General features: G+C 34.5%; 2 protein-coding genes and 1 long non-coding RNA gene across 4 annotated transcripts; all 3 read left to right on the forward strand.

The window, feature by feature from the left end:
* Positions 1-7620: 7620 nt before the first annotated feature.
* Positions 7621-13337, forward strand: LOC114174429 (cellulose synthase-like protein D1). Its single transcript, XM_028059271.1, has 6 exons — positions 7621-8141; positions 8812-9241; positions 9936-10319; positions 10772-11147; positions 11401-11797; positions 12018-13337. Exons 1-6 carry the CDS (start codon positions 7621-7623, stop codon positions 12952-12954), a joined length of 3045 nt encoding a protein of 1014 aa, XP_027915072.1. The 3' UTR covers positions 12955-13337.
* A 2317-nt stretch (positions 13338-15654) lies between these two features.
* Positions 15655-32688, forward strand: LOC114173002 (cationic amino acid transporter 1-like). Of its 2 annotated transcripts, none has more exons than XM_028057185.1 (5): positions 15655-15756; positions 30430-30819; positions 30897-31294; positions 31388-31747; positions 31820-32688. In XM_028057185.1, the coding sequence occupies exons 2-5, from the start codon at positions 30438-30440 to the stop codon at positions 32471-32473; spliced, it is 1794 nt and encodes a 597-aa protein (XP_027912986.1). In that variant the 5' UTR covers positions 15655-15756; positions 30430-30437; the 3' UTR covers positions 32474-32688. The 2 variants fall into 2 exon arrangements, with proteins under 2 accessions (XP_027912986.1, XP_027912985.1); XM_028057184.1 differs by having other exon boundaries at positions 15659-15756; positions 30304-30819.
* A 21163-nt stretch (positions 32689-53851) lies between these two features.
* Positions 53852-54180, forward strand: LOC114171563. The gene is made up of 2 exons (XR_003601584.1): positions 53852-54060; positions 54149-54180. It is a non-coding gene; the product is annotated as an uncharacterized LOC114171563 (long non-coding RNA).
* The last annotated feature ends 17909 nt before the right edge of the window (positions 54181-72089 follow it).

Genomic DNA, 72089 nt, shown 5'->3' on the forward strand with positions numbered 1-72089 from the left:
AGCATTGCCAAACTTTGCCAAAACCTTTGAACTAGAATTGATGCCTCAAGAGTTGGTATAGGTACGATATTATTGCATGAAGGTCATCTCATTACATATTCTTGTGAAAAACTATGATAAGAAATTGTATGCACTTGTGAGGGCTCTTCAAACTTGGAAACATTATCTTGTTTCCAAGGAATTTGTCATTCATAGGACCATGAGTCACTAAATACTTGAAGAGTCAACATAAGCTCAACAAAAGGCATGCTAAATGGATGGAGTTTCTTGAGCAATTTCCTTTTGTCATCAAATATAAGAAGGGCAAAACAAATATAGTGGTTGATGCTTTATCTAGAAGGCACACACTCTTTGCTAAACTTGGTGCCCAAATTCTTGGGTTTGATAACATTTCGAAACTATACTCACGTGATCCTGAATTCTCCACCATTTATGAAGAATGCTTGCATAAACCAAAAGGAGGTTACCATGTGAATGAAGGGTATTTATTTAAAGAAGGTCACATTTGTATACCCCAAAGTTCGCATAGGAAACTCCTTATTTAAATGCATGAAGGTGGACTCATGGAGCATTTTGGAGTAGACAAAACTTAAGTATGCTTAAAGAAAAATTCTTTTGGCCCCATATGAGACAAGATGTCCAAAGGTATTATTATAAGTGTATTACATGTTTGCCTCATGGTCTTTATATTCATTTGCCTATTGCTTCTATCCCTTGGGAGGACATAGGCATGGACTTTTTCCTAGGACTTCCAAGGACTACTAGGGGGTTTGATTCAATTTTTATGGTAGTGGATCGTATTAGTAAAATGACTCACTTTATACCCTGTCACAAAGTTGATGATGCAAGCAATGTCGCAAGGTTGTTCTTTAGAGATGTGGTTAGACTTCATGGATTACCTTGTACTATAGTTTTGGATAGGGATACTAAATTCCTTAGTCGCTTTTGAAGGACCTTATGGGCTAGATTAGGGACTAACTTGAATTTTTCTACCACTTGTTGTCCATAAACTGATGGACAAAATGAGGTAGTCAATAGATCTCTATCTACATTGTTAAGGGTAATTTGGAAGGGTAATCACAAATCTTGGGATGAGTATCTTCCTCATATTGAGTTTGCCTATAATAGAGTTGTCCATCGTACCACCAAGATTTCTCCCTTTGAGATTGTTTATGGTTTCAATCCTATTACACATTTAGATTTAATACCTCTTCCAACTTCATTTGATTTTGTTCATAAAGAAAGGGTATCTAAATCACAATTCATTAAGGATTTACAGGTGAGAAATCAATCTCAATCTCAAACTGAAAAGTATGTTAAATATGACAACAAAGGTAATAAAGCTAGGGTGTTCAATAAAGGTGATTTAGTTTGGATTCATTTAAGAAAAGAACGATTTCTACATTTGAGAAAGTCCAAACTTAATCCTCATGGTGATGGACCTTTTCAAATTCTTAGGAAGATTAATGACAATGCTTATCAATTAGATCTTCCTCCAGAATATGGTGTTCATGCTACTTTCAATTTTACAGACTTAGTTCCTCTTTTAGGCATAAGTGATGATGATGTTGAGCATCACGATTAGAGAAAAAAAATCCTTTCTTAGGAGGAGGAGATGATGGCTTGGGCCCAAGCCCATCAAGCCCAACACCAGGCACAAGCCCACCAGGCCCAATCATTAGGGAAATGCTTAAAAATATTCAAGAAGCTGGTGATTGTCAAAATCCTTTGAAGCCCAAAGCTATTTAACTATTATTCAAATAGGCCAAGTAGGATATTAAGATTTAGATAGATAAATTTGTCTAGATTGTATTTTGCCAATGTAATTAGGTCATCTTTTAATAATGTGTGCATTAGTATAATATATTGGATCAAAATTCACCAAGTTTAAGTTCAATTGGGCTCTCGACCTCTTTGAACTCATCCTTGGCCGGGTGGCTAGCCTTAGCACTTTCCTCACTTAGCACATTAAGAAAATGCTACAATGTGGAAGGTGTGAAGTGCCACATGTCCTTTGATCCACCAAATAAGGAGATCTAGATCTAGATCTAGAATTAAGAGTGCACATGCTTAATTAGTGTGGTTGGCCGAATCCTAGGCTATATAAGCAAGCTTCCACACTCATTATAAGGTTACTCTTGAGATTAAAGCAAAGCTACATGTTGATAACACTCCATGATTCCTTTGCCTTGAGAGTCCAATTGCTAAAGCTATTCACCTAGAATTCCCCTCTAGCCTTCCTCCCTAAGTTGGCCTAACCTCTTAGGAATCTCTTCCATACTACATTCCGCTACCATTATTCATCTATACCTCAGTGCATCTTCTTTGATGCTATAAGGAAGCTTCATTCATCCACCAATTTCGTCCATGGAGCTTCATTAATATTGGAAGTGTTTTCAACGTACAATAAAACTATAAATGTGTTCATAAAATATTAGTTATATGGGAAGAAAAAAATGCCTTTCATAAACATAAGAAATATTTGGTCAATGCTCATATTCTTTCTCGTACAAAATTTTTTCAAATTCTTTTGATTAAAGTGTGATGCATTCAATATGAGTATTGGAGCCAATTTACACTAAGAAGGTAACCCCACAAATTATTTTAGTTATAAAGTGAAGAGAAGTTGCATTAATTATTCCACCTATAATGAAGAATTTAATGTCTTAGGTCGATCCTTGCAAACTTGATAACACTAACTTTTGTTGGTTCAAGGTGGCTTTAGAAAGGGAGGAGTGAATATAGCTTATAGACATTTTAAAAATTTTGCAAAAATATATATATAAAAAATTAAAGCAGGAGTATAAGGAATAAATTGCTCACACAAAATTTATACTGGTTCACCTTCAAGGCAAGGGCACGTCCAATCTTTTAAGCAATGCACTTAAGATATTCCATTAATCAAATATCCCAATTTGATTATAACACAAGTATCAACCTCTCTAAGTATCACGAGTATCAACCTCTCGAAGTATCACGAGTAACAATCTCTCCAAGTTTCAAAAGCTTAACCTCTCTAGGTATCCTTCTAAATCTCCCCTTGAAATCGAGAACTCTCAATGGAATATATCAAAGTCATTATCAAAGTAAGAGAGTACAATTAAATCTCACAAGATAAATTTCACAATGTGAAGAATATTACAACGGCTACCCAATGTCACTCACAACTAATAGAATTTGATTCTATAGGCTCAATGCTTCTTCGTTGAATCTCCTTGATCACTTGAATATTGCAACTTTGTTTGTGTACGTTCTCTATTTTTTCAATTACCTTTTTATCTTCATCTAGGTCTTAGTATATTCTCGTTGAAGAATATGATCAATGGTGTTTTCCATCTTTGAATATTTGCTCTTTACATCAATATCTTCACCTTGCTTTGTATAAGGAAAGTTTTGATATAACTTTCATAGTATTTGCATCTTCAAATTATCCATTCTTTCCTTTATGTATTTTTTCTTCAATTTAAAGTTCTTCATAGATATTTCTAAATTTATAATTTTTCATCCTTGATATCGTTAGAATATTTGCTTGTTCGTAATCAATCACATGGGAGATTCTTCAATATGTGCAATCTTCAATCAACGTCAATGATATTCAAATAATCTTCTTTTTCAATCAAATCTTAAATAATATTTTTTCAGATTCTTGATTTGCATTACGAGGAATTTGATAATCTCTTTATTGATTTAATCTTCCTTTCAACGTTCAGATTTCTTTTGGTAAGTAATGTATTAGACTTAAATCCTTATTTCATTTTATGTGTCATATGGTGCTTTAGTAGATTTAGTTCAGTTAGCTTTAACTTTCCTGTGTCATCTGGTCAACTCATACTTGACTCATCTACTCAACATGCTTGTTTATATTTTCTTTGGCTTTCAACTTGTCTAGTCTTACTTCATCTTTACTTGTCTAATTAATGGGACTCGTCTACTTAGTATACTTGTCTAGTCACTTAGTTTGAGTACCACGTAGTCTAGTCTATCTTGATTCATCTGGTCAACATACTCGTCTTGGTTGACTTCATTCATCTTGTCAATATAAGTTTCCTTATCAAATTTGACTCATCTAGTGAGGTTCTTTGTCTTGTCTCGTTTTATTGACTTCGTTGACTCTACTCTTGTACTCTTCACTTTCATATGTATGATATTTCATATGTATGATAAGTGTCTAGAATAATTTAATTTCTACATGAATTTGACACTTATCATGCATGAATTATGTATATTTTAAGTAACTAACTTTTTTTTAGCTTAAAGTAACAAAATGAGGTATGGAGAATTAGAATTGCTTGAAATTAATGATATTTTGATGTATTGAAATGATTTTGGAGGAAAATAGCATTGATGTAGCTAAGTCAAAACTATTGGTGTTGAGCATTGAAGGCAGTAGAAAAAGAGCATGAATTTTAGTCTTCCAACTGAGCGGAATAGAATGGTGCTAAGCCACAAAAGAAAACCTTTTGAAGAAGGAAACCTAAAGCACTAAAGAAAGGGGGATAAAGTATTAAAGAAACCTTTCAAAGAACAAAAGCTCAAATGTTGATCACTAGAACATAGGGCTGAGCTGAGAGAAAACCTACCATGAAAGGAAACCCATGTTGCTGAGCAATACAAAATGAAGTTGAGCACCACCCGAAAAATATTTATAAATAGATGGCTTTGCTTATGGTTATATCATCTCATTCTTAGCTTCTTTAGACGATCTCTCTGTAACAAATTAGAATATCTTAAGTGAGAGGCATAAAAGAGGAACAACAACTCATATAGCTTAACTTTTCCTATCAACAAGAGTAGGTGAACTCTTCTTTGTAGAGGTTGGATGTAATTGATTCTATTTCTCTGAATTGCTACATCTTTTAATATTTATGTATGACTTTATTCAATTATTTTTGGTTTGATTTATGTTTATTGTTTGGATGAATTGATAACTCATCTTATCTTACTAGTTTGGATTGAGTTGGAAGACTAGTTTAAAACTATGGTCCAATCAAATCATCTCATTCTTGTTAGACGTTTATACATGATCTAAACAGTGAGTTGAAAGAATCATATTGGGTCTGAAGTTCGTAGGGTCTAGGCTGTAGGAATGAGCTTAAATCTACCTTAGAATACTTTTAAGACATTGAATAAATAACATACTAAATATAAAAGATAAGTGGCATATAATAGGAGTAAAGGAGATAAAATCCAACCTCAACACGTATTTATCATTATATTTTTCAAATCTTAGTTTAACTTTGTTTTTATGATCAACACAACTTCGACAAACACTAGTCAATTGAATCTAACAGTAAATATTGAAAGTCGTAACAAATCTATGTGGATACAACACTTGTTTGATACTATTATGCATCCAATACACTTGCTAGAATTTGTTGCTACTATAGCATCTCATCAAGTTTTTGGAGTCGTTGCCAAGAATTTGGCTAAGATAAATTAGTATTTATAACTAGATTATTATATAAATTGTGCATATTACTAAAAAATTTATTTATTTACTCTATTGTTATCTCGCCCTACTATTAGCTTCAAGATATGTGTTGCATGCAAAGAATGAAACAAAAAGAGGCCCTGCTATTTGATTTTAAAATAGAGAGGACTACAAGAAGGAATAATAGCAAAACTAGAAAACAAAAACAACAGGCAAAGCTGCAGCAACAACATCAACAAATGGATAATTTTAATTCATATATTGATTTTCACACTCAATCAACAATAATGGCAGAAAGGATTTAGCAAAGGAGGTTGTTGGGAGATTATACGTAATAGCAAGGACCTAGATGTTTCTCTAGCATTGTCAGACCTGTCAAGGGGATAGAAATGAAACCTTCTTTGTTATCTCTAATAACATCTAATCAATTTATAGGTTTAGACAATGAAAACCCTTAACCATCTTTCAACCTGTCATGAGCTTTGTGGAACCATGGGAGTTTCAGAAGATGAGGAAGCAGCCTACCCCAAACTATTTCCATTTTCTTTAATAGGTAAGACAAAGAATTGACTGGAGTCCCCAACCTAACCAAAGTCTAAACATCGAGGAAGACATAGAGAGAAAATTTCTAGCTAGATTCTTTCCTCCAACGAACATATACACTCACACAACGAAAGTATTGTCTTACAAATATCTTCTAACAAGTCCACGCGTTACTTAATAATCCAATCACCCTATATTCTTTGTTTTTTTTAGTAGTTTACTCTTGCTCGAATATTTTCCAAGTCCTTATAGATTTAAATATTTTCTCACTCTAATGAACAATATATTATGTTCTAAAATATATATATATATATATATATATATATATATATATATATATATATATATATATATATATCCAGTGATGCATACATTTTAGACTTAGTGCCAATAATCCTTTTTCTATTTAATAAAAAAAAAATACATGTCAAAGTATTTAAATAAATAATTATCTGACTTAATTCAATCACTTATTTCTTCAACTAAATGAACATTATGCATTCAAATTATTTTAAGTATAAAGACAAATTAATCAAAATGACTGAACAAACCTTTAAATGTTATACCATATGAAAAAACAAGGACTCACTATTGAGAAGAGATTGTTGGAAATAGCTCAAGTTTGAGTCAAAGTTCCATATTGGATAAAATAGACAAAGTTAAACACTATATACAAATAAAGACTCGTAATACCATTGTCTTAAGGTTTTGAAGTTAAAGTGATATCAAATGTCTTATACATCTTATATATCACTCCACCATTACTAGTTGAACTAGTGAAACACATGCGTATTCACTTGTTCTATAATAAAAAAAAATATTTTTATTATTATAATATTATTGTAGTTAATTTTTTTATTAAAAATTATTAAATTTAAAAAATGTCAAATTAAGAAAAACTATTAAATTTTTTAAAAAAAAATTCATTTGAAGGGTAATAATAATTTTAATTTAAAATACTTTTATTTAAAGGATAAAACTGAAAATAAAATGTGGACCAAAAAAAAGGTTTTTCTTTATATATTATATAGGTTTAGATAAAAAAGAGGTAACACTATTCTTTTAAATATCTCATCATAACAAATTCGGATAAGTTTAATTTTGTTTGCTTACATGTAACTTTTAAAAACCATTGCACACAAATGTAAAACAATTCGTAATTTAAACGATAATGTTGTAGGTTGGTAGAAGCAACTATACAGTTTTGTGTATATGACACATGTTTTCCTTTTAAAGAGTGTTAAAATTTTTGTGATCGTAATTGTAAGGCAGGGTGCAAAATTTGAGAAAATTTGTGTTTGTGCTAAACAATCTAACAGGCAGAGGAAAGAGAAAAAGGAGATAGTGATAGAGGTTGAGCACAAATTAAGGGGCAATGACATGCATCCCCCAAAGCTAGAATTTCAGACTGCATGCAAAAATCTCACAGAAGCCATTTTGGAGCCATGAGATTTCTCTCCTCCAAAAACAATGTTCCTTCATGCTTTTGCTTTTCTTATCCAATCTAATTAACCCCTTTCACGGTTGCATGCAGGCATGCATGGAAACTCATAATTCTCCACGTACAATAACAACAAAAGAAAAGAAAAAACAAGTGCATTGGCAGAGATCAAACACTTAAATGTGAAGGAAAAACATTGGCAGAGATGAAAGGTTCATCAAATTCTTCAAACAAACCATCCTCTGCGGGTGCAAAGCAAGCCCAAGGAGTGAAATTTACAAAACGAACTTCAAGTGGGAGGACTATGAGCCTTTCAAGAGATGATGACAATGACATGTCTGGTGATAATTCAGGGTCAAATGACTACATCAATTACACTGTGATGATGCCTCCAACCCCAGATAACCAACCTGGAGCCTCTGATTCCAAGGTAGAAGGTGGTGCAACTGGGACCTCAAGGTTTGCTGCAGAATCTCAGCAGGAAGGAAGGCATGGGTTGAATTCAGGGAATAACAAGTCCATGCTGTTGAGGAGCCAAACTCAAGATTTTGATCACAACCGATGGTTGTTTGAGACCAAAGGGACTTATGGCATAGGGAATGCTTTTTGGCAGGAAGATCAGAACACTTTTGAAGAAGGAGTCAGCAAAGAAAATTTCATGGACAAACCTTGGAAGCCACTAACTAGGAAGATTAGAATCCCAGGGGCTATACTTAGCCCTTACAGGTATACATATGAATCACATATATGTTACCATTTTTCCTCATACCAGCAGATTGTGACTTCATATTCATAATGTTGCTTTCCTTTTCCAGAAGATTTTACAAGCTATTTATTTTATTCTTATAGGTGTCTCATTCTTAAATTTTGGTCCTTAATTTGTAAGAAAAGTTGAAACTTTTGAGAGTGCTTACATACATTTTCATTACAGTACAAAACTTTTGTGAGAGTTTCACATTGGTGTTATCAACAAGGATAAAAATGAACTGTTATGCAGGTCTAGACATTAAAACCTATTATTTTCTTGTGCAGGGAATAAAACATCAAAATAAAGGGAATTGAAAGAATCATACGAGTAATTTAACCTTTCTCATAGTGATAATCTTATAGGAACTTGTGGGGTGGAGACTTTTGATAATTTTCATTTTATGACATCCTATTCCAATTTAAAACAGTTTTTTTTTTTTTTCTAACTGTATGTGATATTAATTAAGTCTACTACTTCAAACCAGTTTTGTAAATGACCTTCTTTTGATTTTTCATTCGTATGAACATGGTATCAGCAATTGCTGCACTTTAATTGCTGATACTGCTCAATATTAGGACCTTAATTAGTTGCATTTGGAGTTCTTATAAAAGTTTCTGCAATATGAATTATTTTTTGTTCTGTGAACAGGTTGTTGGTGGTTATCCGTATAGTAATCCTAGCTATGTTCTTAACTTGGCGAGTTCGGAACCCTAACCATGAAGCTATGTGGTTGTGGGGGATATCAATTGTGTGTGAGCTTTGGTTTGCTTTCTCTTGGCTTCTTGATGTCTTACCCAAAATGAACCCAATAAACAGAAGTGTAGACCTTGGTGCATTGCATGACAAGTTTGATCAAGCAACTGAAACCAACCCAACTGGTCGCTCAGACTTGCCAGGGGTTGATGTTTTTGTGTCCACTGCTGATGCTGAAAAGGAACCACCTCTTGTCACAGCCAACACCATTCTTTCCATTCTTGGTGTGAACTATCCAATTGAAAAAATATCATGCTACATTTCAGATGATGGTGGTGCCATACTCACATTTGAAGCCATGGCTGAAGCTATCAAATTTGCTGAGGTCAGTTTACAATTTGTTTTCTGCACTTTTTGTTTACTTGTTTTTTCCAAAACAAATTTTTTTTTCCAACCATTTTAGTAAAATGTATTTTAGTTTTCAAAACTTGAACATCCAAGAAGCTTTGATTCATCTCATGTCAGGAAATGTCTAAAGTAAGAAATAATGCTGACTTGAAATAAACTTCCATCATTTATTAAGGGTGGATGTAAACTTTTCTAGTTTATAATATAGTATTTTTGCAGTTAGATTTTGCAAGGTCTATGTTTGTATTTCAAAGATTTAAAATTTTGAAGCAGAAGATTTAGGATAAAAAATAAAGATAATTTAGGTGCTGAATTGATCTATTTGATATTGGGTTTCATGAGTGGGTGTACCTTGAATAGAGAAAGAATAAGATGGCTGATATATAAGAAAAATGATAAAAAAAAATAGTTAATCTAATAAACTAAAGCCACCCCAGTTGGTAGAACTTTTATAAAATAAAAAAAAAAAAAGGAAATCAGACACATATATAGAGAGAGATGTGCTTTAGTTATAATTCTTTTGTAACTATAATAGTTTGTCATAAAATTTTGAATTTATGCTACATAATAGAATTAAGGATGCTACATCAAACATGATCAAACAAATTTTTATTCAATTTAGGTTGATTATGAGACAACATGAACTATGTTCTTGATATGCATATACACAGGTTTGGGTACCCTTTTGTAGAAAACACAACATTGAACCCAGGAATCCTGATGCTTACTTCAATTTAAAGAAAGACCCCACCAAGAACAAGAAACGGCACGATTTTGTGAAGGACCGTAGATGGATCAAGAGAGAGTACGATGAATTTAAGGTCAGAATCAATGGACTTCCTGAGGTAATACGTCAAAGAAGTAAAACGCAGAACTCTAAAGAGGAAAAGAAAGCAAAGCAGTTAGCTAAGGACAAAAATGGAGGAACTCTACCATCAGATTACACCTGTGATGTCCCTAAAGCTACATGGATGGCTGATGGCACTCATTGGCCAGGTACTTGGTATAACCCTATACCTGATCACTCTAAGGGTGACCATGCTGGAATCTTGCAGGTATGTAGTTCTTACTTTTTTCTGCTTCAGTGTTTGAAATCAATTGAAATTGGGTGAAATTTGATTTTTATCATATTATGTTTTCACTTGTTAGTTCTGATTCTGATAAACTTTAACAAGTACGAAATTGGCTATATGATGGCATGACATCATTGGCTTGTTTACTCATGCCAAAATAGTTAACAGTATCTTTAAAAAGAATTGAAAGAAAATTTGTCAAATAGATGGACCGAAGAAATCATAGTTCAAATATATTTTTAAACTTCAGAATTGATTTATACACTTTAGGAAGTTTGATTTCAAGTTTCTACAGTTTCTACACTTTGAGAAACACTATAAGTAAAACGTAGTTAAACCTTCTTTCTTCGGTGTACTTTGTATTCAGATTAACTTGATTACATGGAGTTGGTCATAGAGAATTAATACTGAATGTGCATGTTTATTATATACAGATAATGAGTAAGGTCCCGGATCATGATCCAGTAATGGGCGTTGCAGATGAGACAAAGTTAGATTTCACAGGTGTAGACATCAGGATTCCAATGTTTGCATATGTCTCAAGAGAGAAGAGACCAGGGTATGATCATAACAAGAAAGCAGGAGCCATGAATGCTATGGTTCGAGCCTCAGCCATATTGTCTAATGGACCATTCATTCTCAACTTGGATTGTGACCACTACTTCTACAATTCCCTTGCTGTGAAGGAGGGAATGTGCTTCATGATGGACCGTGGTGGTGATCGCGTATGTTACATACAGTTTCCACAAAGGTTTGAAGGGATTGATCCTTCTGATCGATATGCAAATCACAACACAGTCTTCTTTGATGGTAAAAACAAGCCTGTCACATATATCTTGCTAGCCATTATTCATTTGAAGCAAACCATTAGGTTTAGATAGACTTCTCCATAAAGAAACTCTCTCATATGCAGCCACATTTTAAAATTTGAATTTTAACTTCTACATAAGTTAATTCTTTTTGAAGAAGTTAGTTCTGACACGATCATAGTGATTTGTCACTTGCATGATTTCCTTTCCTTTATTAGGATGTACATAGCATTTAACAATGTGTAATTCATCAGGAAATATGAGAGCACTGGATGGTCTCCAAGGTCCAATGTATGTGGGAACAGGTTGCATGTTTAGGAGGTATGCACTGTATGGATTTGAACCACCGAGATTCATTGAGCACACTGGTGTGTTTGGAAGAGTGAAAACCAAGGTGAACCTTAAAGCACCACATGCAAAAGCTGAAGATGACACGCAACCCCTAACATCTGATTCAGAAATGGGTTATCCAGAAAAATTTGGAAGCTCAACTATGTTCACAGATTCCATAACTGTGGCTGAATACAACGGAAGGCCACTTGCTGATCACAAATCTGTGAAGAATGGAAGACCACCTGGGGCACTTCTCGCACCACGTCCACCTTTGGATGCCCCCACCGTTGCTGAGGCCATTGCTGTCATCTCATGCTGGTAATTTGCTTCACTGTTACCTCTCTACTCACAAGTCTCATAAAGAAAAAAAAAATATTAATAATGATTTTCACAGCTAAACTCAAGAGTTGTTGGATAGAACAATCCATCACAAACATGTTTGTGTATAAGGAAAAATTAACTTATCCTCTTTTTCCTTTCATGATATCATGCACAGAGAGAAAACCAAGGAAATGATTTGGATGTTTTGATAATGCAGGTATGAGGACAAGACCGAATGGGGGGACAGGGTAGGTTGGATTTACGGGTCAGTGACTGAGGATGTGGTGACTGGTTACAGGATGCACAACCGTGGTTGGAGATCAATTTATTGCATCACAAAGAGAGATGCTTTTCGTGGCACTGCACCAATAAACCTCACTGATCGTCTGCATCAAGTGCTGAGATGGGCCACAGGTTCTGTGGAGATTTTCTTCTCAAGAAACAATGCCTTTTTCGCTAGCAGGCGCCTCAAGTTCTTGCAGAGAATTTCGTACCTCAATGTTGGCATCTACCCGTTCACCTCACTGTTTCTGGTGGTGTATTGCTTCATTCCTGCACTCTCTCTTTTCTCTGGACAGTTCATAGTGGAAGGCTTGAATGTGGCTTTCTTGACCTATCTGTTGCTCATCACCATTTGCCTCACTCTCATATCCCTCCTTGAAGTGAAGTGGTCAGGCATTGCCCTCGAGGAATGGTGGCGCAATGAGCAGTTTTGGGTCATTGGTGGCACTAGTGCTCACCTTGTTGCTGTCATACAAGGTTTGCTAAAGGTTGTGGCTGGCATAGAAATTTCCTTTACCTTAACCTCTAAGTCAGCAGGTGATGAAGAACAAGACGAATTTGCTGATCTTTACATTGTCAAATGGACAAGTCTCTTCATCATGCCACTAACAATTATCATCATTAACATCATTGCTTTGGTCATGGGATTCTTAAGGACTGTGTTCAGTGTGATACCACAGTGGAATAAGCTCTTGGGAAGCATGTTCTTCAGCTTCTGGGTGCTGTCTCATATGTACCCTTTTGCTAAAGGGTTGATGGGAAAGAGAGGAAGGGTGCCCACAATTATTTATGTCTGGTCAGGAATTCTCTCCATTACCATTGCACTGCTTTGGATCACAGTTGACCCTCCAAGTGACACTATCCAGACATAGAGATGATACCTATGAAGATGCATTTGGAAACCAGCATAAAGATCTATCGCAAACACTTTTGAAGGAACATTGTGACAGAAATAAAGGATTGTGGAGCCTTTATCTTCAATTCTTCTTGATAGAAATGCAAAGGGAACATTGCCGACACCTCCTATGAAAGTGATCAGAAATGTACAATATACAAGTTCTTCTGAAATTGCTCATGCTCTGTACAGATAATTTTATGTTTATTTTTATAAATCTGTAAATTTTCATTATGAGAAAGTATATACAGAAATAAAGAATAGATGGCACCTTTCACTTCTACTTGTACAGGTAGAAGTGCACAAGGAGACATTACTATGTAGGTGGAAAATGTATAATAGAAAATCAGTTCTTTTGCAGTTGCTTATGTCCTGTTCAAATATTTTAAATCTCATCTATATACACCTGTAATTTTTCAAGACTACACAGCAATATATACCCATAATGTCTAAATATGGAAGCAAAGTCTAAGACTCATTAATCTTAAAAAAATAAGCAAGCAAAGTGGGCTTAATGATATTTGAACCAAAAGATCTATATAACTTAGTTTTACTTTCAACTCTGAAACTTACTAAATGTATATAGATACTAATTAATCACAGTATTGGATGAGTAAAAACTATATTTGGTGTTAATTTTTTTAATTAAATAGTTTGTGTTAATCTTAAACATAATTTACAGAAAATTTAGGGAAACCAAATCAAAGTTTTACCCACTATGGTTTACAAAACCATGGCCTCCAAGACAAGACAAGCATGCATCAGGCAGTCCCAAGTAGGGATACACAAAATGCATTAATTAAATTCAACTCATGAAAGGAAACTAAATTTTAAAAGTGCTTGACTACTACATAGTATATAAATATTAATGCGTTAGTAAACTTTACCTAATTTGTTGAAAAAAAAATTACCACAATTATGTAGCTTACATTCATTATCCACTGCATACTTCTGAAAATAATGTGGATTTCTCATTCAGGAACACTTCAGCAATAATTATGGAACGCGCTTTCCAGAATGTACAAGACATGCTTCCGGAAACACAAATCCAGAATGCATTTTTCTCTTCTAGAAAAAGCACATTTCAGATTACGTGTTCTAGAAACTTATTTCCAAACTCCAAATTCAGGTAAACCAATCTTAATGCAAGAAATAAAACAAAACAAAAATCACCTTCGCATACCCTTTTCCACTTACCGGCCTAAGTGAATTCAAAACACCACCACCCCTTGCCAGATTTCTTCTCTTCCAAGTTTGAACCTTTGGCAGAATCTGAACACAGTCTCTTCCAAGGAGGAGACCGTTGCAAATAAAAGTTCAAGGGAAAAGATGGGTATTCCAAAAACTCATGGGAGTGTATGTAAAAATAGAAGAGTACAGAAAGAAAAAGCCATTTTACAAAATCTCAATTTTATAAAGGATGACTCGATTCATTTTAAACCTACTTTTATTTTCAGAACCTCCATAATTTCTTTGTGCAGTTCCTTTAGTTTTCATAATGACTATTTTACCTTTTGTAAAAGCATCTTCTGAATCATACATTTCCGAAACTTTCCTGAACAAGTTTTATGGCATTTTTGGAATAAGATCTCTGCATTTTGGAATAAAATTGCTAAAACACTTTCCGAAATAGATATAATACTTTTTGAATGAGTTTTTCAAAACATCCTATGTATGAAATTTTTCGAGACACAATACTTTCTGAAACAATTTGTTTTTTTTACACTTTCTTAAAAATTAAAATAAAAAACTCACTTAAATGATGATAAATTTTGAATTTTTCTTTATAAAAAGAAATGAGCATTGGGAAAACAGATAAATAATATATAGATACACAGTTGTGCACATAAAAGATTCTTAGGACAGATACAACAAATAATATGTCCAAATATAAGGGAAGCAAACCCTCTGAAACCTCAACTCAAGAAGAAAATGACCAGTTACTTACTCACTACAAACAAAGAAATATATGTGTCTTAATTATTTTCACTTTCTTCATGTCCCTTTCCTATCACCTATTTTAAATTATTTATACTCTGTATAAGTGTTACAACTACATCAAGGTATGAACACTATCAAAAGAGGTAGTCTAATTTTTTCTCCATGTTTGTTAGCTGTGCATAAAAGATTCCATCAATTCTAAGTGTTTCTTTAAAACGGTGCTATTAAGGGTATTTTTGAAACTGTATTTTCATAATCATTTTTAGAAGAGAAAAGAAAAAGAAAAAGAAATGAGTAAATGTCTTCCTTGTTAAATTTAATTCATACACAGAAAATTAGAGAGAGTATATGAATTGTTTATTAATTAATTAATTTAATTTGTGAAGAAAATATTTCAATGTTTCTCTCTTGAAAATACTTCGGAGAATTTTGCTTTAGTTTTACTAAAACATGCCAGATATTTCTTCTTAATAAAACATGACCGAGTTTTCTTCTTATTAAAACGTAACAGATTTTTTTTTTTTAATATTTAGGTCATTGTAATAGGTTTACTTTTACCTTATGGATATTTTGAATATGCAAAATTGTTTCCATCGGAAGCATTTGTCAGGGTTGTCTTGGTGCCGGCAGGACCTTATAAGTCAAGGGTTTTGTTTTATTAATTTATAAATTCGATTTTTCCTATATATTCAATACAAATTAATTTATAATAAATTTGTGATAAAGGAAGGTTTTTGATTTTTGGTTTTCTTCTTTCTTTCTCATTACTTGAGAACAAGTTGCATAGAAGAAGCCTCTGCGATTTTCATCTTCGGATCCAAAGTCACAAAAACAAGAGGTATGCATTCTATATTTATATCTATATTTATACATATTCTAAATATATATTAAGAGAGTTTACATGAATTACGTTCATTTTGAATCATGGGGACTTTTTGTTTCATCTCTTAATTTACTTTTCAATGGAAAATAATCATTTTTCTTAGGGTGGACAACACCGGAGGCAAACAAATAACAAATTCTAAATGTGTTTTTAATAATATTGTCATAATCCTAATTATTATAAATAAAAATAACAATTTTCTTTGTTGGGAATGGTTGTGAAATAGAGGAAGACAGAGTTTATTCCGAAACACTTTAATTTAATTTTTAGATTTAAATAGTTTTTATTTTCATTATGTTTGTTCAATTTGTTCAATTTGATTTTCATTTTTTTGTTATACCTTTTAATTAACTCCTAATTTCTGTCAATTTTGTTTTTTTTATTAAAGGTATTTAAATAGTTAATGTAGTGCATGTTACGTAGGGATGCCAAAAAAATTTATATTTACGGATATCCATGAATAAAACATGCAATAAGTAGGAAATGAATACTGTAAATGGATATCCGTAAATAACATGTACATATATTTTTTATACCCACACGTTAACAGGACAGGTACGAATATCATAGTATTCGTACTAGTGGATATCTGTATCCGCTATACTCTAATTTAAATAAAAAATAAAATAAAAAATCATGATTAAGACATTAACATATTAAGTTTGAATGAGTTATTTTTATTAGTTGATTTTCAAAAATCTACATTGTTTTTGTAAATTCTCATTCAACACTCTTTAAATGGGTTATTTACACTTTGTTTTAAATTTGTGAATGTTATGCATTATATTTTTATATGAATTTATGGTTAAAATATGTTGTTAAATATTAAAATTTTCCTCTTTAAATACCTGCGAGTATTCGTGAATATCCGTGGATATTAAAAAAATATACAGATACCCGCATAACGGATACCCACACGAATATGGGTACGGGTAAGACGGATATTTAACTATCGGGTAGGGTATGATGGAGCTATTATCCGTACCCTACCCTTCCCATTGACGTCCTAAATACCACATGTTTGTGCCTGTTTTTTTATTTATTTTTTTAATTTCTTTAATTTAAAAAATAATTTTCCACATGTCAAGTAAACATCATAGGTTTTTTCGTATTTTTGGGTCCTTTTGATTAGTTATTTGTAAAATTGGGTCGTTTGAATTTTTTTTTTTTGTGAAATAGGGTTAAGTCGTTAAGGGAGAGGATGACATTAAAGGTGAAGTCGTCCTCCTCCCAACCGGTTCCATTTTTTAAAAAAAAAACGAAGTCGTCAAGTGCAAACACGATTTGTACAAATCTGAGATTGAAGTCGTCTTCACTGCTAACGACTTCGGGGAGTGGAAGGGGTCTTTGACGGCACAACTCTTGATGAAGCGCTTGTAGGTCTGGGGCTTGTCTAAACGGCGGACGACGGACCAGACTTCTGGTGGAGCCTGGACGCGTTGGGCCAGAAGGGAAGGGCATTGGCCGGCGCCGACGAGGTAGGTGTGGTGCTCCGTGATGAAGGGGACGAGGGAGCTGAACTTGTGCGGTGTGAGGCCGGAGGGAGGGTTGAGGTGGTGGTTGGTCGGGATGCGGTGGTTGTCATCGGAGTCTGGCTCCGATGTGGAGGCAGAGCTCTCATCTATTTCCATGGCGGAGAGTGAGAGAGGGTGAGAGAAAGAGCATGAGAAGTCGTCAGCTATGAAGACGACGACTTCAACCTTAGATTTTCATAAACCGTTGTTGCACCTGACGACTTTATTTTTTTTTTTAAAAAAAAGTTGAAACCGGTTGAAGGGAGGACGACTTAACCTTTAATGTCGTACTCCCCTACCACGACTTAACCCTGTTTTACAAAAAAAAATTTAAACGACCCCATTTTACAAATAGCTGGTCAAAAGGACAAAAAAATACAAAAGCCAAACATCATAACATGTGTCAATATCAATATCACATGTCAATGTCACATATTAGTATTTGGTTGTGTTATTTTCTTTTGTTCAATTTAGTTTTTCGCTATTTTTCTCCACTTCAATTTCTATCTTCATTATTTTTGTTCAACTTAATCCCAATTATGGTTAAAATGAAATAACTTTGTCTCTTTCAAATTTATGCCAAATTTAATGTTTTTATACACATTATACAAATAATTTTTTAATTATAAATTGAATATAGTTGTCATATTTAATTATTAAATAAGATACAATTACTTAAAATATTAAAATATAATTATTAAATGTTTTCTTCTAATAATTATATTATAAAATATTAATACTTTTAAAATTAACATTTAAAAATATTAGAAATATTTTAGTAAAGTATACTTACATTTCTAAAAATTTCTAAAATTGACATTTAAATATAAAACATTTTAGATTTAAAATCTAAAACACAATAAAATTATTACAAATTTTAGATTTAAATGTTAATTTTAGAAATGTTAATATATTTTTCTAAAACATTAAATAATTATATTTGAATAATATTTTAAATAATTATATTTTATTTTACGATTGAATCTAATAATTATATTCAAATTATAATTAAATTTAATAATTTATAGATGAATTTAAAAAAATAATTTATAGATGAATTTAAAAAAATAATTAATAAAAATAATTTTAATAAAAATATATAATATTTATAAAAAAATAAATATGGTCTCAAAAAGGATAAAATTATTCAATTTTAACCAAAATTGAGACTAAATTGAATAAAAATAGACCGAATTAAATACAAATAACGAATATAAAGACTAAATTGAATAAAAAGAAATAATATAACCACAAAGTGACATTGACATATGACACAATTGTGACTTGATACGTGAACAATTTTTTTTAAAATTAAAAAATTAAAAAATTTACAAATATTAAATAAAAAATCAAGAGCTAAATGTGACATGCAATGTTCATTAATGTCTATTTATACACCCTCAGTAAAAATGGTCAAATTGACAAAAATAAAAACCTAAATGAATGTAAAACGAAAATGGTAACCAAATTTAATAAAATAAAAAAAAATAAGGAGCATTGAAGCCTAATTTTTATATGTTAATGTCATAGGCCTGAACAAAGTTACCATGTAAAATGCATGAACGAATACAATTGATAAAGTTAAGAGCATATTCGGTGAGAGGAAATTTTGAAATTCTGTTTTGAGGTGGAAGGCATTGAATGAGTTTTAAATTGTTGGTTTGTTTTCGGAGTGAGATAGTTAGAGTTGCGTAAAATAGGGCTGATTGAATGATCTGACTTTAATAACTTGGAAATTGGATTTAGAGTTAAAAGAAAGAGTGTTTTATTGACTTAAACCGAAATAGGTCAATTTTGTCTCGGTTTATCTAATTGGAATCTAAATAGATTTAGATTTCCATGAATTTAGATTCCCTTCTAAATTTTATTGTTATTTTTAATCATAATTTCAAAATATATGTATATTGATTTTAATGTTTTAAAATAGATAAATTTATTTTTGAACATATTAAAATCAATATATTTTGATGATGATAGAAATAAAATGTTAAAAAATCAACATAGAATGGATTAGTTAGTATTGAATTTATCCTTCAATTTATTAACAAATGTGATTTTAAAAGTAATAAGGTAATTTTAAAATGTTAAAAATAATATTATTTTAATATATAAAATTTATGTATTAAATTATTGTATCTAAAATTTAAAACTAATTTCATTAATATGACTTAAATTTGAATAAATACAGTACTTTTCAACTTTTAAGATTTATAATTTTTTTTAAAATCAGATCATAGTAATATTCATTTAGTCTAATATAAAACTTGGTTAAATTATTTAGTCCATTTAAAACATCAACTTCATCAAATAACTTATTTTTAGAGGTCATGTAATCATAAAACAATTTTTTTTTTTTGTAAAATAGGAGACATGAAATAAATAAATAACACCTTGATCATAATATTAGACTAGGTAAAATAAAATATTAATATTGAATAGATTAAAATAATAACTTAATAGTAAAGCAAAAAGTAGTGTGATAAACACTATAAACTTAAAAAAATATAAGAGGAATACAAAATAAAATAAGTACAATAAGAGAACAAGAGTATAAAAGAAATTTTCTGTTATCAAAGTAAAAATCATTTAGTCTAATATTCATTTAGTCTAATATAAAACTTGGTTAAACTTTTTAGTCCATTTAAAACATCAACTTCATCAAATAACTTATTTTTAGAGGTCATGTAATCATAAAACAATTTTTTTTTTTTTTTTTGTAAAATAGGAGACATGAAATAAATAAATAACACCTTGATCATAATATTAGACTAGGTAAAATAAAATATTAATATTGAATAGATTAAAATAATAACTTAATAGTAAAGCAAAAAGTAGTGTGATAAACACTCTAAACTTAAAAAAATATAAGAGGAATACAAAATAAAATAAGTACAATAAGAGAACAAGAGTATAAAAGAAATTTTCTGTTATCAAAGTAAAAATCACTAATTAGTTGTCCAAATCAAATATATACATTCATTGTGGTGAATAAAGACTATAAAAGAGTGTTTAATATAGGGATATACAATCAATACAATTAGCCAAAACAAAACAAACAACAATCATAAATAAACAAGAATATGAATAATCTAAATAGGGTCGCTTCTACGAATTATTAACCTTTTTAAGTCTTTAATTCATTTAATGCTGAAATCATAGAATTATTCCTTTATGATCTTTTCACCAATTAGTTCAATTCCAAAAAAGTGAATGAATTCTCGATTATAACTAAAAAATTTGCACTCTTCTCTTACTCTTTCCTTATTTGTTGTCACTATTTCCAATATTAAGTATCCTTAAGTCCTCTCTCAAGTGAGACAAAATAGTTTTACATATTTGAGCATATTTTTCACATGTAAAGGGAGTCCTAAAGCTAACAAACATCTCCTTAATTACGTAGAACTAACCACGCGAACAAACTCAAAACTTTCCTCGTAGTAAAGTCTTAGTCAATATATTGGTTTCCCTATCATCAATATGAATATTTACCTAATTCAAACAACATAACTTCAGAAACATCTTGTATATATTGACACCTCACATTAATATGTTTAAATTTTGAAAGAAAAAAAAGTTAAATTCTTACCATGATTAATAACTATCTGACTATCTACAAATAATATATATCTTTCTTGAGGAAGACCAAAGTCTTTGAAGGAATTTGTTTCACCATAACAAGTCTTTAATGTGTTAGTAATGAGAATGAATGATGTCTCTTTAGTAGGCAAAGCTACACACACTACAAGAAATTTTTTAAATAATGACCCATTTTAGTAACAAAAAGTATGTTTAGAGACTAATTTCTTCGATAGCTAAAACTTTAGTAGCTAATGTTAGTGAGCAATTTAGATACCAATTCATAATAGAAACTATTAAAATTATAAATTTAGAAATCAATTATAATTTTTTAATCACAAAAGAAATTATTTTAATCACCAATAATTTTTAGTTTATAAATTGGTATCTAAATTGGTCAATATAGTAACTAAGTATTTTTAGTCACTAAAATTGATCATTATTTAGGAATTTTCTTGTAGTGACATTTGTAGGAGAAGCTTTTATGACAACACTCTTTGCAAAATTAATGAAAGAGCATGAAGTGGAATTTTTTGAATCAATATCTATAATCATATATGAAATTAAGCACCTTACCAAAGTACGTTTAAAAGAAAGTTTAATATTAGTAGTACCATAAAGATACTACAAAATCCATTACATTACATTGCAATGTTCTCTACTAAAGTTTAACAAAAATATACTAATTGTAACAACGTGTGCTATATACCACCATTGCATGCATCAAACTACCTATTGCAAATCCATAAAGAACCTATTTCATACTTGTTTCCTTAGTTTGTGGACTTTGTTTACAACTTAAATGAAGATGAGTAACAAAAAGAGTACTCACTACCTTGAATTATTCCATATGGAATATCTATAATACTCTTTTGATATAATGTTGTTGTGATAAACAAAGCTTCTTCTCTTTCCTACCTCACATTCTTATACCAGGAATTCATTTATCACCTTCCACGTCGTTCATGACAAATGACTCACCCAACCACTTTTTAACTTGTCAATTGTGAAAATATCTTTTCCAACAATAAACATGTCATTAACATACATGATAATGAATCATCACCAAACTTTCTAACAGATAAATGGTCAATAATAGTTTTATTGTAGTCTTGTTGACACATAATAGACTAAACCTTCTTATAACCTTGTCTTGGAGTTCACTTCAAAATGTATATGTTCTTTCTCAACCTAACATAATTCTTTCTTACCCTGGACAAGAAAATGAAGTTGCTTCTTGTGAATCTCTTCCCTCAAAGCACCGTAAGGGAAAGTAGTTTTCGATCCATTTTCTCTACCTTCAAACCAAAATTAGCATTTCAACTTAATGTAACTCTATGATGGGTGACACTTTTACATGTGGTAAAAATCTCACTAAAATCAACACCCTATAACTAAAACCCTTTGTCACTAATTTAGCTTTATACATAGAAGGAGTAATGGAATTCCTCTCATACTTAACTCCGATAAGTCCACCAATCATTCAAGGCCTTCTTACAACTTCACCAAATAAAACGTGTTATTATCATGTAAGGATTCTATCACATTTTTCTCATCTTTGTTATAGTTTTTTTCGAGGGAAGCATTTTCTCTCTATTTGTTCCATTTTATGCAATGAAGACACTGCACAATTTTGAATTTTACGTAGACTTGAAATTACTTATGTTTTTATCTTTACCACTCTTTAGTTCACTCTTATGGTTGTTTCCCTTATTTTTAATAATAACTATTATTTATAGAGGTGAAGTACTATAAGCCTTCAATCTCATCTCCTCATTGTCTTTGGCATTTCATAATAAGTGTAACCATATGGGGAAACATTAATCATGGAAACCCAAATGTTTTCCAATAAGTTAAACAATAGGAATAATCCCATCACATTTGTTCCGGCCTAAAACCAAAGGTTTCTAATTGGAGACAAAAATATCAAGAAATTTCCTAACTCAAAGAAAAATACTTAGGCCAAAAAATCATGGTCGTTGCAAACATACTCGCAATGTGAAGGACAGTGTAGATCAAACACTGTGAAAGGCAAACGACAATTCAAACAAGGCACGAGAACTTAAAAGAAATCTCAACTCAATATCATGTTCATGTAGGATGATGAAAACAAAATTTGAGTTAAAAATGATGGCCATGTAGAGTAATAACTGGTCTCTTTTAATTTCATTAAAATTCTCAAAAATATTTTAAAACTATTTATGCTAAGATATATTATACAATATATTATTAAATGTGAATCAGAGAATGAAACCAAAGCATATATCTGAGTAAACTATGATAGAAGCACACTTTTATTGAAACAACATTAGCCCTTATATAGGTGAGCCAATGTAACAATACACATGGTTACAAAATAGAAAACAAATTTAACAAATCCATTAACTAATTCTAACTTAATTTCTTACATCCCTCCTCAAGTCAGAAACAAACTTCACATTAACCAAACCAATAAGCTCTCTCAGTAGCTTAAACTTAACATATTTAAGAGCTTTTGTAAACAAGGTGCAAGTTGAACTTCAGACCTGCAATATTCCAGTTTCAGCTTTTCCAAATTCACTTGTTCACATAGGAAATGAAACCTTGTTTTTATGTGCTTACTCTTCCCATGACAAGCTGGATGCCCAGCCAAATCGATGGCTCATTTGTTATCAACCATAAGTTTTGTTGTTCTACTATCTCCAATTTGCAATTTACTAATTAGATTCCTCAACTAGGATACTTGACATGTTGCATCCGATGCAACAATGTATTTTGCTTCGCAGGTGGAGAGAACCACCACAAATTCCTTCTTTGAACTCCAACTAATAGGTGCTTCCCCAAAGAAAAACAAGTAGCCAACTGTGCTTTTCCTGTCATATTTGTCAAGTGTGATTGTTTAGGTTCCTGCATAAACCTGCTTATGACTCCAACATTGTAATTAAGGTTTGGTCTGGTGTGACACAAGTACCTTAAACTTCCTACAATCTTCTTGTATGAAGTAGGATCAAAACACTCATCTACATTATTTTTCTCAAGTTTCAAACCAACTTTCCAAGGGGTCCCTACTGATGCGGCTGCCTCCCGATCGGTATGTCCTTGGTGTCTCTGCCCGCTGTATTCGATCCTTCGTATTAGTTCGGGGGTTCATATCAGTCATTGCCACCTCTGATCGATGTTTCTTCTTGGGGCGGCTGTACGAGGCGATCTTCAGCCCAGCGGCGTAACATTGCCTCGCAATCTGCTGGTCGGCATGTACAGTGCATATCGTCCCCTTGTCTAACGGGAACTTCATTTCTAGGTGTAAGGTGGAGACGATAGCCCCAAAGACGTTTAGGCAAGGCCTTCCTAGCAAAACATTATAGGAAGTGTTAGCTTCAACTAGGATGAACCTGACCCTTACCTCCCGTCCGTCTCTACGAGAACCGATCCTGGTGCGGAGGTCCAAGTATCCCCTCATATCTACCCGCTCGCCCGAGAATCCGACGATATTCTCGTTGTAGGGGACGATCAAGTCTTCGGAGAGGTTCATCTTCTGGAAAGTCTTCCAATATAGGATGTTGACGGAGCTTCTTTGATCAACCAGGACCTTCCCGATCCCGTACTCCGCCACTTCGATGGAGATCACCATCGGGTCATCATGATCCGGGTCGGGCGCCTTAAAGTCTTCATCGGTGAAGGTAATGGGGGGCATCGATCACACCTTCTTCTCCACAAGATGGACCGACTTGAGCGCCCTGACATGCCTTTTTTGAGCGGACGAGCTCGATCCTCCTCCCACGAATCCTCCTAAGATAGTGTTTATATACCCCCTTAAGGATTTGTCTCTGCTCCTACTACGACTTCTCGGGCTCTGGTGTTCTTTGGAGAGTTCCCCCCTTCGCCGGTCGGGCTCCCGTTCTTGCCGCCTTTCACGCCTTGGGGGGGCTTGCCTTCGGATAGGGCTCCTATTCTTCGCCTGGCTTTGCGGGGGACGATCCTGCCTGATATATTTCTTGAGGTGCCCTTGTCGGATCAGCTCCTCTATCTTGTCCCGGAGCGTGTGGCATTCTTCCGTGGTGTGGTCGATAGTTCGGTGATATTGGCAGTGCTTGCTGCCGTCGGCATCAAGGGGTGGGGGTTTTCTTCTAGGAGCCGGAAGTGTATCGGCGCTAAAGGCCTCCTGCAAGATCTTTGCCCTGGGACGGCCAACGGAGTGTACGTGGTGAACTTGGGCATTTTCTTCTCACTAGGCCGAGCGAGCTGTTTGCTCGGTCGGGTGGCATTTTTCTGTGCGATCGCGTCCTCCTTCTCTCTCTTCTTCACCCGAAACTCCTGCATATCCTCCATTTGAATGAACTTAGCCACTCGTTTCCTCATCTCTTCCATCGTTTTTGGTTTCTTGCGGCTTATCTTATCCGCGAAGACGCCCGACTGCAGGCCGTACGAAAAATGATGTCGGGCGATCTTGTCACTGAGGTCCTTGATCTTGATTGACATCCAGTTATACCGGTCGAGATAACTCCTCAAGGATTCCCCGTCTTCTTGGCGAATGTTAACCAAATTGTCCACTGTCAGTATAGCCAGTCGCAAGGGGGCGAACTGCGTGCTAAACCTGGCTTTCAAAGTGGCGAAGGAGTCGATGCTGTTGGCCGACAACTCGGAGAACCACTCTAACACTTCCCCCGTCAAGGAGGTTGAGAACACGCGGCACCAGATCGGGTCGCTCACCGCATGAAATATCATCTAGTGCGTGAACACTCGCTTGTGATTATCCGGGTTGGTCGTGCCATCGTATTTATCAAACATTGGCATTTTCCACCGCTCGGGCAGAGGAGTCTTCAGAATAAACTGAGTGAAAGGGAAGTTTCCCGCAACGTGGATCGGTTGTCTGGAAGGGTGACCTCCTCTGCTAGCCCTTGAGCTTTCGGCCATTGTATGGGATGCATTCCCCCTGGATGCTTATGTTCTCTCCACTTGCACTGGCTGCGACTGCTCAGCTCCCGTTGGGGGGGGGGTCAACTCTCCATCCGCTCGGCTTCTCGGTGTTGCTGCACCCTGCTCAAACGAAGAGGGTCGGGTACAGTTGGGGTTGAGGGAATGGCTTCGTCTTTCTGCCGAAGAGCGGCGTTCTCCTCCCGCAGGGCATGCATCTGTGCATCTCATCCATCCGCTGCTGCATTGCCCTGATAATCTCTCTCGTATCAGCCTGATCATCCGCCATCCTTCCTCCGTCTGCGTTGCTTGTCCTGTTTCTTGTGGTCACCATAAGGGTATAAGGTCTGCTAACGGCTGCTCGGCCCCACGGTGGGCGCCAAAATGTTTCGGGTGTAAGGACCAATCACCTACTATTAACACTAAAATTATCCCTCTTTCTCCTCTATGCGTTCTTCTAAAGTAATTTGCTGTATCCTCCGTTGCACACAATCTTCCTTCTTCCTCGATCGGTCGGGCGGACGATCGGTGTACCTGTCTAAAAGGTTCCGATGCTTAAGTTAGTTTTAGGGCCGAACGGTCGATAATTATAACCACTGTAATAAATGCGCATTAAAGATCCTCACCACCTTACCTCGAGACCCTGTTTATAGTTTCCGGTGTGGGCCTGTGAATAGGGCTCCTTAATCGCGACCCAATAGCTTTTTAACTATGATTACTGACTTGCTTTATTTTAATTAATTTGGCTGATTGGTCCAGTTTTCCACCTGGCTGATCGACCGATGGTTGCACGGCCTGGCGGGTTATCTTTTATGGGTGAACAGTTTTAAACGATTAAAGGTGTTTAACTCGTCTGACCGATGGGTCGGTCGCCTTAAGGTCCGCTATAGACCGTAGCTAGCAGCCTGTGGCTGCTTGAGTTTGGTTTGTTAGGCCGATGCACCGATAGGCCGTTCAGTACACAAGCCCTCCCAGCCTTGAGCGATGACGAAGGTGAAACGCGAAGGTTTTTAGAAAAAGACTACTGTGCCGAGGAGTCGGTGGACCACACAGTACATAAGCAAATAATGAGTTTTCCTTCACCACTTAAATTCTTAACATAAACCCCGAATTCAGATGTGCACTTCAGGAACCCTATCTAACAAAGAAATTCATCAATTCTCCTATTCCAAGCTCTTGGATCTTGTTTTAGGCCATATAAAGCTTTATTAATTTTGTAGACCATGTGTACTTGCTCTTTAACTTCGAAACCACGAGGTTGTAAGACATATACTTCTTCCCTAAGAAAATAGTTTAGGAATGCGGATTTAAAATCCAGTTGATGCATGCTCCAACCTTCTTGGTTTTCCACTGACACTACTAAACAAACTGTTTCAATGCGTGCCACGGGAGCACATACTTCTCCATAATCCACTCCTTCCCTTTGCAAATACCCTTTTGCAACCAAGCGAGTCTCACTATTTCACCTTTTGGGTTTACCTTTGTCTTATAAAACCACTTTAGCTCAATTGGCTTCTTATCAATTGGTAAATCAACTAACTTCCAACTGTTATTCTTCTCAATCGATCTGATTTCTTCCTTCATAGCCTTCCATCATTTCCCATCTGTCTTTGAATCTTCAAAACTGAGTGGTTCTGCTTCAACAATAAAGGCAAAATGAATCAGATTACCCTTAGAGGAAACCATAGAATCATGAAGGAAATCATAATCTTGCTTATGTGTTGGTGGTTTCTTAACATGAGATTAACGTCTTATTGCTTCCTGATCATTGCTATCAGCCACATTTGATCTAGAATTATCTGCAAAAATCACCTTAGATTGTGCTTCACTAGTCGTAGACTACTACTAGTTCCATTTTGTTATTTCGTCGATTACCACATCTCTACTAATACTCACTTGATTCGTTTATGTATCAAAAAGCATATAGCCTCCTGTTGAATGATACCCAACCAGTACTTGTGGTACCCCTTTATCATCCAATTTCTTCCTTAGTTGATCAGGAACCGGTTTCCAACATAGCGAACCAAAAGTCCTAAGGTGTGACATGCTTGGTTTCACACTTGTCCAAGCCTCCTCAGGTGTCAATTTCTGCAAAGTTTAGTGGGACACCTGTTCAACACGTATGAAGCAGTGCTTACTACTTCTCCCTAGAGGAACTAAAGTAACTTCTTCCCACGTAACATGCACCTTACCATGTTCATCAAGCTCATATTCTTTCTTTCGACACAACCATTATGTTGGGGCGTATAAGGGGGAGTGACTTCGTGCACCAAACCTTCTTCTTCACAAAAATCTATGAATTCATTGGAAGCATATTCTCCACCTCCATATGTCTGTAGCACCTTCACAGTCATCCCACTTTGCTTCTCTGCTATTTTCTTGAATCTTCTGAATGCATCAAACACTTCACTCTTCCATTTAACAAGATACACCTGTGTCTTTCTTGTAGCATCATCGATAAAAGTACAAAAGTACTTGTTACCTCCAGGTGTTTCGACTTGTGTGGGACCACAAACGTCAGAATAAACTAGCCCCAATTTCTCGGTGGTCTTTATGGGTAACCATTTGCTAAATCTTTTACGAGTTTTTTTGCACTGCACACAATCTCTGCAAACCTCTTCTAGAACGTTGATCTTGGGTAGACCAGAAACCATTTGATTGCTTCCTAACTGATGCAAATCTCTGAAATTGAGATGGCAAAATCTTTGATGCCACAACCATTCTGCCTTAGCTTCTACTGTAGAGAAACACTGATGTTTCAAAGTCTTCGTCCCAATCTGAAAAGTTCGATTATGGGACAGTTTGGCTTGAATTACTGTTCTTTTGTATTGATCGAACACACTTAAGCAACTGTCCTCCATCTTCGTTGAAAACCCTTTTTCAAGAAGTTGCCCAAGACTCATTAAATTAGTCTTCAAACCTGGCACGTATAGTACATTTTCTACTATAATTTCTCTTCCATCAAGATCCCTTAAAACAACTTTTCCCACTCTTACTATTAGACTACTATTATCAGCAAACCTGATCCTCCCATGTGAGGGTGGTTCTTGAATGTTCACAAACCAGTCCTTCCTCCCGATCATATGAGTTGAGCAACCCGAATCCAGATACCACAAAGACTCATCGTTACTCACTATCTCTGTCTGTGCCATCAGTATTACTACTTCAGAATCGGACAACTCTTCTTTAGCAAGATACACCTGACTCTTCTTGCCTTTCACTCCACCGTTACGGCATTCGCGGGCAAAGTGTCCCGTTGACAACACTGCACCTTCCTCTTGTCAAACTTCCATTCCTTTTCATCATTCCCAAAAGAGTTTTCCTTTCGATTACCCTCTCTTGATTCACCTATTGACTTCCATTTCGTCTTGTTAGCCTCCAATTTTCTGCTATTCTTTTGACCATCCTTTTTACTCCTTTCTTTATATCTAGTTCTTGCTTTAAGAGCTAGTTCTTGAATCCTTTTTGGCTCATTGATTCTGCACTCGTGAGCTTCCAATGAATGCTGCAAATCTTCTAAGTCCATTGATCACACGTTTCTTCAATGGTCACCACCAGATGGTCAAATCGTTGAGGAAGAGTCCTCAAGATCTTGTCAACCATAGATTGATCTGTGATGCTATCCTTGCATGCCCTCATTGCATTAACCAACTCCTGAATTTTGTCAAAATATTTTGCAATGGTCTCATTCTCTTCCATCGTCAGAAGCTCAAACTTTCTTCTTATCGTGTGTAGTTTCACCTTTTTATTCTTGTCATCATCTCCGTACGTCTTTGACAAGAATCCCCCATGCCTCCTTAGCAGTCTCTGCCTTCGAGATCTTGTTAAAGATTTTGGAACTCACACACTGATACAACAAAAACTTGGCCTTATCATTAAGTTTCTACCGATTCTTGAAAGCCTTCTTCTCTTCATCACTAGCCTTTTGCCCTGGATCTTCAAGACCAACCAGAATCACCTCTGACAGGTCCTGATACCCAAAGATTACCTTCGTCTTGATTCTCCAATCATCAAACAACTTCCCCTCACAGGTATTGCCCCTGGGATGATGCTTCCATTACCAACCATCTTCCTTTGTTTGCTGAGTGAATCTTGAAGATTTCACATTGTTTGCTGAGTGAATCTTGCAGATTTCACATTGTTCTTGATTCCAATAAACTCGATCTTGGACTATCAAGATAGCTACCCTTCACTTCACAGGCCACTCACTCAAACCTTGATCTTGATACCATATTAAACGTGAATCAGAGAATGAAACAAAAGCATATATATGAGTAAACTGTGATAGAAGCACACTTTTATTGAAACAACATTAACCCTTATATAGGTGAGCCAATGTAACGGTACACACGGGTACAAAATAGAAAATGAATTTAACAGATCCATTAACATGTCTCCAAGTAAGGGTTATAAAAATTTTAAACTACAGATGAGAGGGAAGTATCAACTACCGATAGAACCTAAATTTGAAAATTTATATTATCTTAAATGTTCCCAAAGCTGCAACTTGTCTATGTAGGGTCACTCACATCACTTTCTAAGCAAAAAATATCTCAAGAAAATACAATGAGGTTGCTAAAAGAGTTCTACACAATCAAGGATTGGTTATGGTGCACTAAGTTATGTGTTATTGAGGAGCATGCAGAAGAAATAATGGAGGGAAACGACGAGAACAGAAGGTACTCTGAGGCAATAACGTTGGAGTCGTTCGAGAGCTTATCAAAGTACAAGAAAGCGTTGTTGGAGACGCCATGGAGGCTAGTGGATCGAGTGACGGGTCGGTCCATGGAGGAGGTGGAGTTGGTGGAAATGAAGCGGCGCAGCCACCACGACATGAAGAAGACGCTCACATGGTGGGATCTCATATGGTTCGGAATGGGCAGCGTCATAGGTTCCGGCATCTTCGTCCTCACCGGCTATGAGGTCAGGAACCACGTCGGACCCGCCGTCGTTTTGTCCTACGTTATCTCCGGCGTCTCTGCCATGCTTTCTGTCTTCTGCTACACCGAATTCGCCGTCGAAATTCCCGTCGCTGGTATCTTTCTTTCTTCTGCTACTTCTTTACATGTGTTTTTCAAACCTCACCAAGGTATAGAAATGGATGATTATTAGGTGGTTCGTTTGCGTACTTGAGAGTGGAGCTCGGCGATTTCGTGGCCTACATAGCATCCGGCAACATCCTTCTGGAGTACGTGGTGGGCGGCGCCGCCGTGGCACGCTCCTGGACCTCCTACTTCGCCACTCTCTGCAACCAAGACTCCGACAAGTTCCTCATCCATATCCACCACCTCTCTGCCGACTACAGCCACCTCGACCCCATCGCCGTCGCCGTCCTCTTCATCATTGGCCTCTTCGCCGTCTCCAGCACCAAGGGCTCCTCCCGCTTCAACTACCTCGCCTCCATCCTCCACCTCCTCGTCCTCCTCTTCATCATCGTCGCCGGCCTCACCCAAGCCCGCGCCGCTAACTACTCCTCCTTTCTTCCCTTCGGACCCCGTGGCATCTTCCAGGTAAACAAAACTTTGAATCATTTGCATGATTCAAAATCAGTTTGAGTAGTTGAGTTTGATTAGTTGATGAATCTGATCCATCCCTACTTGCAGGCGGCGGCGGTGTTGTTCTTCGCGTACGTGGGATTCGACGCGGTTTCCACGATGGCGGAGGAGACGAAGAACCCTGGCAGGGACATTCCGTTGGGGCTGATAGGGTCGATGACTTGCACCACGCTTGTGTACTGCATGCTGTCGGTTACCCTCTGTTTGATGCAGAGGTTTTCGGAGGTTGACGAGAATGCTGCTTTCTCTGTGGCGTTTGAAGCGGTAGGGATGAGTTGGGCGAAGTACATCGTTGCATTTGGGGCGTTGAAAGGAATGACGAGCGTTCTCCTTGTTGGTGCTGTGGGACAAGCCAGGTATCTCACTCACATCGCTAGAACACAGTTGCTACCTCCATGGCTTGCTAAGGTACGTAACAACAAATAAATCTTGCCAAAATAACACAGACATGTCTGACAAAAACCCTTTTTATACTGAAAGGTAAATGAGAGAACTGGGACACCCATCAATGCCACGGTTGTCATGCTTGGTGCCACCGCCATTGTTGCATTCTTCACAAGCCTTGATGTTCTTGCTAACCTTCTTTCAATCTCCACTCTCTTCTTGTTCTCCCTTGTGGCACTGGCCCTGTTGGTTCGCCGCTACTGTGCAAGAGGGGTGGCTACACAACCCAACATTGTGAAGTTCGTTCTGTGCATTGCTCTCATATTGGGTTCTTCTGTTGCCTCAGCTGTTTACTGGGCCAACACCACGAAATGGGTTGGTTACACCGTCATGGTGCCGCTTTGGCTTCTGGGAACAGTGGGGATTTGGGTTTTGGTCCCGATGACGAAGAAGCCAAAGGTTTGGGGTGTGCCACTGGTGCCGTTCCTGCCATCAGCTTCTATTGGCATCAACGTTTTCCTTCTTGGGTCGTTGGATAAGGCTTCGTTCAGGAGATTTGGACTGTGGACTGCGATTTTGCTGGTGTATTACCTGTTTGTGGGATTGCATTCCTCTTATGACATGGCACAGATGCTGAAGAAGGAGAGAGTGGAGAGCTTGTCTGAGTCAAAGTTGGATGAAGAAAATGTTGTTCCATCACAGACAGAGTCTGGTACAAAAAATCAAGATCACAATAACTTAAACAATTGATTTTGCTGCTGTTTATGTTCCACTCTCTATGTGTTTATTGTTCACCTGAAATACTTCGAAAAAAATAAGGTTTGTTTTAAAACAAGTTCTTTTAAATTCCCAGGATTCTGTGATAAAATGAAAAGAAATGAAGGAGTCACTAGACCTATATTACTTAATTTTGTACTCCTTAAATCAACAGGAAATTATAACAGTGAAGCATCTATATTCAAGTAGAGGTACATCTGTAATTCTTTCTTTGGAGGCAAGAAGTGTTATATATTTATAATAATATTGAAAAAATAATAGCTTTGTTGAGTCTCCCTCCTTTTTAGGATGGTGCATGTTGTTGCAGCGAGATCTTTTTTACATGTTGATCCCACATCCACATTTTATGGGATATTATTTTCCACACTAGACTTCAGTTACAGAGTTTGAATTTTTTCATCACCTATAAATAGGAGCTTAAATACTCTTCCAAGACAGAACCTTTCTCATCTCTCATTTTCTTATTTCTTCCTTCTCTTTTTTATCCTGGGTTACTTATCTTGCTAGTTTTTGCTATCCTCGGAATATATCCGAGATGTTTCTGTTGTACCTTAGGGGGTTTGCGCATATATTGCGGATAAATCCTTAAGGATAGTATTTTCTACACGTCTCAGGAATTCCTTTTATTTATGGTTTTATCTATTTTATGCATATTTTGCCTACGATCTTAAGGATTTATTCATGGAAATACACATAGAAAATCCTGAAAGCTTCTTCTTTGTTTCTCCGATATTCCTTTTTTGCTAATCTTTCCTTTGTTCGAAAACCACTAAGAAAGAAAAAATGGGTAGTGCAAGCTTACGGTGGTCTCTCTTTACTTCCAAAACAACCTAAAACCATTGCAAAGATTCTGACTGGGACCCTATAACCGCGATTCTTTCTCCAAGTAAGGGTTCTCCCTAGGAGTTCTTGCCATTTTGATTGAAATAGTGGAAAGCGCAAATGAGCACCGCTTCGTGTTGTTCAGTCTTCAAGGGCGTAATGTTTCCCATCGCAACGTTCCTGATGTTCGCACGCGACGTCGCTAGTGTGGTCGTAGCGCGAACAGTGACGATGGTCGGCGAAGACGTATAACGGTGGTTGGCGGAGGAGTCACGCGGTGGTTCCAATGAAAGTTGTGTTATGAGCGCATATCCTCGGAGATGGTGCGTTCTGTAAATGGCTGATAATAGAAGGTTTTGTTCTTAATCATGGAATCCAGTTTGTTCTAAAGGTGCAAAGGTGATGTTATTTGTGAAATGGAGACATGCTGTAACGGTAGTATAGGCAAAATTGGCATATTAAATGTTGATATGTTTTGGCCTCATGTTGGCTGCCATTGTTATATGCATCCCTTCCGTCAATGTGAATGTGTCAGAGTGAGTTTTGGTAATTACTACTTATATATGGAAGGATTTATAAGTAATTACTAATTATAATTATTAACCTTTTTATGTGCTGTATAGTTTGATTTAAAAATGATATTATATATTAAGGATGAAAAATCAGTGAGTTATATATATAATTGAAGAATAATATTATTATATAATCATTGATTTGTCTAATTTATTCTTAAGTGAAGAGAAACATTTTATGAGGTGCATACCGAAAATGATCTACTTTATAAATATATCTTATGCCTTGGAATTATTGTTTATATCACAAACTGAGTTGATGGTTATTATTATCATTTCTTTTTCACCTACAACTGAGTTATTACTGCGTTGTATATAGTGGAATGGTTTTATTGATGGACAATGCGACTGTAATACAAGTCAAATAGAATCTATGCATGCAATGGGATAATAGTTTCTACAACTAAGTTGTTTCTAGAATCTAATTTTGAAATATAAATTGTTTCTAGGTGAAACAATGTAATTTTTTAAGATAGAATCATAAGGAAGGGTGATAGTATTACTATCCCAGTAGAGTTCTTGAGAAACTTCTTAGGAAGTTTAGATATTATAAATGAGTGAATATCCCTTATGATACTAATTAAAGAAAAATAAAGGAGAATTATTTTCTCAATCTCAGTATGCTCAGATAATTGGGAGCTTACTACCTGTGACGGTCTTTTCTAGACCAGGTGTTGTTTATGCAGTATAAACTGAGAAGATACACCTAATATTCTAATTAGGAATATTGAGACCTATGAGATGCTTACGAGATTCAATGGAATATGTCATTGAATATAGTGGATTTTCCCATTGTACTAGAAGGGTACAATGATGCTAACTGAACCTCTGATTCAGACGAGACAAAATCCATTAGTGGTAATAAATTCACACTTAGGGGTAGTGTGATTCCTTGGAGATCAGCCAGGCAAATGATATAGCTAAATCAACAAGAAATATAAGTATGTTGTTCTTGAGAAGGGCTGATAGTGAAGTTGAGTAGTTGACGAACTTCTTAGCTAACATTCCACTAGGAATGAAAATACATTGTGATTGTCAATCGGCAGTAGCTACTGAAGAGTGAAACAATTTCCATTGAGTATGTGAAGTCGGAATGGAATCTAGCAGATCCTTTGACAAAATCCTAGGATGAAATATGATTATAGAAACATCGAGGGAAATGAGACTTGAGCGACTTGAAACAAACAAGTGATGGTAACCCAACCTTTGTGATTGGAGATCCCATGAATAAGGTTCATATGGGTAAGAACAAATCACTTGTTAGTTCTGATAGCACTAAATTAATTGATTGATTTTAAATCAATTATGTCCATTCCTATGGTGTGTGTGTGAAAGTTCTAGAGACTGCATTATTGAGAGGTTAAACTTTATAATTAAAATTCTATGTGGTGTAAGAATTTTAGTGGAAACAAAGTTTTAATGATTTTCATATCCCTTACGGGTGGTGTATGATTTGCAGCATACACTTGATGAAATCACCTATATGAGTGTCGAGTGGGGCCGCTTGTATGAGATATTGGCATGATCTCTAGAGCACTCATGAATACCGGACACGCGCATGGCCTAGTAGCGCAACACAAAGATAACAGCAAGAATTGTGGGGGTGTATTGTGATTGATAAAACCGCTAACACACATCAAGTGTCCTTGGTTCGTATAGCTTGCTATACCAACTACACTGTGGGTTAAGTTTCTCAATCTAAGACTGGTTCATATAGCTTGCTATACCAGCTCTAATGCATTACATCTTAGTTGAGATCCAGGATCTTCTTTCTTTCTATCTCTTATCTTTTGCAATATGTGGGGGATTGTTATATATTTATAATAATATTGCAAAAATAATAGCCTTGCAGTTGTTGCAATGTGAGCAAGTCTCCCTCCTTTTTAGGATGGTGCATGTTGTTGCAGCGAGATCTCCTCCACATGTTGATCCCACATCCACATTTTATGGGATATTATTTTCCACACTAGACTTCAGTTATAGAGCTTGGATTTTTTCATCACCTATAAATAGGAGCTTAAATACTCTTCCAAGACAGAACCTTTCTCATCTCTCCTTTTCTTATTTCTTCATTCTCTCTTATATCCTGGGTTACTTATCTTGCTAGTTTCTGCTATCCTCGGAATATATCTGAGATGTTCCTGTTGTACCCTGGGGGGTTTGCACATATACTGCGGATAAATCCTTAAGGGCAGTGTTTTCTACACGTCTCAGGAATTCCTTTTATTTATGGTTTTATCTATTTTATGCTTATTTTTCCTACAAGAAGAAAAGTTGCACTACAGAAATTTACAAATTTTAGTAACATTTTCTTTATTATATTTATTCAACCAACTATAGGGACACAACCAAATCGACCAAATCATGGGTGTACACATAAAACCTAAGCAAAAATAGAGAAAAATGTGTGTTATTAGTGTGCACAGGCTGTGGTCCACCAAGTATGGAAGGGAATTGTGTTTCAAGTTGCACTTTCAAAATCTGTGATTTTATTTCGTGCAAAAGCTCACTTGTGGGTTACAACTTAACTCTTGGGTTACAAGTTAATTTTAAAAATGGGCCACATAAGGTCTTCCACAATTTGCACATACATTTGGTTTAGAAGTGCTGGGATGGGGTTTGTTATTGGTGTGCACAGGGTGGGATCTAACAAGTATGGGAGGGAATTGTGTTTCCAACTGCATTTTCCAAATTTGAGATTTTATTTCGTGCAAAAGGTCACTTATGGGTTACAACTTAATTAGTTTTAGGTTGCAAGTTAAATTTAAGAATGGGCTATCAAAGTTCTTCCCCAAATTGCACATATAATTGGTTTATAAGCATTGGGAGGGGGTGTGTTATTGGTGTGCACAAGTTTGGGTTTATCAAGTATGGGAGGGAATTGTGTTTCTAACTACACTTTCCAAATCTGTGATTTTATTTTGTGCAAAAAGTCACTTGTGGGTTGCAACGTAATTAGTCTTGGGTTGCAGGTTAATTTTGAAAATGGGCCAGGAAAGTTTTTCCACATATGCACATACATTTAAAATCTCTGTAGAGGAAGAAGATGAATACGAGAACCCCTATGCCATGCAAGAACCACGCAAAAATACTTCACACAAATATGGAGGGGCTGTCAAGAAAAGGTGAGGGAAAACCAAATTTAAACCTACCTAAATGCCCACAATCGTTGGAATTGTAACATCCCTAAAGAATATTACTGGTTTTTAATAAATAACATATCAAATAACAATTTAAAATAAAATACCTCATTTAATAAGATACCGTTCCAAAAAAAAAAAAACACGGGAAAATTAAAACCAAAAAAATAGAAACCATAACATAGTTCGAATGTACACAACCGTTCTACACTCATCCCAAGCTAAGTTTAGTAAAAAGAAAGGTTAAGTTTCGTCTAACAAGGTTTGAACTTGTGACCCTCCACTCATAATGCCAAGCACAACCACTATGCCAATACACATTTGGTGATACACTCCAATCAATAATAGTTTATAGTATCAATTCCCTACTCATACATATTATTAAAAATTAATAATAAAACAGCAACACATAATTGACATACATAGGACTCAAACCCAAGTCCTTTCACACAATTAAGTACTCTCAACCACTTGAGTTAATACTTTTCCACACCACATTAAACCATAATTAATGTCATAAAGGCGCTTTCTACCCGCATTTATTAAGTAATTAATTATTTAATTAATTAATTTTCACGGGTCTTGCAAGAAGCGTTCGTGGGTACAAAGGAATGGGGTTGGGGTTCTTCAATGGTAGCTTTCGATGTTTGACGGTGGCAATTTTTCAGACTACAAGGGAAAGGTTATATGTGTGTGGTTCGGAGGAAGAGAATGACACCACAATGAGGTTGGATAATAGCAATAGAACGGGGGTTCCAAATTGGGGTTCAAGAATGTGAGAATGGTTTCAAAAATGGGGTTCGAGAGTTCAAAAATGGGGTTTCGTAATTGAGAAATGGGGTTGGAAGAGAGGGAAAGAGAATGCAATTTTGGTGCCCACGCGCGGAAGAAAATTTCTTTCTTAAGTGCTAGTGTGAGCAATTTAAAACTAAATTAAAAATTAAAATAAGAATGTCATTGCTCATTCCACGTAAGGTGGTAGAAAAAGTAGTAAAAAAAAGATGTCAACCAATCATTTTCTATTTTGTATTCCTTAAATCAACAGGAAATTATAACAGTGAAACATCTATATTCAAATAGAGGTACATTTGTACTTCTTTCTTTGGAGGCAAGAAGAAAAGTTTAACTACATAAATTTACAAATTTTAGTAACATTTTCTTTATTATATTTATTAAATATGTTATTGTGTATATCCTATAATAATGTTTTTAAATGTTACTATAAATAATATTAATTAATTTTTAAAATTTATTATGGTAGATAAATTTATTTACCGTGTAATATTATTTTCATTAAATGTTCTAACACTATAAGAAATTAATTAAATATAGACTAATTTGACAACTGATTATAATTAATTTTATAGTAAAATAATATTTTATTAATTAAAAATTATTAGTATTTAAAATGATAATAATTATTACTAAAATTGTATAATATAATTAGATATTATATTTTTAGTAATTAATGATCATATATGTTTTTTATTTATAAATAATATTTTTACTCTCTAATTGATATTTAATTAGAAATTATTCACTTTAAATCTATTTTAGAAATTAAATTTTGATCAATAAAAATAATAAATAAAAACTACTTTGTTAATTTTTAATTATCATCTATAACTTCTTATTATATATAAAAAAAATTATTCTTTTGTATCATTGTCCTTCTTAATTTATTTTTATAATATACACTACAAAAATAATTAATTTTAGTGGGGTTATATTTGGCATTTATAGGGTTTTATCCCCTACTAATGATTTTACCAAGAGTTTGGAATTCCTCTAGGAGAACCAGTATGACTAACATATTACCGAGGATTTTATCAACCCCTGGAAAAACACAACTTATCGGAAATTTACAAAACCTCTAGTATTGTCTGGGTTTTTGGAACCCCCACTATTGTCTAGGGTTTCTGGAACCCCCGCTACTCCTTGGGGTTTTCGAACCCCTATTTGGGGTTTGAAACTCCCATTGTTGTCAGTGGTTCAAATCCACATTGTGTCGATAATCAGCAGTAAATAATTTTCATTGGAGTTCACTTTTTTGTTTCTTTAGTAGTGTTTAATAATACATAAATCCTAAAATAAAAGAAAAATTATAAAAGGCAACAATTTTAGATTTTTGGTATTTATAATTTACAAATAACATTTATAAAAGGAACAAAATAAAGTCTACAATTTTAATATCAAACAATGTAAATAACAAAGCGTAAAAATTAAAATTAATAAGTCATTATTATAGTGTTAGTTGCTTTAATCAAAAAATTATACATAACAAAAAAATTAAATAACATCCTTCAAATGCGGTGTTTGATATAATTTGTTCATTACAAACACTTCCTTAATCAGATACCTTGTAGCTCAACAAGGTTCATAACTTCTTATGCAATTTGGATTCATGTACTTATTTATTCTCTGGTTGGTGTTCCCAAGATCTACAATACACATAATTAAACTCAGATTAAGAACCAACGCCAATATATAGATGCAACATTCAAGTTATATATATTAACTTTTTTCATTAATAATTAAAGGATATATCAATCATACACTAAGACTGTTTATGTTTAAAAATAGATTAAAGCCTTGCAATTTATTACAAGTATATGATAGTAATAATTAAACTAACAGATAACATCTATTAATAAGGCTAACCAAAATTACAAACTATTAATGAATAGAATTTATTTTTAGAATATGTTCAGTACCAACAAAGAATGTATGTACTTAGAATATTGTTAAACTTAAATGTATATATTGTAACAAGTAAGAAAAGAGATGATGGAGTTCTTTCACCTTTCAAGTATCTTGTTCTTACTATGTTAGATACTGATGAAGCAAAAACAAGAACAACTACGCACATCAGGTCTGCAGGCTTCATGAGTATCTCTCCTTCTAGGGCATAAGATGCAAAATCTGCAATTATATCACCACAAATTAACCACATTGATGTCGAAGTTGGAACACATCTATTTACGAACCAAGTTAATTGTGCAAGTGGATTCTCTTACCATTATTGTGACAATGGCAATGGTTATTACATAAATCACAATGAGATATGGCTTTTTTCTCTCATTAGTGACAATGACAAAGGATTGGTACTCATGTTTCTCGTCACAAGCATTCTTTTCCACTTGTTTGTGTTGAAAATAAGCACTTCTAACAATAACCTTTCTAGATATCCATGGTTTTCTCTTACACTATTCTTGGACATTAGTGTGACCATGATCTTTATGCAAACCCAAACATGGTTTATGAATTGGCTTCTTAGGCTGTTAAAATATTGCATGTTCAGGGTTTTTCTTCTCCTCATGGATCATAGAAACTTAATTCATGCAAATAATGTGACGAGTATCATCAACCAACACATGTAAACGCTATGGTTGCTATTAAGATGTTCTTGTTAGCCTAATTAAGAGTTGGTCGCTATTGAGAACACTATGGTTGCTATTAAGATGTTCTTCATTACCTTGAGTTTTCTCTTGACCTTTTATGTCCATGATGTATTTATTTTTAGATGCACATTTTAGACAAAGAATAGGGATAATCTATTGTTTGACAGATTAAGTACTTACATAGGAAACAACACATCTTAGTTCTTATGCATATATTTAATTGTCTTGTAAATAAAAATAAATTCATAGTTAAACCCACTCCCCATTAACACAATTATTTAACAACTGACTTGTTTACCCAATGAAATAAACAATATTTGATGTCACCAACAAAAAAGGAAGAAGATAACAAAATAATTCCAGAGATATAGTAAATGACATTTATTATATTATTGTTCGTAAGTTCAATGTGTTAATTACTTGTGATAATTTATATTTTCTAATTTTCCTTTACTATTTGTAATATGTAACTTCTTATTTAATATGCTACTTGGATCATTATATATCAATTTGATTGGATTTTTTTCAGAAAAAAAACTGTGGCTTTTTAAATTTCAAACTATTCATTCCTCTAGCTACTCATCACCTCCTGCATACATCTTTTTAAACTAAATGACTTTTTTATATTTATTTACAATATTAAAATATTACTCTTTTTAGGTGTACATCTTTATGCTTTATTCATGAATGGATAACTATTAACTTATTGTTGCTTTGCCCAATAGGATTATTGTTGGAACGGGTGAATTTGTAAAGTAAAGATCAATAAGACTTGGTTGACACTTTAATACTCCTAAAAGTAGTATGCTTGGTGGAAAATAGGATGTGTTTAAAAGTTTGTATCATGTTATAAGATAGTTAACGTTTGGGTGACATTAGTAAAGTAGACATATTAAAACAAAATATTGAATCAATTGTAACGAAACTGATCTAATGCAAAATGTGGTGGCTATTTTGTAAATAAAAGGAAGTATATTAGATCAGTTATAAGAGAACCAATCTAATATTTACATATTAGATTAGTTAAATAGACAGTCAATCTCATATGAGGATATTAGATCGGTTAAATGAACAACCATTCAAATATTCCTTCGTGAAACCCTATTCACTTCACACTCTTCTTCCTTTGTGCCCTCCACTATCCTTTTTCTCTTCCAAGATGTTGCTCTCGTTATCTTCTTCTCCCTTTGATGGCATACCCCCTAGCATGGCAAAACACTTTCATGAAGAGATAGAGTTATCTTTGCAAGGTGAAGTAAAACTCTTTTCTTTTAGGCCACAATGGAGTATCTTTAGTAGATTATGAATATTTAGGGCTAGTATTAAGGGCCAAGTAGTGTAGGTTTCTTTTAGGCCTTGTGTTAAAGACCAAGTAGTGTAGGATTTTAAAAATAGTCTTTCTTAAATAGGAAGCATTAGATGCGCCTACTTAAACTACTCTTTAATGTTTAATTATGTTAATCAAGCTAGCTTAAGAAGGGAATCCCATGTGTGCTGCATGACAAGCTCTTAGTAAAGAGTTCAACTTGTTTTCTTCTATGGCCATGTACTGGGTTGCGCATTCTCTAACCTTGTTCATGTTTGTCAGTCTCTTTGTGAAAAGGGAGTCAGAGAATGGTCTGGGTTGGAGGTCACATATTTGGTAGTGCATGACCATGGATGGAGTGATACCTGGGATGGGGGCAATAACAACCATGAACCTCTCCATGAAGTGCTTGAAGGTTTTTCCTTCTTTGTATTCTACGAACTTCAGAGCAGCCATAGAGTATGAATTGTCTTTTGGTCTGCGAATCGGGCTCTGAACACGGAGCTTAGAACTTCGAAAGAGTCCACTGACTATAGGGGTAGCGTATAGTAACAATCTAGGGCTTGACCGTCTAAGGTGGTAGGAAATAACATGCAAAACACCTTCTTTTCCTGAGTGAAGATACGGACCTGGATCAAATATGCCTTCAGGTGTGTTGTCGAATTAGTGGTCCCATCGTATTTGCAGATGTTGATGGCGAATGTGTGGTCATGTTTCAGTGAGGGGGTGGAAATTATCCACCTCTAGGGATTATAAGAGGTCGACCCTGTCCATGTAGGTGTGGTGAAGCCAACGCGACTTGCCATCTCGGCGATCTTTGCTTCTCCTTCGTCGATGGTGATGCCTAGTGGAGTTTGTGATTCTGCCGATGCTCCTCTTTCGCGGGGTTGTGGGACCTTCTCGAGCCGTGGTCTCGTCTGAATCGGCAAGGTCGACCTTGGTGCTCCTCCTCCTCGTGATTGGTTGCCCTACTACGGTACCTCTGAGTCTTGTGTAGAGAAGACCGACTACGACTCTTAGGGGACTTGTTTCTGAGTTTCAAGCTTTTGCTAGTCTGGGAGCAGATTGGGTCGTTGGCCTGAGGGCTCTCTCGGATTGTCCAAGATCAACTTCTCCTAGGCTGCTTGCGGGGAGGAGAGTCGTTGCTGGAGTACCAAGAGCGTATGATAGGTGAAGGTTCCCTCCGAGGCTAGGGAGGAACTTGTCCTTCTTCCAGATTGACCAACTTTTGATTCAGCGTCTGGAGGTCAACCTATTGTTGTGCGCGCATAGCGACGATCTCATTGCGCTGTTGCTCATTTAACTAGATCAGATGTTGGATCTGACCTTGCAAAGCCACCATGAGGTTGCTTACTGGCCATCTCGTGTTAGAGTTGAGCTTGGTTCCTAGTAATGACCATAAATGTGTGAGGCTGGGGCAAAGTTTTAACGGAACCATGATGGGAATCAAATGTTCATACCAGGATCTTGAGGCGAGCCTTTAGACAGGTGGCAAGATCAGGGAGCTTTGAAAGACCTTGACGAGATGCCTCTAAGGGTTGCGAGACAAGAGAAGATCCACATGTAAAAAATTTTCTAACGCTCAAGTTAGTAAATGATTTAGGGAGAGAGTACAAGTATGTGAAAGTATATTTTAGAGTGAGTATTTCCATAAAGGATACTAGGTGTATTTATAATAGGTAACATGATATTAACCAATATCAGTGAAATAATAACTTACCATGATATAGTAATAATAATAATTACAATGTGATAGCTTATCAGATATACAGAATATTTAGTATAAGATCGTAATCATACTAACGAGATTTGTTAGTATGAAAATATCAGTCACATTAGATGTATCTTGTAATTTCTTGTAACCACTTTTAGAGGTAAAGTTCATTGGGCCTTAATGGGTTGTATCATCTATTGGACCGGATATGTATGTTAAATATTTTAAATCTTTATATCAATAGTATTTTTAACACAAAAAGATTTCTAAAAACTAATTTATATAACAAAGATATTAAAAAATATTCTAAAACTAAAAATTATGCAAATATTAGACCTTAACTTTTTTTACGTTGCAAAGTTGAAAACAAATACTATAAATTCTCAAAATTTAGGAAGTAAAACCTTGATTTTCAATATATGTATATATGTAGGAAGTGAGGAGCAAGATCCACGACACATATTTGAACACGCACACCAATAATAATTTTTCTTTCTGTCAAAATTTAAAATAGATTATCGTTAAGTAAAATCTTGCCTAATTGCAACGACTTTAATCATTACACAAAATAGAGTTATATTAGCATGGTAATCTAAATAAAATCGTTTCATATCAGAATGACTTCTTTATCATGAAGTCATACTAACATTGCACAACTTGTGCTAGTTGTGTTGGGTGGAAATTTTTTAAAACTTGCATTATTTTCGTAAATTCATATTCAAATTGGCCACAACCACAATAATAAAAAAAACCTAAATCAACACGAAATTTTATCAGTGAAACACCTAATTAAGATGAAATTGGCTTCATGGTCATATTTATTAAAAATGATATGACAATAGTTGTATTTTCTTAAAAAATGTTACTATAAATAATATTAACAGTAACAATGTAAAACCTTAGAAAATTGTAGTTTAGAAGTGATAGTGGTTTAAAAATAGCGAAACTCGATTATTTTAATATTAAAAGTTTTTAATATAAATAGAATTGTTATGAATGAGTTTAATTTTGTTAAAATACATTATCTCTCTCTAAACCACTTTAATAGAGTTTTCTGACTTCTCTCTAGGAGTTCTGTCTCTCTGGTCATTTGATTGAAGAACCAAGACCATAGGATTGATCCTCTCGACGAGCTCTTCAAGTTGGACCGATTAGTGTCTTCGTTCGTGTAAGTTGGGTTTCCGCCATCTTTTTGGTTTATTTTTGTTTTCTGTTGCATGTGAGCTCTCTTTTGCTTACATGCATCATTTTATTCATCAGTATGAGTCTATGCTAATTAGTGATCATAACGATATGTCCTGATCATTCTTGTGATGTTTCTATGTGTAGATATAGCATTCTATGGAGTTAGAGGTGTTTGGCGTTCATAGAGCTATTTAAACAAGATATCAAGTAAGGGAAGCTAGATTATTTTTCTATAATTTGAAAATGTATTGCTTGTTTTGATTTTGATTACATGTAATTTCTCTATTTGATGTGTGTATTAGCTTAAAATTAATGTTGGTTGGTGTTGCTTTGAATTTCTGGTTTGCATGTTGTAAGCAGGTGAGAATATACTATTTTTGCTCAAGCAAGAGGCTCTAGCCTAAGCGAAAATAGTAGAAAATCATCTTTGCTATATGTTAGAGTTATCGCTTAAGCGAGGAAATTGTCGCTTAAGCAAGAGCAGTCTCGCCTAAGCGAGGAAGTCTAGCATAAGTGAGAACTCACAGATTTATCACAATATCCTCTGTTCAAGTTCCTGCCCTAGAAAGAATGTCTCACTTGAGCGAGAGAACTTCTGTCACTGGTCGAGGTGAGTCTTTACTCATTTGGTGATTTAATTGATTTATTTTCCTTTGGAGCTTCAAGGAGATACTCGCTAGGTGATCAGTTTGTCGCTGGGCGAGAATGTGCTTCTCGCTTAAGCGAGATACTATGTAATATGAGCAAGAATATCAACATCTGTTTGGATATTGTTTGACTTTGATGTTGGTAGTTTTATAATTATGTTTGATTGGCTAGCATCTAAACATGAGACTGAGATGTGTTAAATAATTCAAGGTGAATTAGTTATGAATTGTGGTAGTGTATGTATGCATTGAAGTAGGGATTGTCTTGGTAGTTATCCCGACGCTCTAATAATAATTCAAATTCTCAATTAGAGAGGAATGAGGTATATGGTGGGAGGATCAGGAGGTCCTAGCCTTGGGGTTTTTCCTTGTCCAAAGGTGTTAACAGACTAACCTTGTATGTGGTAGAGTTTCCCTCTTAATCCATCACTATGTAGAGCATGAGATGCGACTACAAGTGCAAAACTGCCTAGATCTGACCTTAATGCATGTATCTAGATTAGTTGAGTCGTAGTTTATATATATATATATATATATATATATATATATGTATGTATGTATGTAAGTATGTGAATATCTACTTGTCTATAGTTGTTATATGTCAATATTATATAGATTGAGATAATTCTTTGAAAGTCATTAGCTTACCCTTCTTATGTGTTTCTATCTTATGTTACTTGTCTTCCTTTAATGATCACCTATTTTGTGGGAGCAACGATGGTTGTGGTTTTAGAGGCACCTCAGGAGGATGAGGATCCATCTATTAGATTAGAGGGAGGTCTGTCGGTGGGAAGATCTTGTAAGTGGTTAGTCTGTGTTTAGAGTTAGAAGCGTTTGATTTGTATAATTGATATATTTATATACTCCTATCATTTGTAAGATTGTATATACTTTATACATTGGTTTATCTGTTTTGAATCTCTAAGGTGAAACATCTTATTTTATTAGTTTTAATATGCTAAAATTAGGATGTTACAAACAATCACTACAAAAAAAAGATATATAGCATTGGTCATTTTATGGAGGTTAAAAAGACCTCCACAAATAAAGATCATATGGATAGATTATGATAGATTTTATAAAAGCTGATAATATAGGGGATTATTTTTTCTTTTAGGAGGTTTATGACCTCCGCAGATTGCAACACATTCTTCTTTGATTAATTCACGTGTTCCCTCCCAAATCAGAAAAGTAATGAATCTTTCCCTTTCACTCGAAAACCTAAGTTCAGAGTGCCAATCGATTTCGCTCCGCGATTAAGCCATGTCGTAGCCTCCGTTGCAGCGATCTTCATCGTGCCAGCTCCGCCGCGCTGTCTCCGTCGCGTCAGCTCTATCGCGCCAGCTCCGTCCCACGGTCTTCGTCGCGCCAACTCCGTCAAAAACCTAAGTTCAGAGTGCCAATCGATTCCGCTCCGTGATTAAGCCATGTCGTAGCCTCCGTTGCAGCGATCTTCGTCGCGCTAGCTCCGTCGCACCAGTTCCGTCGCGCCAGCTCCGTCTCGAGGTCTTCGTCGCGCCAGCTCCGTCTTGTGGTCTTTTGAGAGGAAATGGTGTGGGTCCTTTTGAATGTGCTTTTCTTCTTCTCCCCCATTTCTCTCGTATTTGTATTTCTACTTTGTACTCTATGTACATGTTTCTGTAAATAGAAAAAAAAAAAAGATGCTCGTGCAATTATATTGGGTATGGAATCTTCAATAATACAATCACACTAATCATCATTTTTCACAATAGGCATTATTGTCACTTGGTAATGGTTTGAGTTGGACCCTTTTTTCTTGATTTTGTCTAATCCAATGGGAGCCGATTAGAAATGGCTTACTCATTAGTCGGCGAATTGGTGCTCATAGTCCAAATATTGCTTGATTTTTAGGACTTTTCTTTATATATTATACACACACACATAGAACAAAACTTCGGTAATTTTTCTAGTTGGTTTTAGTGTTTTTTAATAAGAATTGGTGAACTAATCCAAATTCTATCTCTATCAGTAAGATTAATCCAGTCCACTCCTGATCAACTTGGTTATCCACAGTACTGTTTCGAAGTAATAATGACTATGATATTTTAATGGGTTATTTAATTTTTAGTGTTATCTGTTGTAATAAGTGCCCAGTGGTGGAAAAAGTAATTGTTAATTAATTTGAGACTCTTGTGAAAGTTTGCTTGAATTGGTATAAAATGTAATCAATTGTTGATCTATTTGCATTGCATACTATTCCCTTCAAATGTTTTGGGTTTATAGGCCTAAAAATGTTGTGTAAACAATCCCAGAGCTTTTCATGTGTCATGCATCTAACAAGTGAATAAATTTTGTTCTGGTTGCAACACTTTGTGAGTGAAGACTTCCCCCTCCATTCCTTCTTTTAATTTGATGTTCCATGATAGATTCTTTTCTCCCATTAAGTTCTTGAAACTGAAATTAAAAAAATAGGTGACGTAGACAAAAGGGATGAAATTTATTATTCACGTAAGTTTTTCTGTCAATTCTTAACATTGTAACATATATGTTACATCTAAGGATGGCAAAACAATTCATTTATCCATCATCCATTTGGTCCATCCACCAGTCAATACATCTATTACCAAGATATAAAATAAATGAGTTAGATCAAGTCCATCCATTTAATTTCACAGATGAGTAATGACGTACTCATTATTTTGGTCCTCCTATCAATATTTATTTAACGTATCATAGTTAATCCAATTAGTGTTTCTGTTAGGTTCATTAAGATAACTAAGAAAGAACACAAACCAAAAAGACGTAGACTTACAACAACTTTTGCATACAAAAGGAAGGTATTTTTTTTCACACAGGGTATTCCCTGTTTACACAACCAAAGGCTCCCCGTTTCAAAAAGCTCCCCCAACACCTCCCTAAAGGCAACTATATATAGACTTCTTGAGAAAGACTCCCTTCCCTTCCACCAAAACAACTAACTGCATAACTAGTATTTTAAAATTTCATTCTATAATACACATTCCACTTTCTCTCATTATTTCCTAGCCTAACAGTTTCATAATTAAATCTTCTTAAATGTAAGTTTCCAAAACATTTAGAAACACACATTTTAAAATTTAATTTACAAAATTTATTTTTGAAAGTTAAGCAAAATATATTTTGAAAAAAAAAATAAAAATATTATCTATATCCAGATTGGATATCCATCTACCAAAAAACATGTTAGTGGTTGGATCAGATTTTTAATGAATCAATATTATATTTAAGTATGATAATTAATATTTATTTTATATTTATTATGTTAAAAATCTATTTAAATAGTTTACCTATGTTCTAACTTGTATAAGATCTAGAGAAGAAGTTAAACAATGGAAAAAAAGAAGCATTTTCTTTGAACTTTCGTATTGGGAGTCTAATTTGTTACGCCATAATTTAGATTTCATGCATATTGAAAAAAATGTATTTGACAATTTGGTATATACTTTGTTAAATGAAAAGCCTAAATCCAAAGACAATGTAAATGCTAGGAAAGATTTAAAGGAAATGGGCATAAGAGAGGATCTTTGGCCAGATGATAATGGAAGATATCACCTTGCTTTGTTTTCACTAACTCGTGATACCAAAAAGTTGTTTCTCAAAACTTTGAAAAATGTTATAGTACCGGATGGTTACTCAAGTAACATTTCTAGATGTGTTGATGAGGTGCAACAAAAAATATTCGGGCTAAAAAGTCACGATTGCCATATTATTATGGAGCAACTACTACCTCTGACAATACGTAATTTGTTACCAAACCATGTCACTGCAACCTTGGTGGAGTTTTGTTCATTTTTTAAAGTCCTTTGTAGTAAAAGTTTAAATCCACAAGAACTTGAAATGCTTCAAGATCGCATTGTGCTAACACTTTGCCACTTAGAGATGTTATTCCCACCTTCATTCTTCACAGTTATGGTTCATTTAACTGATCATCTGGTAGAGGAAGCAAAACTTAGAGGTCCAGTTCATTATCGATATATGTATCCTATAGAAAGGTAATGCTTAGTACTTTTAGATTAAGGTATCATTATCATAAATATCCAAGTTGTTTACTCTAATTATTTCTCATTATTATAGGGAATTAGGTCATTTAAAGACCTTTGTACGAAACAAGGCAAAACCAGAAGGTTCTATAGCTTAGGGATACTTAGCTAAAGAGTCTCTTACCTTTTGTTCTAGATACATTGAAGATATAGAGACAAGGTTCAATAGACCAAGACGTGTTTGTGATAAAATAGGTGATAATGAGCCTTTTCTGTCATCTATCTTCCCACAAGGTGGGAAGCCAGTAGGAGGTTCCTCGAATTTTACTTTAACTCAGATGCAAAAACTACAAGCCCATCGATATGTGCTTTTAAATTGTGCAATAGTCATACCATTTGTTGAGTGAGTAATCTACATTAAGTGTGTGATTTGTATTTAAACTAATTAAATTATATTAGTCATGTTGTTTGATTATATATGTAGTGAATTTAGACAACTAATAAAAAGAAGTTCAAGGGGAAGGCGACCTTCAACCACTGAGATTGAAACTAGAGTGTTTAAAGAGTTTGTTGATAAGTTTCAAAGGCGGGTGGGTTATCAAATAGTACACTTTCTATTATTTACTATATTTTCTTTCAATTATGGTTAACATAACTTCTTTATTTAGATTATGAATCCAGAAACAACAAATACAATGTCTAATGACTTAAAGTTTCTAGCACAAGGTCCATTGTAAAATGCTAACAGATTTACTGCGTACAACATCAATGGGTTTAAATTTTGAACATTGACTCGAGATGAGGGATTGAGAACACAAAATAGTGGTGTGTTTTTAACATCTAATACAGCTTGTGTATCAAGCAGTGTTGTCAGGAACTTACGACAAGCAGACTTATCCTATTATGGAAAGTTGGAGGATATCATTAAGCTTATTTATTATGGTCAATTCAAAGTTGTTCTTTTCAAGTGTAAGTGGGCAGATATTACACAAGAAAGAGGATATAAAAAGGATCAATGGAATTTTAATTATGTTAACTTTGATAGACTAATTCATATTGGAGATCGTGAAGAACATGAACCTTATATTTTGGCATTTCAAGCACAAATGGTATATTATGTAGATGATGTGGTCAATAAAGGATGGAGTGTTGTTGTGCATTTAAAGCCAAGAGATTTGTATGAAATGGGAGAAATAGTAGAAGAGGTATATGAAAATGAGCCATACCAAGATCAAGAGCTAGAGAAATTTTATAATAATGACAATGAATATGTGCAATTGGCTACAAACCATTTAGATGATAGTATCCCTGACTCAAATGTATGAGTTGAAAAAACAATTAGTAATAAATTTTTTCTTAAAGGTAATGCTCTTTTATATTTAAAGTTATTTTCAATGCATGTATACTTGACTCATGTTTGATTTCTTAATGTTATTTTCTTAAGGTGATTATATGTTGCTTCCTCTTGTCAATTTCAGGTTAGGAAGGACATATATAAAGAACCTATAATAAAAAGTGTACTCTTTATTCTCTGGTTCTCTTTCTTCTCTAGTTCTCTTTCTTCTCTGGTTCTCTTCACAGGTAATAACTTATATACAGTTTCTTGCACTTCATTAGCTTCTAGAAAAGTATAAAAAATCCTCATTTTTTTTTTCATCTGTTAGGTCTGACCTTGTTGGAAATCAAAAGTGCTTTGAATGATACTACCAATTGTTCTGATCTAAGAGCACTGTAACTGAAATGGTTCACTCCTAAGGAAGTATTTATTAATTTCCTATAAATTGTAGTGCTTTTATGTTATCCATCATGATTTGATGTTTGATATTCATGAAAGTAGCAGCATTCACAAAATCTAAGCATATCGTGTTTTGATGAGTTTGTGTTACTTACATATAAGTACCTCAATTATTCGTTTCTTACATATAAGTTTTCACGGTACAAACACAACATTAGTTAACACTAATAGAAAAAGACATCTTATGAACACAACATTTTCTTCACAGTCCTTCACAACTCTAAAACTAAGTCTGCAATGCACATTAAGAAAAAATGAGTCAGGGAAGAAGAAGCAATACACAGAACTGAAACTGAAAATAGACATGCTGTAAATGATTTTCTCTGTTATAGTCATGTGGTACTTTCATCAAGTGAATCATCAAATTCTATAATTAAATTGGAATGCATAGATATAAGAGTTGTGAAAAGTTGTTGCATGCTTACAATCTGCATCCGTTTTGATCCAGTACTCCCTGTTGGCAGATGAATCTTCTTCCTCTAGATGCACCAAATCATTTTTGTTGTAGCCTCAATCATTGAGTATTTTCTTCTTCTTCATGTTCTTGTGGTGTTTAGCAGATTTTTGTGCAACTGTAGAACTTTCGAGGTGAACTTTCTTTCGGAACATATGGAGAATCTAGAAATGACCATAAATAAATAAAATATTTAGAATAAGCATGGAGCATTCTTTTTTTCAGCTTTTCTTTCATCAGGTTCATGGCAGATTTGTCCAGTTCCTTCTTAGTTCTTTTTTCCTCCTTTTCACATTTTGCACTGAAATTCTCCTCAGTTGATTTGCTTCTTTGAAACAACTCCCCAAGTGAAGTCATGTGTTCTTTCTTTGCTGCAGTAGTTGTTTCAGACAGTTCAATAGCTGTTCCAAAGAGATATCCCTAGAGTGGACAAATTGCAACACCATTTCCATTTGGTTCTGCACCTTCTATTAGCTTTCCACTGAGTGTTATTATGCTGACATGGCTGCTTCTCCCAGTGCTGACATAGCTACTTGAGGGGTAACTTTTTCCAATAAATATATGTAGCCATAACTATTGTAACTCATTAATCATATTTTTTTAACACAATCAGCCAAATTAAATTCTAATTTATAGTGTATAATCATTTACTTCATTCACAACTCATGGTTCCTAGTATGCACACACCTCTTATAAATAACATTGAACCCTTAATTGTTTGAAACATTACATTGAGTAAAGTAAACTAGTTGATAAGTGTTGAGGCTCTCTCTTAATGGATTAGACTTTTAATTTAGACTCTTCTTTTGTAATTAGTTTCTGTATTGAGAGTTGGAGCGTAGAAAAAGCTATCCATAAATTGGATTAAGGTGCAAAATCAATAAGAGAAAGGTAAGTTAAGTTATCAAAGAGAAAAAGACTATCACCGCATCAATGTTGATGAAGTGAAATAGTCATGAAGGTCAATGTTAGAATTATGACTTTGAAGTAAAATGAACATCCAATGGACTAAAATTTTGGATTTGACTCTGGTTAAGTCTTTAAAAAATCATTAGTAAATAAAACATTAAGCAAAGAGATATTGAGTGTTGATTTATGTGAAGAAGTAAAGGGAGAAATCATACAGTATAAGAAAAAACCAAGGAAATAGCAAAAAGAGGTCCTTCAAAGCCTTCTTGCAACCCAATGGCAGATGCAAGAGCAGTGACAGTAGCTGAATGAGATGATGGCATTCCACCAGACCCAACTAATTGCTTAAGATCCCATCTTCTTTCCTTAAACCTGCATACCTAAGAAACCTTAAGACTTTTATGCTATCTCATCTTCTGTTACTTTATCTTGAAAAGTACTTTATAATACCTTGAGTTCTTAAACAACAACAGCTACAACTAAATGTTAGATTCAAAGTTTGTGCCTAAATTTTGTTTAATTCTGATTTGTAATTTATGCGTTCTTTTTATTTGGTGCAGTATGGATTTTCATAAACAGGAATCACAAGTTAGTGAGTTCTCATTAATATGAAATTGAAGGAGCAACATTTGGCAGTCACTTCTGAGAAGGTAATTAAGTTTCAATAAACCATGATTCTTTAAGGAATTGGTACAGTTCTCCCTATGCATTCTTTATATCTAGTTTTCATTGTTATTCACTTTTGGTTTCTCATAAATATATGTAGCCATGCTAAAGGTGAAGCATTTCTGAAATCCACAAAAATCATCACTTCAGCCTCCAGCTAATTCTTTACCATCAACAAATCCTGCACCAACAAATGAAACCTCATCACACACTTCAATGAGCACTACACCACCAATAGATTCCTCATTGCCCACTGAGAACTCACAACAACCCGAAACATCTACAAAACATGTTCAACGTGAATCTTCATCATATTGGACTATTCATGCAATAGGTATATGTCATTTATTTTTACACGACCATAATTTTTAAAATTTTACTTATGGTTAAGTAAGTTGTTTTATGGTTAAAGACTTAGAAGGAGTTATCAAGAAAATTAAGGTGAAGGTCAGAGAAGTAAATAACTTACCTCGTGTGGAACACATCATTGTGGAGTTTGATGAGTTAGGCATGGCAATTGGTGAAGGACAAGGCGTGCTTGCAGGATATTGTGGTACATTGGCAATTGATTGTAATTTGTTTCCAATTAATTTTGAAAGATGGTCTGGGAAAACAGGCATGTCTGACACTTACTTCTTGGAATGCTTTAAGGAAATATTATAGGTATATCTTTATGCATGTTTGACCTTATATCTTTTGTAAATGTTACATTTACTCAAATGTTTACACACTAACTATGTCTTCTTTTTTTAAAAGCCTCGATTTTGTTTTAAGACTGGTGAAGCTAGTGCACAACGGTATTGCAAACTAACTCTTGGTAGGAAGTGGGCTGCACATAGGCATAATTTATGGAATGAGTTCTATGATCCAACGAAAAGCAAAAATGAAATCATAAGTAATGTGCCAAATGGTATAGACAGAACTCAATGGACTCATTTTGTTACTTATCGTCTAAAACCGGAAACATTGGTACAAGTTACATTATTTTGAATGTTGTGAATTGTTTGTGTATATATTTTTGTATTGTTGTGTGAACTTACAATTTTTTTGTTCATAGGAGATTTGTAAAAAAAAATAGAGAAAATCGCATAAAGCAAGTAATTCCTCATACTGGTGGTTCGAAACCTATGTCAAGAAGAAGACATGTGATGGTAATGATATTAGTTAACATGACACTTTACTATTTTTTAACTTTTACCATTTAACTTAACTTCTCTTTTATTTAGTGTTTGGAAACTGGACAGCTACCTAGTCGGGGAAAGTTATACATTGATACTCATAAAAGAAAGGATGGATCATTTGTAAATGATGCGACAAAGGCTATATCGGTTAGTTGTACCATAATATGATATTTTCGTGCATTTTCCTTCAATGTTTAGAGTTTTCACTACATATTGTTGTATGCCTATAGGAACAAATTGAAGTGAGTTTGACTCAAAGCACTAATGATGAATCAGAGGTTTCCCCTAATGATGTTGTTGGTAGAGTGTTAGGCTCAGAGCATTCTGGGAGGGTGCGATGCATGGGTTTTGGAGCAGCTCCTACTAACTCATTAGAAATACAAGATTTCGACTTTCAGATTTAAGCATTGCTTCATCTAGTGCTGCCACATCATCAACATCTTCTGATCAGTGGCAACAAAAGTACACTAATTTAGAATCCCAAATTCAAACCACCTTGGGTGCACTAAAAGACTACATGATAATGAAGGAAGGAAAGATCCCTAATGAATTAACTGCCTTCTTTGATCCTCAACCACAAGTAAGTTATGTCCAACCTTTGGAAACTAATTATCTTGGTACTTATTTGTGATGTTATTTTTGATACAAGAATTATACTGTATCGGTGTGAGTTAATCATCGATACCAAATAATCATGATTTTTGTGCAGGTCAATGATCTAGTAATAAACTATTTTAGTATATGCATGTTGATTTCATGATTTGAGGTTGACGTCCTTCTTGCAGCTAATATTTATCTTTTATAATTTCAGCAAACCGGTGATGCAAATGAGCCTGAGTCTTCTATAGGTACAAGAGGATCATTTGGTAGTAGCAACATTTAGGGTGTTGATGATGTTTTTTAGGATGAAACTATTTTAGTGTATTATGAACTTTGAGTAAGTATGGATTAAGTTGTAATTGTTTCAATTTAAATTGCTTTTATGTTAATATGTTGATTTTGAGAATCAAAAGTTCTAATGATATATATTTGAGCACTTTGGTTGAAGTATTTGATTGAAGTTTACAAAAAATATTGTTGATGTAAAAATATAAGTACCTCAAATGATGACATACGTTGTCAAGTATAGTAGGAAATTCTAATTACAAACAAAATATTGTTTTTTATGAGATTTGAATAACGCAAGAAAAATACAGTAATAAATCCACAAATTAAATAATACAAACGAAACAAGTTCAAACTTTTACAATATAATCCTCGAATTGAGGAGGGTATTAACCCTCACAAAAAAAAATGAAAAATAGGAATTTTGGAATCAAATAGGTTTATAAAAATAAAGGAGGTTTTAAACCTCCACAAAATAATAGTCATGAATAGGAGAGGTTATAACCCTCCATTAAAAAACTTTCACAATATAAACATGGTACCAGGGGTGGTAGAAAACCTCCAAAAATAACTTGTGGAAAACCTATTTGTGGAGGTTTGAAAAACTCCTGCAAATTATTTGGAGGATAAAAATTCCCGCTAAACGAAATTAAAACCTCCACAATTTAGCTTTTTTTAGTGAATGTAACGTTTTTAAACAATTTATTGTCTTTGATAAATTAATTCACTGTATAATATTATTTTAATAAAATGACACTAACACGGTAAAAAGTTAATTAAATATAAAATAATTTGAAAACTAATTATAATTAATTATTTTAGTGACTCAATTAAAAATTCTTTTATAAACTAAAAATTATCATTATGTAAAATAATTATTGTTAATAAAAGTTCATAGATATTATAGTTTTAGTAATTAGTGATCATAAATATTTTTTATTTAGAGATAGTTTATTTTTCAATTTTTAGTTAAGATATAATTAGAAACCATCTTTTAGTCATTTTTAATTTATTTTAGAAATTGAATTTTCGTTAGTAAAAATAGTAAAATTGAAAATTATTTTTTTAATTTTTAATTAATTTTGTTGTCTCTATTTTCTAGATTTAGATACTGAATTTATAGAATCTAAATTTTGTAAAATTATAAATAAATTTTCTTTTGTCTCATTTGTAAACTTATAAGATAAGATATAAGATATTTTAAATTATTAACAATTAATTTATTAATCTTAACATATAGGAAACTAGTTAATATTAATTTAAAATTGACATTTTTGAAATAATATTTTAATTTTATTTAAACAAATTCAAATTAATAAATTGAGAATGGATTTTTTTGAAATATTTTAAATAGAGTGTTATTTTAGGGGGGAAAATAGGAATACAACAAGAATTATTATATGAAGTGATCAGCCCAAATTGAGCTGTCTGTCCATTTGCATCCTCTCCAGTTTCTTCGCAAAGATACTTTTTCTCTCTTCAATTCTCAATTTCTGCATTCCGTTCTGATTCCAATTATCACTCTCCTCCGATTCATGCAGTTTAATGATTATTCGGTACATAAGGATTTGCACAAATCATTTGATTTATTTTTTTGTACGGTTTCATTAATTATTTGCGATCCATTTTCTCTAATTATTATATAATATATCCTATGACAAAATGTTTTATTAATAACTAATTTTAATGATAAAAAAATGTTAATCATTATAATGATTTAGATACCATTTTACAAAATAAAAAAATATTAATTATTAAATTAGTTATTATTATGAATAAAAAATTATACAGAACTTTAAATTAGTTTCTAAAATTTAATTATCATAATTTTAACTATCAAAGAAATTGATCACTAAATATTAACTATCAAGATTTTGCTACCAAAGAAATTGATTTCTAAATTAGTCTTTAATTAATTAGTAATCAATTTAACAACTAATTATAATCTTTTATTTATAATAATAACTATTTTAGTAAATAATAATTTTTTATTTTGTAAATTAATATATAAATTGATCATTACAATGATTAATAATTTTTAATCACTCAAATTAGCCACTAAAGAAACATTTATTTTTTTTTAGAAACAAGAAACTAACGGTTCTGTTTCACCATTTAACTAGACCTTTTCACTTTGATAAATGAAGAACACGAAAATTTTGTTGAATGAGGAAGTTGATTAAATGGCATAATTTTGTTGGCCATGATTTGATCTGAAGTATGAGAACTTCAGCAACAAAATCAACCCTCCAAGGTTCATTGTTTTATCTTCCCTTAAATTACAACTTTAGTTTTCTTTTCTTTTCTTTTTCTTGTATGCAAATTGTACATATTCTCTTAACGTAGTCTCAAAGGTGAAAGAAAAAGAACATCACAGAAAAAAGGTTAATTAGTCTCGGTCATCAATTTAATCTCCACTAGAATCCAAGGTTAGCTCCTGGTGAAATTGGCGTTTGTGGCGGGAGCTTCTAGTAACATGAAGAAGTGACTCTTTCATGATAACTTTGTTTGCAGACTCCCTGAACATTGATAGTTGTCGTGATTGTAGACTGTGATCAATGTATAATTTCTCAAAATGACAATGATATGGCCTCATTATGCTGAGTCATGATTTTTTCCACTGAACATGTTAGAAACATACCTCGATCATGGTGTGGATTTTAAAATTTTAGAGTTACTTTATGTAACACGAATATTACTTGATAAGACAATTTATATATTTAAAATAGAATTTGATAACTCATAGTTTTCAAGCACGAAAAGAATTCAAAACTTAAATAGCGTAAAATAGAAATATTCCTAAAAACCTTACTTCAATCCATAATCTAAAATTCAAACAAAAAAAAATTACAAAATATTCAAAATTGTTATAAAGCAATCCCCATAGCTAGCCTAGCTCTATTTCTACGTATCACCGTTTTCACCTAGATTTACATATGTTCTCGTGTGACAAGTTACACGATCATCACCAAACACAAATAGAAAGGGTGGCCTGAAATAATCAATCATACATAAATAATGGTAACGACTAGGGCTGGGCAAAAATAACTTAATTGTACTGTACTTAAGTTAACTGTACTGTTTTAAACTACAAATAACTGAATTATTAATAGTAAAATTAAACTGTATTGTTTTTTAGTTAAAGTTTAAAAAATTGTACTGCAAACAGTTAACTGTTTAGACCAGTGCACTGAACTGTAATGTTTCATTTCTCTTGAATCACATGCGGTCTCTTGAATCACATTCGGTCCACAAGCAGAGTGACACACTTTTGATTCAATCACCACTTAGATTCAACCACCACCGAGATTGTCTCCGTTGCCTCGTCGTCGTCGAAGGTTGTGCCGCCAGCGAAGGTTGCGTCGTCCTTCCTGAGGTATCTCTTATTGCTCTTCATCTCTTAATAGCTTTAGGTTTTCATTTCACTTCTCTTTTTTCTCCAATTCGATTTGACCCATCAGTGAACAAATTTGATTTTTGGCTTCCAGTTTCAGGTCAGTGAAGTTGATTACTGGAAGCTTTAGAGTGTCATTTGAACCCATATTTTCACTTTTTTTTTCTCTGATTTGGTCACAAAATTGGAGGGTAGTGCTTAGTTTAAGGTGGGTTTTAAGCAATTTATAATAAATATGCTACATAATGCAACAACCTCGTTGATAATATTATTTGAATTTTGATTTTGATTTGAAGCTATGACCTCGTGAATTGTCATAAAATACAAAACAACATACTATGCGTGGAATATATTGTCCTTTTCTTTTCCAAAATTCATTGGGGGTAAAATAAAAGGTGTTCATTTTGACTATGCATGATCTCACTCTGTACCTTTGCTTGTTTTTTGTGTGTACACATAGAATTGTGAAGCATAAAAAGTTGTGAAATTTTTGAGCTTGATCTGAAAGTTTAATGTTAGGGTGATTGTGATTAAAGGGATTGATTACAAGCAATTCCACTTTATGTATATGTGAATGGAAAAGGGAAGTGGAAATGCAAAACATTTGTTAGTATTAGACACCAACCTCTCATGAGGCCTGTGCCTCAAGATAGAATGATTAGCACAGTCGGCTAAGTAGTTTGAGCTGTAAAAGAAGATTCTTGGAATACCAAGTTCTGCTACGGATTCCACAGTCCAAGGATAACACATATCACTCACAATGCAATCTGGATGAAGATCTTGAAATAGATGCTCAATGTGACCTTTGAGCATTGATATTCCACGACTGATTCGACTCAACAATTATAGGGTTCTGATATGGTAGCCATGGGTGAAGTTAGTGTCTATGACATTTTGGAAAGTTAAAGCATTTGCAGGGGTTGCTATAATGGTGACATTAACGCCATGCTGACAATTTGAGAGAAATAACCTTGTTGCGTCTATCATGGGGTTCATGTGGCCAGGAGTTAGGTATGGAAGAAAAGTGACATTCAATTGCTGTTGGGCTTCACAATCCATAGCTTTCGCCATCTATGAGCTTTTATTTCTTTGATTTGAGAGAACTTTCTGTGATACACTGAGAATGCTTATAGACTTATATAGGCTTAAAAATTATTAGTAAGAAAAAGATTGCTAATTTTACTTGGAGGGTTAGCCCTTTTTGAGCAAAATCATACTTTAATTCTTGGTTGGAGTGATAAATTGGTAAGATTCTAGTGTTACCATATGTTATTGGTTTGTCTTGTCTTGTAACCATCCTTATACAATTCTCAACGAACTAATGAATAATTCATTATAAACAATTCAAACATATATCAATTTATTGTTGTTTGGCCAAGTGATTTACCTGTTTGATTGACTTATTTTCAAATACTCACGTGTCTTGACCTCAAATAATGTGATTGGATGTGCAGGGTTCATTACTAAATCAGCTCGCCATAGCCAATTCAAAGGAACATCTGTCATATGCAGAAGTGGCAACCCTCTGATTTTGGTTGATCTGAAAAAGGTGTAGGATCTACATTATCCTTTTGGAATTGTGATTTTCTTTTATGTCTGGCATAATAATGAATTCTAATGTTAACATATATTTTAAAGGATTTTCAAGAGCACTGACGGTGGCATATTCTATATTTCAGTCATTCCTATTCTATTCTTCCATTAATTACTAGGACTAGGAATTATTATCTACTAACTTTAGACTAGTACTCTCAAAAAGCCTTAACCATTTAACTCATTTTAGACTGTATTTTATTTTACTGCACTCAATTATATACTAAAAGTCAAACATGGTTGTAAATGAAAAAGTTATGTGGCTAGCTGAACTCATTAGTAGTGCATGGTGTTGTGTTGTTGATTTCTTCAGAACTGATTTATCTTTTTACTCAATTTGGTGTAGTGACAGTGGATCATGTCGGCAATGGCATGCAATTCTGACTGCTGACAAACTAAAAGGAAAAGCCATTTAAGGAAATTATTAAACGGGATCTTCTAGCTTTAGCGGTTCTCAAACCCTCAGCAATTATCACACGAATCAAATGGATTTTACATTGCCAGAAACCATCGAAACTCCCACACCAACTACTTCTGGGATTGATCCGTTACCTCCTTGTATGGCTACATTATCAACTAAGCATAGTAAAGGTCGGTCAGATGTGTGGGGGCATTTTACCAAACAAAATCCTTATTCTGAGAAGAAGGCTAAGTGCAATTACTGTGGTGACTTGATTAAATATTTGGCTGGAACATGTGGGATGAGGAATCATTTGATAAGATGCAAGGAAAATCCTAATAGAGAAGCATTCAAAAGGAAAAAATTGTCATCGTCAACTCCAGAAGGGGCTAGTGTTGGCCCTTCACCAACTATTTCTAAGTTTGACCAAAATGCATCTCGAATGAAGTTGGTGAAGATGTATGTGAAGTCCAAGCTTCCTTTTTGATTTGTGGAAGATGAAGACTTCCGTGACTTTGTACGATCCTTGTAGCCACGGTTTGAGGTCCCATCCCGCACTACATTGAGGCGTGAAATGTGGGAACTCTATGAAGAGGAAAAAGCAAAGTTGAAAATTTTTCTATCAAAGCAGTGTGGGAGGGTTTGCTTAACTACAGACACATGGACTTCAATCCAAAACCTAAACACCATGAGGTCATTTAGGGGAGTTCATTGCTAAACATGTTGAGGCTTGTTTGAATAACTGGGAGTTGAAGCGAGTCCTTAGTGTCACTATGGATAATGCTACAACAAATGATGTTGAGGTCTAATACCTCAAAAGAAGGATGTTATCATGGAACTATCTTGTCTTAAAGGGAGAATATGTTCATATGGGTTGTTGTGCACATATATTAAGTTTGATTGTGAAGGATGGGTTAAAAGAGATAAAATATTCAATTTCAAAAATTTGGAGTGCACTTAAATATGTGAAATCTTCTCCAGCTCGATTTGCTAGATTCAAGGCTTGTGTTGAACAAGAGGGAATTTCTTATAAAGGTCTTGTTTGCCTTGATGTTGAAACAAGATGGAATTCAACTTATCTAATGTTAGAGGCAAGCTTGAAGTACAAAGATGCCTTTGTCTTGCTAAATATGCAAGATAAGAAATTTGGTGCTGAAATGGCCAAAAGTAGTGGTGTGCCACTAGAAGAGGATTGAGAATGTGTGAGGTCTGTTCTAGCATTCTTAAAGATGTTTTATGACTCTACCATGCACATTTCTGGTTCTTCTTACGTCATTAGTCATATGTATATGAAGGAAGTGTTTGGAATTGGTAAAAAGATTCGACAATATTTTGAGAGTAGTGATGTGAGCATAAGTTCGATGGCAATGAGGATGAAGGGTAAGTATGACAAATATTGGGGAAATCCCAATGGAATTAATATCTTATTATTGATTGTTGTTGTGCTTGACCCTAGGAGTAGGTTGGATTTTGTTAATTACTTCATTGACTATATATTTTAATCTAGCATGGCCAGTGGATTGAAATCAAAATTATTGTCATCTTTAAAAACACTTTATGATCAATATTAAGGGGTTGAGGAGGGTTCTCAAAGTAGCCAACAAGAATCCCAACTAGATGATGAAGATGATGATCCTCATGGCATGAGCTTCTACCTAAGAGCTATAGGACGTAGATTTGATTATATATCAGAGCTTGATAAATATTTGAGAGAGGATCCTAAACCTTATACAAAGTCAGTTAAGCTTGATGTTTTACATTGGTGGAAGGTCAACTCAACTAGATTTCCTATCCTTGCAAACATGGCTCGAGAGGTGTTAGACATTCCCATCTCTACCGTAGCATCACAATGTGCATTCAATACAAGAGGAAGGGTGGTTAATCCTTATCGTAGTTGCCTAACGCCTAAAATAGTGGAAGTACCTGTTTGCACACAAGATTGGTTAAGAAGAACACCTTTCTCTATACTTTTTAATGAGGATCCTAAAGAGCTTGATGAATTTGAGCAACGTGAGTTTATGAAAACTTTATATACTTTTTAGTTGATATTTTTAAATTTATTTTAGAAAAGTTTTCAAAAATGATGAAATATATTTTGTTTTGTAGATATAACTTCTCAAGACGAAGTGGGACCTTCAAGTGAAATTAATTTAGATGATTGAAGATGTATTAAGATGTATAAATATTTTGATTTTGGTGTATTGAAGTATGATGCATATTTCAAGCATTATTTCCTAAGCACTTTCAAATTATAAACTTTAGATTATTATTACATAGTACAAATCATATGTAATTAGTGCAATTTGGATGTAATTCAGCTCAAAAATAGTGCAATTCAATTCAAAATCAATGCAATTCGGTTCAAAAATAATACAATTCGATTCAAAAATAGTGAAGTTTATTCTAAATCAGTGCAATTCGGTTCAAAAATGGTTAAAAAATAGTATAGTTAAGTTAAAAATTAGTGCAGCTCAGTTCAAGAATAGTGCAGTTCAGTTCAAATATAGTACAGTTCAGTTAAAAAATAGTGTAGTTCAATTCTGACGTAGTGTAGTTCATAAAATAGTTCATTTTATAACAGTTCAGTCCATCTTATAGTACAACGCAGTTCAGTGCAGTGCAGTTCAGCCCAGTTTATTTTTAAGAAAATTAATTTAGTTCAGTTCGCCTGAACTGTTTTTCAGTTCAGTGTAGTTCATGTGAATTATTTTTTAATTCAATGCAGTTTTTGGTAGTGCAGTGCAGTTTGGTTTTTTTTGTCCATCCCTAGTAATGACACCCACCCAAAATAACTTAACCATTTGCTTATTCATAGTCACTTTTTTACCATGTCACCTTGATCTCATAATCTATATGAGAAGAATGCACATCCAACTATGGTTTTAGGGATTCCAATGATTCCACGAACCTGCCTGCTCATGGTCCAACTCTACAAACCTCCCCACTCGTAGTACAACTCAACAAACATCCTCGCTCCTAGTCTAACACTCGTGAACACCTACTATGAACCTCCCTGCTTATAATAACCTCAAGTGTGAGCATGAAACATACAAACCTCCCCGTTCGTATCCCCACACAAGAGTACAACCAACACAGACCTTTCTGCTCGTATTAATCAAGCATATCCCAAACCAAACCATCATAACCACCCACACAAAACCCTTCACAAAAGCCCCTAGCCTTGCACTATTGCCTGGAGCAGCCTAAGCGCCGTTAGGCGATACTGTGCTGCAAACTGCTTGGGGGTACCCCCACTTCGCTAACCAGTACACTAGTAAAACAAATTCTACTAGTTTAAGCATAACAAAATGATTTCTAACACACCAAGGCATTGCAGTTACACATCCAGAATACCATTTAAGTATTATTGCAGTTCAACATGCCTCAAATTGCATCATCATAGTTCCTAACTACCAAACAAGCATAATCATTCATGCATTCAAAATTTGGAAGTATGACATCCTTTGAGTGTAGTCAAGAATATATATTGAATATGTGAATCTATATACCAATAGTCCAAGCATGCATGTAATTGTACAAACCACCACAGTACCTATGATATTCCGTCATCCTAATGCAACACACCCAAAATTAAGATTAATCAAGCCATAAGATCGCATATCCATACATAAGTTCACCTTAGTAGCTATTTTATATTATTGAGAGATCATATAAGCAATTAAAATACTTTCAAACAAAAATCTTCTAAACTTCTAAATCATGCAAGAGGTTTAATGATGTCAATGACACTTGTTCTAATCTTTTCCTTTCCATAACTCAAACTAATTCAAGTTTAATATAATTATATATCCCTAACTCATGCATTAAACATATCCATGTATACATCATGCCATCATGCTATTTTTATTAGCTAGAATAGTCCGCATCAACCCCAAATTCATTTTCCCACACGACCAACCAAATTAGGTTGTTGGCCACCATCCATCGCTTGGCAGCATACATGTACCGCCAGGCGGTGCATCAGATTTTTGGGAATTCCATATTCTCTTGAATCTACTGAAAAACCCTAAAAAACCCCCTAAAACACAATTCAATCCTCCTGTTGCAAGTAAACCACATTCAATCATATATCCAGCATGCATACGTATCCAATTAAACCAGACAATCTCAAAGTAACCAAATTTGAAATCTGCACACCACATTTCGCATTCATTTCCAAGCCCTTATTGAACCATCACGTGCATATAACCCCCAATCATCAAATTAGCATCAGAAGTGAATATTTTCAGTCAATTATACAAATAAACAAGCAACTATGAGCAAAGGAATTTAGCAGAACATCCAAACATATCATAGAAACGCAAAAAATGTAGGAACGCACTGTTCTAGTTCGTGTCCCCTGGCGGTTCTTCATTGCCGCCAGGCAGTTCATCATAGAACCCAGAAAATTGGGTGAAAATAGGTTGAGTTGCTTGGTGGTCTTTCATTGCTGCCAAGCGGTTTCTGGGCAGAAGCCCAAAAACTTCGAAAAACAACACATAATTAAGGGGAATTTAGGCACCCAGACAATAGTATCACCCAAGACATATTATTTAAAGCGAAAGCACATATGGATAACTCCCCTTACCTGGATTCCTTTCTTCATGTTCGATCCTAGTGATCTTCTTTGTCCCTCAAAGCCTCAATCCTTGCCTCCACTCCAAAAGTCCCTTCCAGCACTCCAGGTCACAATTTTTATGTTCTATCTTACCCTCCTTGAATCCACACCTAATGAACCTCTGTTTTCTCACGTAGACTTCCCTCTCGCCCATTTTTAGCCCAAAATAAATTAAAAATAATAATAATAACGAAAATAATAAAAATTAAGGTTTAATGGCCATTTACTTGAAGTTTTACAGCACCACAATTGCCACCACTCTACCCTTCTAGTTTTTCAAAGAATTTCTAAAGTTTCCAAATTTTCCACTACTTAGCAAAATACTAAAACGTAAAAAGGAACTACTCATGGCTAGCTAAGGTTCAAACTCATATCCCTCCAACCCATTAAGCATATACACAACGAACAAACCAATACATGTTTCATGCCAATTCATGCACACATATAGTGATAAATCATGTCCCACAACCAAAGCATATGTGTAACATCCCTAAGGATTATTACTGAATTAATAAATAAAAATAGAAAATAAAATTCAAATGTCGCGATATTATTAATCCCAAATGCGAGAAGAATTAAAATGTTAAACAACGAGCCAAAATTTAATAGAAAGTAGTAATAAAAGCATTACAATTTCCAAAATCCGACAAAATAGAAGAAAACATAATTTATTTCCTAACTCAAGTCCCCAAGCTAGCCCTCTCTCTGTCTCTATGCATCGCCAACATCACCTGTAATATCATCTGCTCCCATGTAACGAATCACACGATCATCGCCAAACACAAACAGAAAGGGTGAGCTCATAATGAAAAATAATACATACATTAATAATATCAATTACCCAACTAATTTAGTCTAGTTAGTTCTCGGCCAAGACCTTAACCCCCAAAGCTTTTCAACCTTAAATCACACAAATAGTTATTCTTGGTCTCAGGATTTATAATGCTCACACGAACCTGCCCGCTCGTGGTCCTACCTCTACGAACCTCCCCGCTCGTAGTCCTACTCTATAGACTTGCCCACCAGTAGTCCAACACACGTGATCCACCAGGTACGTACCTCCCCGCACGTAACATCTCTCAAGTGTGAGCGCAGAACATACGAACCTACCTCGCTCGTATCCCCACACAAGAGTAACAGGATATGAACCTCCCTGCTCATATCATCATGTGTTCACCACCATCCATGAACCTACCCGCTCATGGCACAACATCTCTTGAACCAAGTCTGCATCATTGCGTATAACAACTTACGCAAGTCACATACCTGCAGCATTTCGCCTAGCACAACCTAAGTGCCGCCAGACGAAACCTGTGCAGACCGCCTGGCGGGACGTCCTTGTCGCCAGGCGCCAGGCCTCTCACAGACCCACTGTTGCAAGGTTTATCACCTGGCAGATCACACCTTGTCACCAGGCACCACATAGTGCAGGGACCCCTCATGTTAGTCCAATCGCTTGGCACACATACTCGTGCCGTCAGGCGCTATACTAGTAGCAAACTTCTACTATTTCATCACCCAAAATAGTTTGTTGATTTGCAGTCTAAATCACTCCCAAAGTCCAGTTATACACTTTTCAAGAAAGGTTAAATTATTGGTAATATGCAACTCTCATAGGTTCAAGTGCCTATCCTTCATAGTTGTAACTCCCCTCATTCCAAACCTATGATTTTATCGAGCACTTTAACATTTCATAATACCTCAATCAAGCTCATGGAAAAGACTACCAATCCAGTACATGAAATTTAAACTATCTACAACTTCCCTCCTGAAATGATATTATCCGTTCATTTAATATCTCCCCTCAAGGTTACCTAATTTTATGGTTTATACTTTAACATTCACAAGGCTATTTATGGGAAAATTACCCAAAATTAGAATATGAAATTCCTACAATTCATATTGGACATCTCATTGGATCCTAACTATCCCTTACAATTCCCTTGCAATTACCATTTAATGTTACTCCTTACGTATTTAGAATAACCACTATTGTTTTCTCCTCATTTCATCCTTCCAATTCCCAACTTTAATGTACTCTTCTTGTCATCTAAATCCATAATCATGACCTTGAGACTCAACTCACCAGCACCCTTCCTCACAGTCACTAACCAAATTTCTAAACAGTGCTGGTTCACTGTTATCACCTGGCGGCCAATATGATGCCGCCAGGCGGCACATCAGTTCCTGGTTAAAAACTAGGTTTTCTGCACAATATGATGCCGCCAAACGGCACATCAGTCCCTGGTTAAAAACCAGGTTTTTTGCACCTTCGAGGAATCTAATTCCCCCTAATTTGACACACACTCCAATTAAACTAAACCATACCAATTTACATAAAATTTGTCAAAACAACACAGCGCAATATCCTTCATTTCGCGTCATATAATTATTGATTTAAGGAACTTCTATTCATCATTTTTCTCTCTCAAGAATCCAACTCTACTCATGATTCCATGGTTATCTTCGCATCATTTCCACACCACTTTGTCATACAGTTAAATCATACAATTTTCATTATTATACATCATAAATTCGAGCTAACTTATATAGGTTCATATATCCAACATGGCTCAGCAAGCACTATTAAAAACAAACTCATCAATCACATTATATATCTACATTCACCAATCAAGGCCATACCGACACTTAAGCACACTTAATCATCCATTAATACTCATATTATTAGGGAATTAAAACAACCAATTGTGAGTGATGTATATCTCTAGCTGCAGACATCCAATGCCGATCTCCACCGTTCAAAGTGAATAACAACATGTTATGACTCATCTGTCAAAATTTCACCTAAATCGGACGATTAACGAATCCAGAAACGCAGTTTTACGAAAACTGCGCAAACCAGAAAAATTTGTGGAGAAAATCAAAGCTTGGCGCCTAGCAGTATAAAACCAGCGCCCAGCGGTTCCTATTGCGCGAAAAGTACGAAAAACACGTCTTTGCATAGTCTTCATGTCGCCTGGCGGGGCCACACTTGCCACCAGGCGGTTCATCACAAAAAACTCAGAATTGGGTTAATATTCATGCGTCGCCAGGCGGCACATTTAACACCGCCAGGCGGTTTCTGGGGATTTTCCAGAAACGCGTAAACAGAGAGATTTTTATCATACAAAGGCATCACATTCATATAGTATAACACAAAAATAAGTACAGATCATATACACATATAAAGGAACTCTCCTTACCTGTTAATCCTTGCTCAATTTGAAGAATCAAGACTTCTTTTATGTCACCAATAGTCCCACCTTTGCCTTCTCCCAATGCACTTGATGCTCTTATCAATTCCACACGAAAACTCACCTTCAGACTCTCTTTTCCACTATCAAATTCGTTTGTCCACTACCCTTTCACGTTTTCCTTTCTTTCTTCTCCAAAACTACACTAATTAGACCATTAACTAAGCCTTAATGCTTGTTAATGTTAGGGAAAACGAAAATGCTTTCAATTAGGTGTCAATAATCATTGAAAGACTATTATTAGGTGCCTTCCCTGCCCACTAGGTTGCCCTTCTTGCAGCTAGGTTTTTCTCTGCCCTTTCATATTCATGCCAAAAGAAAATTTGGCAAAAAGAAAGTTAAATTCGTTCTTAGCAAGGTTTGAACCCACAACCCCTCAATTACCAAGTCAGTGCACAACCAATTCAACCAATACATGTTTTGTGATAATTCTTATAATTTTAGGATTACATTATCACTAAGCACATTCAAACATAACATTAAAATAATACATTTATTAAAATAACATGCAATTAGCATACATAGGACTCAAATTCAAGCCCTTTCTACATAACTAAGTACTCTCAACCACATGAGCAAGTACTTTTTCCACGTCATAACTAACTACATTAAATTCTATAAAGACTCCCACGCCCCGCATTTATTAAATAATTATTTATTTAAATATTTAAATTTCTCGGGTCTTACAATATGTGCAAAATAAAGCAATAATTAAAACGCCGCACTAATGCCATACACAGGACTCAAACCTAAGTCCTCTCAACAGAACCAAGTACTCTCAACCACTAGAGCTAGTATTGTTCCTTCCATGACTTGACAAAGTAATTCTCTTAAAGGTACTTCCAACCTACAATTATTGGTAATTCATTATTTATTATTTATTAAATTTCTCGGGTCTTACACTTTAACCCTAGAGGTTTGTTTTTCTCACACTACGATGAATTTAACTTTATTCTTATTCTTATATGCAAATGGAACTTTATTGTACCTCAGTCAATTCTCTAACTTAAGTTAAAAAAACAAGAAAATTTCATTTGTGGCTATATATAGAGGTAAAAACTAATGTAAACACTTTTAGTCATATATTGAATTTTATTTCATTAAAGAGAAGATTCTATTTGTTCTTGGCTTAGGTCTCAAGTTCTTATTAAATATTAACATCTTTGTGGCGAATCTTCCTTGACTTATCAATCTTATTGATTGTGGCGTCCTTATTATCGGTTCTTATCAAAGATTAACATCTTTGTGGTGAATCTTCACTTGACTTATTAATCTGCTAGATTGTGTCATCCTCATCTTTGTCTTATTCCGGGTTCTTGTTTGATTTAGTTTTGTTATGCCTTTGGAAGATTCAAAATCAGAAACGAACATACTCTTTTCTAGATAGGATCATATCATCTAGTATCTAGAACAAGGTTCTGGTTTAAATTTCCCTTTCTATCTTATTCTTTTTGTCATGTGAAATAAAAAAATTAAAGAAAAAACTTAAATTTTTGAATGTTAGTTTTATGTGCTTTCTTTTGAAATTCTATTTATTTCATTATTCTTAGAATTTTGTAAGGGGTGAAATTTGTCTTGTTTTTTCGTGTTCTTCCTTTAAATTGTATATTTCTACATTTGATTCATGGAAATTATTTGTTGTTGTGTTTGGGGGTTTGCAAGTGCAATTACATTGATTTACATGAAGGACAATTTGTTTAGTTTGTTTGTGTGTTGAATTACAAAATTGAAAAGAAGTGAAAGAATAATGGATCAAAGTCAAAGGGAAACAAATATATATTGAAAGAAAAAAAAAAAGAAAAGGCAAATAAGGATCCAAGAAAAAAAAAGGAGTTCAACATAAATTTTTGTTGCAATTTTGTTTGTGGTTTATCGATATATTTAATGGCAATCAGTCTTTTTCTTAGAGTCTATGTGTTGTCTCTTTTAACTCTCTTTGGTACTCTTATTATTTTCTAATTTTTTGTTTTTAAAATTCCTAAAAGTTTTGTCTAGGGTTTTGTATTTTCTTTGACCTTTTAAGTCAAGATTTTGATCTCGCAACGCTTTTCACATTGTTTGTTCACTCTTATCTTAAGCTACTATAGTACTTTGCTAAGCCCTAAAAGGAATTTGAGTGGTAAAAGACGAGAGTACATTCAAGAAAAAACGTATAAGTGTGATACACGAGTTGGAAAATTGAGTGAAACACTTAGAAGAGTGGTGAGGTCCAAACAAAAAAAAAATATTATTACTAACATTTTTTTGCAGGAAATGGATTTTTCCTAGAATAGTGATACGCCATCACCTAAGACTACAAGAATTATGGTTGCACTTGATAAGCTCACATTACAAATGAATCAAATGCAACAACACAATCAACAACAGTTTGAAAGGCTTCAAAAGTCTAATGAAGATATGAGTGTGAGATTAGAGGGGGTGGACAGAAGAAGAAGGAGACATGATGATTAAGACCATTCTTCTCATAATGATGAAGATGGCATGTTTTTAGAACAAGGAGAGGCCAAAGACGAGAGGAGTTTAGGAACCACACACCTAGGAGGTATAATGATGAAGAGTAGCATGGTTTTAGACCAAGGCAAGGACAAAGACGGCATGAGTTTGGGAACCACACACCTAGAAGAGATAAGACGTGGAGGAAGATTATAATTCCTAATTTAATGGAGCTAATGACTCAGAAGCCTATCTGGCATGGGAAATGAAGCTTGACCAAATCTTTAGCTCTTACGATTATGAAGATGATGATAAGGTTGTTATGGCATCCTTGTAGTTTGAACGCTACGCTATGAATTGGTATAATCAAATTACCGTGGACATCACTAGAAGAAGAAGGTTGTCAATCTCTACATGGGAGATATTAAAGGTAGCTATGAAGGAAACATTTGTGCCTCCTTATTATGAAAAGTAGATGTTCAAAAATTTACAAAGACTTACACAAAGAAATATGAATGTTGAAGTGTATGTTTAAAAGATGGAGGTCACCTTGATGAAGTTGAAGTAGAAGAAACACCTATGCTTACAATGGTTAGATTCTTGAATGGATTAAATAGGGAGATTTAAGATGTGGTGGAAATTCCCCATTATGAGACCTTGGAGAATCTTATTCACCAAACCACCAAAGTGGAACAACAACTCAAGAGAAGAAGTGCCTACAGGAAGTCATCCACCTCATGTGAAGGAGAGAGTTATTTCTACCATTCCTTAATCTAAGGTGGAGGAGTCTTCAAATGGTAAAGTAACTTCTTAATCTAATAATGATCATTCTTCATGTTCTAGTTCAAAACAAATGTTTCAAATGTTTGCATAGAGGAGTATGATGATGTCTTTCCTAAAGACATTCATCATCGTTTACCTCCTAAAAGGGGTATTGAGCATACTATAGATCTCATTCTAGGTGCCTTCCTTTCTAATATGCCAACTTATAGGAGTAACCCGGAAGAAACTAAAGAGATACAAAAGCAAATGGAGTAACTTATGGAAAAAGGATGGGTTTGGGAAAGTTTAAGTCCATTGTTATGCCAATAATTTTGGTACCTAAGAAAGATGGATCATGGAGGTTGTGCAGTGGGTGCAGAGCCATCAACAATATCACTATAAGGTTCTCAAAAATGCCCCACTTCATTCCTTGCACAAGAGTGATAATGCCAATCATGTGGCCAATTTATTTTTCAAA

This window comes from Vigna unguiculata, chromosome 2 (assembly GCF_004118075.2).
Source record: "Vigna unguiculata cultivar IT97K-499-35 chromosome 2, ASM411807v1, whole genome shotgun sequence".
Taxonomy (NCBI): Eukaryota; Viridiplantae; Streptophyta; class Magnoliopsida; order Fabales; family Fabaceae; genus Vigna; species Vigna unguiculata.

What these genes read in the sequence shown, in the direction of transcription:
- LOC114174429 (XM_028059271.1), top strand. Translation starts at nt 7,621, where the DNA reads ATGAAAGGTTCATCAAATTCTTCAAACAAACCATCCTCTGCGGGTGCA. An exon ending in ACCATGCTGGAATCTTGCAG is followed by an intron (nt 10,320 to 10,771) that starts GTATGTAGTTCT and finishes TATTATATACAG; the next exon opens with ATAATGAGTAAGGTCCCGGA. An exon ending in ATTGCTGTCATCTCATGCTG is followed by an intron (nt 11,798 to 12,017) that starts GTAATTTGCTTC and finishes TTGATAATGCAG; the next exon opens with GTATGAGGACAAGACCGAAT.
- LOC114173002 (XM_028057184.1), top strand. Translation starts at nt 30,351, where the DNA reads ATGAGGTTGCTAAAAGAGTTCTACACAATCAAGGATTGGTTATGGTGC. An exon ending in CGTCGAAATTCCCGTCGCTG is followed by an intron (nt 30,820 to 30,896) that starts GTATCTTTCTTT and finishes GATGATTATTAG; the next exon opens with GTGGTTCGTTTGCGTACTTG. An exon ending in TACCTCCATGGCTTGCTAAG is followed by an intron (nt 31,748 to 31,819) that starts GTACGTAACAAC and finishes TTATACTGAAAG; the next exon opens with GTAAATGAGAGAACTGGGAC.